Raw genomic sequence first — 72089 nt, 5'->3', positions numbered from 1 at the left:
CTCATCTTGACCTCAAAAGTTTCCAGTCCTGGTCTGCTTCACTGACTAGAATTGTGGGGTTCAAGCAACATCTGGAACTCCCAGGTTTCTTGCTGAGAGTAGGAGTCAGAAATATGATCCGCAGATAGGGTAGGAACTTGGATTGCAACAATTCCCTGTAGATAGTATCTTATGAGCCAGACATCATGTGATCAAGAAAGTGATCAGCATGTGAACAGCCTGTGATCAACATCCTGATTGGAGAGCAGGAGCATGATCTGGGAGTGTCTCACTCCGATTGGATGTAGAAACTCTTCTCCCTAAAAGTCATTGGCTAATAGCTGTAAAGGTCACCTCCAGCAATACCACTTGAACCCCTAGATGGTAGAAAATTTGTGGGAGTTCTCCTTCATTTCTGTTACAAAAATTGTTACCTTGCTCTCACCCTCCATTGTCAGTGGGTCTCATTCTTTTAATCCGTGAGACAGAGAACCTACACCTCACTAGGTCTCATTGATGCAAAAGGGTGCCTCACAGGGCTGGCCACAGAGACAGCCTGGATGGTTTGGAGACCCTGACCCTCCTTCTGGGGTGAGGTCTCCTAAGTCCACTCTCAACTCTCACTTTGATCCCCACAGATCCAGGATACTCTCCACTACCTTCAGGCCTCAGGCTGAAGCTCTAACTCCCAGTGTCCTACAGAAGGAAGTTACCTGGGAATTCTGTTCCCAGAGTGCAGGGTGGAACACAGAGTCAGCTGGAATGATTTGGGTATAGATCCTTGTGGGGTGGGCCTTCATCCACCCTCAGGTCTCACTTTGACCTTGAGGGTTCCATGGCCCTTTTTCTTCTGTGGTGACATCAACCACCAGGTGTAACTCCTGCAGTATAGGGGGTTTTCCCTGTAACTTTGCCACAGACCCCAGTTTGCCAGGCTGGCCACTGAAGTAGTCTGGATGGGGCCCCTCCTACTGGAGTGGGGGTCTCAATTTACCCTCAGCTCTCGCCTTGCCTGTGGCAGACCCAGGCCTTGGATCTACTGACTTGAATTGTGGGCCTCAGGCAAAGACTTTAACTCCCAGGATCCCATGAGGAGGAAGCAGTTGACCCAGGAATTCTGCTCTAGGGGAGGGCAGGGTTAACAACAGAGGCCTCTGGGATTGCTTGGGGATCTTCCTCCTGGGGTTTGACCACCCCAGTCATTCCTTAAATTTCACCTTGACTCTGACAGACCCCTGGTTCAGTGCACTCCAACACACTTAAACTCATGCATCAGAACAAGCTCCACCACTCTCTGACCCCTCCCCCACTGTCAGAACTCTGGAGGAGCCATCTGGCCACCTGCCTGGTGCATCTTAGGTCTGACAGAATGGGCAGAACAGAATTCTATGGAGTTCTGCTTTCCTTCCTCAGCCTCCTCACCTTGGTTCGTGGTAAGACCTGCACCTCTTTCCTTGCTCACCTGGGTCCATACTCCCTCCTGACTCTGAGTCCCCTAAGGTTGCAATGGGGACATGGGAGTGTGTTCAGGCTAAAAACATTACCTGGACTTTCCCAGGCCTGAGAGCATAGGCTGAGTTGGATTTCATGGGTCCTTCTGTCGTGGGGAGGTGGACCCTTCAGTCCTCACACATCAAGTTTCTCCTATTATATCCTGGCTGCTTGATTAAATGCTCACCAGGAGCTACCCTGTCCTTGACACCCCTGAGCATTTGCTGAGCTGCACCCTTTGCAGATAATGGCTCCAGGTTCTTGGCTAGATGCTCAACTGAGACACTACAGCACCCTGATTTTGGTGGACTGTTGCATAAAGAAATGTCTCTTATTTGGGCTCTTCATCAGATATGTGTAAATTTTGGAAAGTGTTCCTTCTAAAGGATTTGTTTTTACAACAAAAGAAGTACTGGAGCAGGGAATTTAGGAAGATCCTGCTATTTTTAAATTAGCTAAAATTTTCTAGGTCAGTACAGTATTTTAATGTTTCAATTTTCATTCAATCAGCAAGCATTCAAAAATTTGTAGCTAAAATTTTCTAGTCCAGTGCAGTGATTTTAATGTTTTAGTTCTTATTTAATCAGCAAGCATTCCTAACCTTGTTACCATTGGGATGTTCAGTCAAATTCCAGGTCCTTCATGTCCAGAACAAAGAATTGATCAAGGCACACAGAAGTAACAGGTAGAGTACAAATTTCTTGAAGGTAAAAATAGTACTTAGAACAGAGTGGGTAGAACAAGAGAGAGGTTCAAGGCCCCAATGTCTGGAAATTAGGGTCTTATATCCTGAACTCTGGGGCAACTACAATTGAAGACCTACCTCATTTTCTCACATTGATTATATTATGATACCTGATAGAATATTTTCCAATTTTTCCCCCATTGGTTACTTTAGAAAACCTAATTAGAATACTGACCACTTTACTCCCATTGATCATTTTAAAATTTGAACCTGTGGCCAGAATTTTCATGGTGATAAGTCCTCAGTGGTGGAGTTCTCATGGTAATGGAATTTATTTTAAACAGGGACAGGACTTGTTCCTTGTCTTGTCCTCCAGCAACTTCTTACCAATACCCTGTCTCTACCATCTTGGTGTCCCCAAACTCCCACCTATTCTTCTGGATTCACCCTAATGCTGAACACTATTTCTAGTTCACTTTTTACCTCATTTTAAATGATACTATTTCAAAAAGAAAAATTTGGTCTACTGCAGTAGTTTCAGATGTTTATTAGCATAGGCTTTGGAGCCATACTGCCTTAATAAAACCAAGCTTTCCTCCTTTCCTGATATTACCTCATGACTCCTGTCATTGCATTTTGAGGTTCTATACAAATTTTACACACTGAGTTCCCTGGCAAAGATCTAGTTACTTTCCTGTCCTATGTACCATTGGGTGGAGTCTTGTTCCTCTCTGTGTTATCCATGGTTGGTTGGAGGCAGTTCCTTGGTTGACTGGCCAATACAGTTCCAAAGGCTTGTTCCACAGACTTGTTCCTTCTCCCTCCTCAAAGGAAGACGTCTTTGTATTTGCTGATTTGCTTGGAGTTGGGGGAGAGATGATTCAGGCAAGGCTTTCTTTCCTGCCTTCTTCAATTTGTCTTTTCTTATTAGTATGCAAATAAACAGATACTGTGGTCTCTCACTTGGTTTCCTCAGCTCTTTTGAAGATAGTTTGGTGTATGAATAGCTGTTCAAATTGTGTCTCTGTGGGGACATTACTTACTCAGCCACCATTTTGCTCAGCCTCTCTACACTTACCATTGATCCTACTTTTCTGCTTCTTTGTAAGCCTGATAATTTTGATTGAATGGAAGTCATTGTGAATTTTTTGTTGAGTGCGAGGTATTTCTGTATTTCTATAAAAAATTCTTGAGATTTATTCTGAGATGTAGTTAAATTACTCTGAAATAGCACAACTCTTTCCAGTTCCTGCTTTTAACACTTTAAGGTAAGATCAGTGCAGTTTATACTTTGCCTTACAATGCCTTATTCCTGAGAAAAGATCCTGCTGACTTGTCAAGTTTATTTTCCTTGATCTGTGAGGAAAGTTTATTTTCCATTCACAGTGGTGGAAACACAAATTATTACCATCCCTGCATGAAGCCTGGAGATTTCTTTCTCCACAGCTTTCTCCTCTCCTTTATCCTCAGCTTTCTCCTGTTCTATAAGCCCTAAACTCACTGTAAGTCCTACTTTTACTTACTCAACTAGAAAACTTTCATGTACCCCTTCTGCTCTTGTGACCTCCAGGCAGTAAGTTAAGGCAATATTAGGGCTTACTTCATTTGCTTTCTGTCTCCCAGAGATCATTATTCTTTATTTTAATATGTATAATAAGCTAAAAGGAATTATGTTGAAAGATAAATGTAAGCACATAGAAATTGTAAAGATACTATTTGAGCAAACACAGATTCATAAATTGAGTGGCACCAGACCTGCAAGCAGCTCAGAGTTCCCCCAGAGAAGTAAGGGGAAAATTTGTACAAAGTGCACAAAGAGAAATTACGTATACATATACATATGTGTGTATGTATGTGTACATATACATACACACACATTTGTTTAGAACTGAGCAGCAGCCATAAGGCCACTATTTAGAAGTTAGTTGTTGGGTTCTCATTGATAAATTCCCTAGTTAAAGGTTAGTTGATGTTTCTGACTGATAAATTTTAAATTTAGATATGCCACTTACATTGAGTTGGTTTTGTGTTTGCTTATATAGGAACTCAGGGTACTAGAACCTTCTCATTCTAATAACTTTCAAATTAATTATTTTAACAGTTGTCAACAGTGATACACAATTTTAAGAAAGCTTTACTTCATGAATAATATCCATGTTCCCTGTTGTGGGATTCTTGCACAGAGAGACAGGGCATTGGGGCACTCAGCAGGAAACAGCATTTATTACTGCCAAGATTGGCCCAACAGATTCATGTTCAAAGGCTGAACACCTAACATAGGAGGTGGTGTTTAATATTCCCCTTCTTTGTTCCTCTTTTGCTTGCCAGCTCTTTGTCTCCCGAATAAAGTAAAACACATTCTCATTGGGCATTCTATAGTAGAGAGTTGCACAGTGTTATAACAGAGTTGTGGAATACTGCAGGTGACATGTTATTTTCTTTGTTCTCAGGAAGTCCTCACCACATCCCAACTAGATTACTTAATATATTAATCACAATTCTTTCAAAGGTGGTTTCTGAAATTCTTTTTTTAAAATTCATTATTTCATTATAATGTGCCTTGGTGTGGATCTGTTGTGATTTTGTACATTTGGTGTTCTGTAAGCCTCTTGTAATTGATTTTCCATTTCATTTTTCAGCCTTGGGAAATTTTCTGATATTATTTTATTGAATAGGTTGTTCATTCCTTTGGTTTGTATCTCTGTGCCTTCCTCAATCCCAATAATTCTTAAATTTGGTCTTTTCATGATGTCCAATAGTTCTTGGAGATTCTGTGCGTGATTTCTTACCATCTTCTCTGTTTGGGCAACTTTATTTTCAAGATTAAATATTTTGTCTTCATTGTCTGAGGTTCTGTCTTCCAAGTGGTCTAGTCTTTTGGTGATGCTTTCCATTGAGTTTTTTATTTGGTTTATTGTTTCCTTCATTTCAAGGATTTCCATTTGGGTTTTTTTTTGAGAATCTCTATCTCTTTGTTGAAATGATCTTTTGCTTCCTGCAGTTGCTCTTTCAACTGCTTATTGGTATGATCATTCATTGCCTGCATTTGCTCTCTTATCTCATCCTTTGCTTCGCAAATCATCTTAATCATGTATAATCTGAAGTCTTTTTCTGACATTTCTTCTAACATACTGTCATTGGATTCTATTCTTCCCTTGTTCTTTCATGTTGTTCATGTATCTTTCCCTCTAGCAGTGCAGATCTGGGGTATTGCAGATTCCCCCCTACAGGCTTATAGTGGCCCTATTGGTTTCCTAAACCTTTTCTTTAAGGGGGAGATTAATATTATCAGTGCCCAATTCAGACAGTATGCAATCCTAGACCAAATAGCTCCTATGAGGACATTAATAATATTGTCATAATAAACAGAATGAGTTCAATTATTATCTTCAGTATAACAAACAGATTTGCAATAAGGTCTACAGTTTTTAATGGAGGACAAAGAGAATGCAGACAGGTGTAGGATGTAGCTGTTAATGGAATAAGAAAAGAATATACAGAAGTTCTAGATAATAGAAAGGGTGAGAGTGTAATCAAAAGAAATTGGTTGTTAGCATGCAAAAAGGGAGAAAGAGACTCTGAGGGAACAGGTAAACAAAAGGAAAAGAGAATAAGAAAAGTAAAGAAATAAAAACTTAAAATTGTTCAATAAGGAGAAAAAAAGAAAATCTGCACTATAACAGTCGCATAGTATTCAAACCTCCCAGTCTTACGTAGCCTGATGCATCTGTTTTCTGAAATTCTGACCAGTTCTGTTTATTGCTTTTTCTCTTGACAGTGAGTGGATAGATGTTGACTTTTAAATAGTTTGTAGTATTTATTGAATGACAGTCATCATGTGTAGGAGAACTGGGTGAATATTTGGGCATGTAAATTGTAGTGTGCCTTCTGCTAAGTTGTTGGTGTATGGGGCATAGTCAATTTATTCAGCATTTACCTGAGTTTTGGTTTTTTTCTGCTTCCAGCTTCAAAAACTATCCATGGAGATATGCTTTACCTTGTATGCTGTAGGTTCTGTGGTTTTGGTGTGTTTTCCCAGAGTTCTCTCCTTTGTGAGTTTCACATGTCTCTGTAGGGCTGCACCATAGAATGGCTCTCTGCTGATGCTCTTTCCATCCCCATTACAATTTTTTGAGTTGTCATTACACTTTTTTTTTAAATACAATGCACATGGGCTGAGGATGTGATTCACTTGTGAAATACTTGTCTAGTATATGTGAGGCCCTGTGGTCAATACCCAGTACCACAAACCAAAACAAACAAACAAACAATAAAAATGTACATGCCATAAATTCAACACTTAGAAGAGTAGAATTCAGTAGTTTCTGATATATTCACTTGATTAGAAAACCATCACCAATACCTAATTCTAGAATATTTTCATAGCACAAAAAGGAACCACCTACACTTAAGGAAGTCACTTCTGATTCTTCCTTCCCCTAGTCTTAAGCAAGAAATAATCTGCTTTCTATCTATTGATCTACCTATTCTGGATATTTCATATAAATACAATATGTATTTTGGTTTCTGTATTTTTTCACTCAACATATTTCAAGGTTCATTGGCACTGTGTTAAGTATCAATACTTCATTTATTTTAAAGGATGAAAAGCTTTATATATCGTGTTTTGTTTATCCATTCATCTGTATAGACAATTAGATTGCTTCTATTTTCCTATTTCTTAATAATTCTGCTATGAATGTTCATGTAAAAATATTTGTTTGAATATGTATTTTCAGTTGTTTGGGGTGTATATCTAGGAGTCTCTTAACACTTGAGTTTCCTGCTGGATTTTCCTGCCATGCTCAAGACCACGTGGTCTTTGCTTTCCCCAGCACAGCAGTAGCCTCTGGGTAGGTCACCTGGACCCAGAAATAACTGTGGGTCTAGGAAACAAAACAAGTAAGTGCAAAGGAATTTTTGAGTCTGCTGAGTGTTGTACATGCCTGTACCTCTGTAGGAGGCCTGTGTCACTTTCATGTTTTCTTGGCATCAGATACATTCTTCCCTTCCAGTGTCTGGTGTGCCTATGCCTGGAAAGTACTCCTTGGTGGCTGAATTCTGCAAACCAGCAAGCAAAAACCAACCTGACATGTTCCTCCTGTACTCCGAGTTTCCTTGAATTCAATCTGTAGTAAGCAGGGTACAAGGAGGGACTGGGCCATGTTTGGTGAATAAATCTTCTTCTGGTTTTCTTTTTCTTTAAAATTATCTCTCTCTCTCTCCCCGCTCCCTCTCTCTTCCTAGCTTTATTGAGGTATAATTGAGGTATATATTACAAATGCAATTGTATGTAGTTAAGATGTACAATGTGATGATTTGATGTACATTTGCATGTGAAGTGATTACCACAATCAAGTTTGCACATCCTTCACCTCATAGTTACCATTTTGTTTGTGTATGGTGATAACATTTAATATCCACTCTCTTAGAAAATTTTAAGTATAAAATAATGTATAGTTTTATTAACCATAGTAACCATGCTATATATTAGAGCTCCAGAAGTTATGCATCATACAACTGAAAGTTTATACCTTTTGAGCACAATATCTCCATGACCCTTGGTTATCACCCTTCTACTATTTCTGAGTTTAGCATTTTTAGATTTCACATATAAATGAGATCATGTGTTAATAGTTTTTCTCTTTAAGGTTTATTTCCCTTAGCAAAATGCCCTCCAAGTTCATCCATGTTGTCACAAATTCTCTTCATTTTATGGTTAAAAAGCATCTCAATATACATATATCCTGTATTTGCATGTATGTGTGTGTGTGTGTGTGTGTGTGTGTGTGTGTGTGGTGTATCACATTTTCTTTATCCATTCATTGGTATCCATTGATGGAAACTTAGGTTGATTAGATAATTCAGTTACATGAATAATGTTATAATGATACAGGCCTGTTGTTACCTGTAATCCTAGCCACTTGGGAGGCTAAAGCAGGAGGGTCACGAGTTTGAAGCCAGTCTCAGCAACTTAGCAAGGCCCTAAGCAACTCAATGAGACCCTGTCTCTAAATAAAATATAAAAATTAGCTAGGGACGTGGCTCGTAGGTTAAGTGACACTGGGATCAATACCCAGTACCAAAATAATGATAATGTTACAATGAACATGCAAGTACAGATATTTCTGAGATACTGATTTAATTTTTTTATTTTGGATATATACCCAAGAGTGGAATTTCTGAATTATACAATAGTTCTATTTTCAGTGTTTTGAGGAACATGCATGCTGTTTTCCATAATGGCTATTCTAATTTATATCCCAACCAACAGTGTGTAAGATTTCCCTTTTCTCTACATCCTCAACAACACTGCTTATCCCTTGCCAATTTTATTAGTCATCTTGACAGGTGTGAGATTATATCTTATTGTGGTATTTATTTGCACTTCACTGATGGTTACTGATGTTGAGCACATTTTTATGTACTTTTTGGACATTTGTGTGTCCAAATTTTAGTTTCTTTGCTCATTTTTAAATTAAGTTGATTTTCTTACTATTGAATTCTTTGTGTATTTTGGATATTAATTCCTTATGAGCTGTATGATTTACACATACATTCCTATCTTGCTTATTTTGCTTTTTCATTTTATTCATTGTCTCATTTGCTGTGCACAAGTTTTTAGATTTATCTAATCCCATTTATCTAATTTTAGCTTTCTTTCATGTGTTTTTGAACTCATATTTTTAAAAAAAAAATCCTTGAGAGATCCAGGATAGTGGAGGAGAGAATGTTGCATTCCTGGCTGCTCTGTGGTTTGAAACAAAGAAAGCATTCAGGCAGCCTCTCCACAAAGTGAGTGAACAAAAAACAGTGGGAGACTTTACTGGAATATAAAACAACATTCAAAGCAGACCGGGAACACAGGAGGATGGATATAATAAGATTAGGATTAATTCCCCAGCAGCATAGCTGCTGCCACAGCCGAGCAGAAGCTCCAGCCAGCATGTCCCTCTGTGAGCATAGTGGAGGGATAAGGGAAGGAAAGGGAACCCACATTTTGGGGAGGCCCAAGGCGTGTCTGGGTACGGAGTGCTTAGAGTCCAAGGAATTGCCCAACAACCTGAAGGACACTGTGTTTGGGGAAAGATGCCTCCATCTCTCCAGGCGACAAGTGGAGGAAAAAGGAAGGAACCATTTTGCAACTGTGCAGGGGCTGGCAACTGAGGAAGCCAATTCCTGGCAAAGCCGAGTTTGGCCCAAATAGAGGCCCAGTAAACACATGCTGCACGACATAGAGTGTGCTTAAGTGACCAGGAGAAAAGCAAACGTGGGGAGAGGTTTACCCAGGGGACAACCGGTCGTGAAAACGCACCGACTCTCCCCAAGGCCTGCAATCTGACTGCTTGCAGGACTGGATGGGAGAGACGCCTCTGGCCAGGAACTCGGAAGGGCGGGCAGGAGAAATTGTTTGCAGGCTGAACCGAGACCAGGAAAGGAGGAGTCAGAAGGTGACGTGGGGGACTGAGAATTGGCTCCCCCCGCTCCGCCCCAGAGGAGTGGAACCCAGGGGAGATCCCTCGGGCACAGTCTTCCAGTGTGGACCGGCAAGTACTGGGCACTGGAGGAGCGCTGATTTAACATCTCCAGACCGATGGGCATTTGGAGAAGATCCTGGAGCCGCCTAAGCCTGGGCCCTGCCTCCAGGAACTCAGCCCAGGGGCTCACCTCTCACGCCAGCCATCCGGAGGGTGGAGCTTCACACCCAGTCCAGCCCACCTAAAACCGCCTAGAAAAGAAGCTGAGCATCTACTGAATTCCCACAGAAATAATTCTTTAAATTTTCATCAAGATTTTCTTTTCTTTTTTAATACTTTTTCACTGTTTAAATTTGACCTTATTGGTACATGGACATTTGTACATATTCATGTTTGCTTTTCTTCTCAATTTTAGCACTTTTGAAGCCAATTATTTTACATGGTTTAGTTTTTTGTGAACCAGAATATTTTATTAGTATATTTTAATTTTGCTTGGTATTCTTTTATTTTTATTTTTAATTTTTTAATTTAAATCTTTGCTTTATATTTTTCTCCTGTTTCCCTTGATTCTCTCTTTTCTTCTTCTAATAGCCAATCTCTATTGTTCACTCTTTCACTCTTCCTTTAATATTTTACTTCTGCATTCTCTCCTCCTCCCTCATAATCATCACATCCTGTTTCACTTCTGTTCTGACCCTATCCACCATTTGAAAATGTAAACACTATTGCAAACTTGCTGTTTTTATTATAGGCAATAACTGATCCTATCATTCCTGTTTATTGTGATAAGTAACATTGTATACATCATATTAGGAAATATTTGGTTTAATGCAGTAAATTGTTTGCATTGTTTGTTGTTGTTATTTGTCTCCCCCTAAACACTGAGGTACTAGTATCCTTCAGGAATACCGTAAGTCCACAGGGTAGAAACTCTACTGCCTCAGATCCATACCATTAAATGAGTAGACACACAAACAACATGAAAAAGAAAGGGATCAAATCACCTAAAACAAATCAAGCGACTACAATAACAGAATTCATCTATGCCACAGTGGAAGAAATGTCAGAGAAGGAATTTAGAATGTACATAGTTAACAGATCTGTGAAGTAAAGGATGATATAGAGGGCAAATATAGTTAACAAAATATCACTTCAATAAAGAGATAGATATTCTGAAAAAAAGTAAAGCAAAATTCCTTGAAATAAAGGAAACAATAAAACAAAAATTTAATAGAAAGCATAACCAACAGACTAGACCACTTGGATGATAGAACCTTAGGCAATGAAGACAAAATAAATAATGTTGAAAATAGAGTTGCCCACAAAGAGATGTTAAGAGACCATGAGCAGAACTTCCAAGAATTATGGGATAACATGAAAAGACCAAACTCAAGATTTATTGGTATAGATGAAGGTAAAGAGACAGAAACCAAAGGAATGCACAAATTTTCAATGAAATAATATCAGAAAATCTCTCAAATCTAAAGAATGAAATGAAAATCAAATACAGAAGGCATATAGGACTCCAAATGTGCAAAATTACAATAGACCCATATCAAGATACATTGTAATGAAAAGGCCTAGCATGCAGAATAAGTATAGAATTTTAAAGACTGTGAGAAAAAAATCTCAGATTAAATATAGGGGGAAGCCAACAGGGATCTCAGTTGATTTCTCAACCCAGATCCTCAGAATTGGTCCTGGAATAACATACCAAGCTCTGAAAGAAAATGGATGCCAGCCAAGAATCCTATATTCAGCAAAACTAAGCTTCAGATTTGAAGATGAAACAAAAACCTTCCATAGAAAACAAAAATTAAAAGAATTCACTACCACAAAGCCTGTACTTCAAAATAGAATATTCTCAAGAAAATACTAAATGAAAATGAAAAATAAAAGTGAAAAACCAACACAGGGGGAAGATACACTAGAAGAATAATCAAAGGAGAAACCTAATTCAAACTAAAAGCAAGAAATAAAATGACAAGGAATAAAAATCATATCTCAATCATAGCATTGAATGTAAATGTCCTAAACTCATCAATCTAAACACATAGAATGGCTTATTTCAAAAAACCAAAGGATGAATAATCTCGCTGATAAGCGGATGATGACACATAATGGGGGTTGGGAGGGTGGCAAGAATGGAGGAAGGAGGGACTGTATAGAGGGAAAAGAGGGGTGTGAGGGGTTGGGGGGAGGGAAAAAAATAACAGAATGAATCAAACAACATTACCCTATGTAAATGTATGATCACACAAATGGTATGCCTTTACTTCATGTACAACCAGAGAAACAACATGTATCCTATTTGTTTACAATAAAATAAATTTTAAAAAAGACATAGAATGGCAGATTGGATTAAAAATCAAAATCCACCAATATACTATGTCCAAGAGACTTATTTCCTAGGCAAAGACATCCACAGAATGAAGGTAAAAGGATAGGAAAAGACATATCATTCACATGGACCTTTTAAACAAGTGGAGGTTTCTATCCTTTTATCAGATAAAATGGATTTCAAGCCAAAATCAGTCAGAAAGGACCAAGAAGGTAATTTTCTACTGCTAAGGGAATTATGCATCCACAAGACATAACAATCATAAACATTTATGCCTCAAACAGTGGAGCACCTACATACATCAAACAAACCCTTCTCAATTTCAAGAATGAAATAGACCACAACACAATATTATTGGGTGATTTTAACATATCTCTCTCGCCACTGGATAGATCCTCCAAACAAACACTATATAAAGAAGCTATGGAACTACTGAATATAATTAATAATTTGGACTTTACAGACATATAGAATATTTTATCCATCAAGGACTGAATACACTTTCTTCTCAATAGCACATGTATCCTTCTCTAGAATAGACCATATCTTAGGCCACAAACCAAGTCTTAGCAAATCCAAAAAATAGAGATAACACCTTGCATCCCATCATATTATAATGGAATTAAGTTAGAAATCAAGGATAAAACAAAAAATAGAAGGTACTCTAAAACCTGGAGACTAAATGATGCACCATTGAATGACCAATGGATAGTAGAAGAAATCAGGGATGAAATAAAAAATTACTTAGAGGTAAATGAAAATAGTGAGACAACATATCAAAATCTCTGGGACACCATGAAGGCAGTGCTAAGAGGAAAGTTCATTGCATTGAGTTCATTCATTAAAGAATAGAAATAAAATGAATAAAAGACCTAACATTACATCTCAAAACCCCAGAAAAAGAAGAAAAATCAGTACTAAAAGCATCAAAAGACAGGAAATAATTAAAATCCAAGCTGAAATAAATGAAATTGAGATAAAAAGAACAATTCAAAAAACATACAAAATTTAAAGTGGGACTTTGAAAAAAGTAAATAAAATTGATAAACCCTTATTCATGCTAATGAAGAAAAAGAGAGAGAAAACTCAATTGGCTAAAATTCATGATGAAAAACAAAACACTCTGATGGACACTACTGAATTACAGAAGATAATAAGAAACTATTTTGAAAATTTATGCTCCAATGAAATAGAAAATCTTGAAGACATTTACAAATTTCAAGAGACATAGTACTTCCCCAAACTGAACCAGGAGGACATACACAATTTAAACAGATTGATGTCAAGCAAAGAAATAGAAGACTCCATCAAAAGCCTACCAAAAAAAAAGCCCAAGACCAGACAGATTCTCAGTTGAATTATATAGGACTTTCAAAGAAAAATTAGCATGAATACTCCTCAAATTATCCATGAAATAGGAAAGAAGGAACCCTTCCAAACTCATTCTTTGAGACGAGTAAAACCCTCATATCAAAACCAGACAAACACACATCATGGAAAGTAAATTTCAGACCAATATTTCTGATGAACATAGATGCAAATATTCTCAATAAAATTCTGGTAATTTGCATATGAAAATATTAAAAAGATAGTGCAGCATGTTCAAGAGGGGCTAATTCCAAGGATGCAAGTTTGGTTCAAAATACAGAAATCAACAAATGCAATTGATTAATAAATTCAATTTAAGTAGACTTAAAGGAAAGAATAGTATGATCATCTCAATAGATGCAGAGAAAGCAATTGACAAAATTCAGCACCCCTTCATGTTCAAAACAGTAGAAAAACTAGGCATAGTAGGAGCATACCTTAACATTGTAAAAGCTATCTATGCTAAACCCAAGGCCAACATGATTATAAATAGAGAAAAATTGATAGCATTCCCTCTAAGAACAGGAATAAGACAGGGATGCCATTTTTCACCACTTTTATTCAACATTGTCCTTTAAACTCTAGTCAGAGCAATTAGGCAGAAGGAAGAAATTAAAGGGATACAAATAGGAAAAGAAGAAAAACTATCACTATTTGCTTGATGATATGATTCTATATTTAGAAGATCCAAAAAATTCCACCAGAAACATTCTAGAACTAATAAATGAATTCAGCAAAGTAGCAGGATATAAAATTAACACCCATAAATCAAATGCATTCCTATATATCAGTGATGAATCCACTGAATGAGAAATTAGGGAAAGTACCCCATTCACAATAGTCTCAAAAAATAAAATATTTTGAAATCAGTCTAAAAAAAGAAATTAAATACCTCTACAATTAAAACTATAGAACACTAAAAAAATAAATTGAAGAAGACCTTAAGAGATGGAAATATCTCCCATGCTCTTGCATAGGCAGAATTAACATTGACAAAAGCCATAGTACCAAAAGCAAAAGATGTAATGCAATTCCTATTAAAATTCAAATTACGTTCTTCATAGAAATAGAAATGGCAGTCATGAAATTCATTTGGAAAAATAAAGACCCAAAATAACCAAAGTAATACTTAGCAAGGAAAGTGAAGCAGGAGGCATCATACTACCAGACCTTAAATTATATTACAGAGCCATAGTAAAAAAAAAAAAATCATGGTATTGGCACTAAAACTGATAGGTAAAGTGATGATATAGAATAGAAGACACAGAGAAAAACCCACAAAAATACAGGTATCTCATAGTAGACACAGGCACTAAAAGCATACATTGGAAAAAAAAGATATCCTCTTCAACAACTGGTGCTGGAAAAACTGGAAATTCATATTTAGCAAAATGAAATTAAACCCATATCTCTCATCCTGCACAAAAATCAACTCAAAGTGGATCAAAGACTGAGTCACTAGAGCCAAGATCCTGCACCTAATAGAAGAAAAACTTGGCCCAAATCTCCACCAAGTCAGCTTAGGAACTAACTTCCTTATCAAGACTCCAAAAGTGTGAGAAGTAACATCAAGAATGAATAAATGTGGTACTGGAGTTGTGACTCAGTGCTTGCCTGGCATGTGTGAGGCCCTGGGTTTGATACTCAGCACCACATATAAATAAATAAATAAAAGTTCCATTGACAATTACAAAAATATTTTTAAAAAAGAATCAGTAAGTCGGATGGACTCAAACTAGAAAGCTTCATCACAGCACTAGAAATAATAACATGGAGAGCGAGCCTACAGAATGGGAAAAATTCTTCATCACACTCATCTCAGAGCATTAATCTTAAAAATACATAAAGAACTCAAAAAACTTAACACCATAAAAACAAATAACCCAATCAATGAATGGGCTAAGTAACTAAACAGATACTTCACAGAAGACAAAATACAATCAATCAACAAGTATATAAAAAATGTTAAACATCTCTAGCAACTAGAGAAATACAAATCAAAACTACTCTAAGATTTCATCTCACTACAATTAGAATGGTAGTTGTCAAGAATACAAACAACAATAAATGTTGGTGAAGATGTGGGGGAAAAGGTACACTCACACATTGCTGGTGGGACTGCAAATTGGTGCAACCATTATAGAAAGCAGTATGGAGATTCCTCAGAAAACTTGGAATGGAGCCACCATTTGACCCAGTTATCCCACTACTATGTTTATACCCAAAGGACTTAAAATGAGCATACTACATTGACACAGCTACATCAATGTTTATTGCAGCTCAACTCACAATAGCTAAACTATGGAACCAACCTAGTTGCCCTTCATCAGACGAATGTATAAAGACATTGTGGTATATAAATACAATGAAATATTACTCAGCTTTTAAGAAGAATAAAATGATGGCATTTGCTGGTAAATGGATGGAGTTGGAGAAAATCATGCTAAGCTAAATAAACCAGCCCCAAAGAACCAAAGGCCAAATGTTTTCTCTGATATGCAGATGCTAATTCACAATAAGTGGGGGAGGAATAGAGAAGAATAGAGTTACTGTTATATTAGGTAGAAGGGAGTGAAGGGAGGGGAAGGGGTATAAGAGTAGGAAAGAAACAAACATTATTACATCATGTACATATAACACTGCATGACCAAGGTGATCCTATAATATATACAATCAGAAAAATGAGAATCATATACCATTTATGTATGATCTATCAAAATGTATAAATGCATTCTACTGTCATGTACAACTAATAAGAACAAATACAAATTTTTTAAAAAACTACACTGAGATTCCATCTCACTCCAATCAGAATGGCAATCATCAAGAATACAAGTGACAATAAATGTTGGCAAGGATGTGAGGAAAAAGGTACACTCATATATTGCTGGTGGGAATGCAAAATAGTGCAACCATTATGGAAAACTGTATGGAGATTCCTAAGAAAACTTGGAGTGGAACGACCATTTGACCCAGCTATCTCACTCCTTGGCCTATACCCAAAGGACTTAAAATCAGTGTACTACAGTGACACAGCCACATCAATGTTTATATCAGCTCAATTCACAATAGCTAAACTATGGAAAAAACTTAGGTGCCCTTCAACAGGTGAATGGATAAAGAAACTGTGGTATATATGCACAACAGAATATTAATCTGCTATTAAGAAGAATGAAATTATGGCATTTGCTGGTAAATGGATGGAATTGGAGAATATTGTGCTAAGTGAAATAAACCAGTCCCAAAGAACCAAAGGCCGAATATTTTCTCTGATATGCATATGCAAATTCACAATAAGTGGGGGGAGAATAGAGGTATTTTGGACTAAACAGAGGGGCATGTAGGGAGGGGAGGGGTCATAGGGGTAGGAATGATAGTAGAATGAATCGAACATTATTATCCTATGTTCATATATAATTACGTGACACTTGTAACTGTACATCATGTACAACCAGACAAGTGAGAAGTTATACACCATTTATGTATGATGTGTCAAAATGCATTCTAGGGCTGGGGTTGTGGCTCAGTGGTAGAGCACTGGCCTACCACCTGTGAGGCACTGGGTTTGATCCTCAGCACCACATAAAAATAAATGTATTGTGTCCATCTATATTTTTAAAAATTATATTCTACTGTCAGGTATAACTAATTAGAACAAATAAAAATAAATAAGTAAATAATTTTAAAAACATTGCCAAGGACATTGTCATATAATTTTTCCCTATATTTTCTTGTAATAGCTGAATTCATTTATTACTTCTAATAATTATTTGATGGAGTCTTCATGGTTTTCTGTATATAAGATTATGTCATATACAAACAGGCAATTTAATTTTGTATGTGGCTTTTTTATGTCAATACTATTTAGATTTTTTAAAAATTTTAGTTGTAGATGGACACAATACCTTTATTTTATTGATTTATATGTGGTGCTCAGGATTGAACCCAGTGCCTCACACATACCAGACAAATGCTCTACCACTGAGCTACAACCTCAGCCCCTATACACTTTTGATTACTATACTTTTGTAATAGTTTTAAATCAAGAAGTGTGATACTGATTTTTTTGAAGATGGTGAGCTAGAGGAAGGCAGCATTTCTAATCACTCTGCAGCTCAGAATTCATGCAGCAGAAGTACTGATTCTCAGCCAGGTGGGTAAAGAGGGATTTCACTAAAATTCAATATTGAAGAGTCAGAGTGTCTTAGAGACTCAGAAATATGGGTTTATTAAACAAAGAAGAAAAATTACATTGGAGTGAAGCTGGTTTGGCACAGAAAAACCTGAGATCAGAAAAGAGGCCTATACTTAGCTGATCCAGAGGTTATATTGTACACTGGCGTGTGAAAAGTGCCCCATGTTTCTCAAGTGGTCCTGGAGAGCTGAGGTAGGAACCATCATAAGGCAGCTATGCTGCAGGAGACAAGAAAACTGAGCAAAAACACTTTCCCGGAAAGCACCTACCATGGGACCTAGCGTGTACCCAGCAGAATGGAAGTGAAACAGGCACCTAGATGACTGTACCCAGGGGGATTCAAGTCAGAAAAGCAAAGGGGAGCACAACTCACTTCTCCTTTGAGTTTGGTGGCTCATGTGACCAGCTGAAGCAGATAGGGAATCTGAATAGGCAGGTGTGACCACACTCAAAGACTAAGCCTTGGAAGCCTGGAAAAACTGTTCGTGGGCAGCAGAGGTGTGTGAAGGATTGACTCTCCTGTCCCATTGGTGGAATTCATGGGAGGCTCACAGATCCAGGCTCCCAGCAGAGAAAAGCAAGGGCTAGGTCCTAGGGGTATGTTGATCTAATTTCTCAAGAGCAAAAACCACACAGCAAAATCCCTGAGGCCTGATTAGACCTAAGTTCCACCTGCTGGAACGCCACTCATAAAACTGCAGTTGCTGGACTGGGGTTGTGTTTCAGTGGTAGAGCAGTTGCCTGGCAAGTGTGAGACCCTTGATTTCATCTTCAGCACTGCATATAAATAAATTAATTAAATAAAGGTCTGTTGACAACTAAAAAAATATTTAAAAAAAACTCTTCAATTGCCCCACCCTAGGAGTGCATCAATCTGATCTGTGCAGACAAAATTTGAATGGAGGGTACATCCCATCCTATCCTTTCTCATACTGGGAAGAAGAGAAGCTGAATTGCACTCACTTTCAGTACATAGGTCAAGAAGAAATGGAGGGGCTGGGGTTATAGCTCAGTGATAGATCTCTTGCCTACCACTTGTGAGACACTGGGTTCAAGCCTCAGCACCACATAAAAAATAAATAAGTAAAATAAAGTACTGTGTCCATCTATAACTAAAATTTTTTTAAATAACATAAAAAAAGAAGAAATGGAAAGAAAGATAGTTGGGCATAGACAGTGACTGTCTAATCTGGTCGATTATTTTGACCACCTCAGCAGTGATGATTCCTTTAGTTTTCATTAAGAATCTTTCTTTTTTTATTCTTTGTGTGTGTGTGTGTGTGTGTGTGTGTGTGCATTCACACACATGCACGTGGACACACACACAAGAGAGAGCTCTTGATGTGCTGATTGGCTCAGAGACATAATTAAATGTACATATTTTTATTAATTTTTTTCTGAATTTTAGCATTTTTAATGTAGTTAATTATCCTTGCCTTGACTTTTGAAATCTAGGAATATTTAGTTTGAATATTTTGATTTTTTTTATTGTTTTCAACTTTGTGTTTCTCTTTCTTTCTTTTCTTCTCCTGCCACTGGCCAAAATCTATTGTTTTCTCTTCCTCTTTCCTCTTTTTAATTTGCTTCTCCTATTTTTTCTCTGCCTTCCTATAACCATCCCATGCTCCATCCCTTCTTCATTCTCTCTATTCACTTTTTGAAATAGTAAACTCTTTTCTAACTTCCTAACTTTCCCTAACATCTTCCTTCCCATTAATTAACTGTATTTTTGCTATCTTTCAATACCACTTAATTCATATATCTCCTGCCCCCACCATTAATGCTAATACAATCATTGTTGCTGTGGATGACATAGTTGACACATGCTATTTACTTTTAAGGCCAGATATAGTTCATGGTTATTATTTTTACTGTTAACAATTGCTGAACCCACCATTCCTGTTTTTTGTGGTAATTAAGGTTGAAGATATCATAGTAGGAACTGGGTATTTACTTCAATGCGGTATAATGTTTGCATCAGTTTTTACTATTGTTTATTTCCTCTTATCCTGTGAGATGCTGGCAACATACAAGAGTACTACGAGTTTTCAGGGTAAAGACTCTACTGCTAACTAAATTCCACCAAAAGACAACACACATTGCTTCACACAGAAATTAATGACATTCAATATTCAGTTATATTTTATTAAAAGAACAGAAGAGACAAAAATACAAACTAATGATCAGACTATGCAATTCCTACCCTATTCATTTTTGTGACTATTAGTATAGTTGACAACATAGTAGACACCTGCCATCAAATGCCTGATCTAGTTCATGGTTTATCATTGGTAGTATTCTTGATAAATGCTGAACCACCTTTCCTATATAAGTGGCAATTAGTGTTATAGATTTCAAAGTAGACCCCAGATATTTTACTTAAATCTGTAGATCTGTTGCTGATGTTAGTGCCACTCCTGGCTCCCCTCCCTCTAAGAAGGGCTGGAAAGAGATTGGAACAGTTCAAAATCACAGAGTAGAGATCCTGCATCTGAGGAATAAATCTCAACCAAGCAACAGTGAATCTTACCCCACATGCAATCTAATGCCACCTGAGTTCTGACATTACTCCACTTCAAGGAAATTAGGAGACAAAAGCTCCAGACCAACAAAAACCTAAATAGGAACAATCAGAGAGGAACTTCGGTTCACCCTATGGCATCTACTCATATATTAAAAACAGAGATAAGACCCAAAACAAAGAAGATGATTATACACAAAAGACACAAATAACAAAGAGGAACTGTAATCCATCTTAATTGATGCACAAGTCTAAGACCTCTGAAATTATGAAGAAACAGGCAAATGAATCCCCCCAAATCCACAATCCTCCACCAAAGGATCTCACTGATAGTGAGATAGACAAAAGTCAAAAGAAAGATTATAAAAACTGATTATTAAAATGTTCAATGAACTAAAAGAAGATTTAAGGAAGAAATTAGGAGAGCAAATACAGAAGATGAAAGACCACTTCAATAAAGAAATAAAAAACAGGTTTCAAGATGGTGGACTAGAGGGCGGCCGCATTTTATGTTGCTCCAGGACGCAGGATTCAAAAGAGGAGATAGTGAGAGACTTGGGACCAACTCAAAGCCGCCGGGTGAGTCTCTCCTGTTGGGGAGGCGTCCCGGATGGGGCAGTGGTCCCGGAACACAGGGAACTTTGTGAAGTAGAGTTGCCCGGCGAGACGTCACTCCCCCCACTAGAGCGGCAAACACGGACCACTGGGATCATTGTAGAGGAGGCCGCTCAGCACAGCACTTGGACTCGGAGGAACCCTGAGGCTCCTGGCAGCTGCCTGAGGAGGAGCTGTGTGGCGAGCTGTTTGGACTCAGAGCGACCGCTTCTGAACACCGGGGGGTTGCCTGGAGGAAGAGGAGAAGCGGGGCGGGTCACTTGGAATAGGAGTGACTGCATCAGAGCCACAGGCAGTTGACAGAGGAGGAGCTGTGTGGCGAGCTGTTTGCACTCAGAGCAACCGCTTCTGAACACCGGGGGGCTGCCCGGTGCAAGAGGAGGAACGTGGCGGGTCGCTTGGTCTACGAGTGACTGTATCAGAGTTACAGGCAGTTGCCAGAGGAGGAGGTGAGTGGTGAGTTGTTTGGACTCAAAGCGACTGCTCCTGAACACCGGTGGCCTGCCTGGAGGAGGAGCGTGGTGGGTCGCTTGCTCTCCTAGCGACCGCTCCTGAACACCCGGGGGGGGTACCTCGAGGAGGAGGAGGAGGAACAGGGCGGGTCACTTGGACTTGGAGTGACAGCCTAGGGCTACGGGCGGTTGGCGGGAGGAGGAGACGCATAGTGAGTTGCTTGGACTCCTGGTGACTGCGTCAGAACACTGGACGGCTGTCTGGAGGAAGAGGTGTGTGGTGGGTCTCTGGGTCTCGGAGCTATTGTACAGGGCTCCAGGTGGCGGCTCAGAAGAGGGGCCGAATAGCCAGGCAATTAGGTGCGGAGAAGGGTCCCAGGACCTAGGCGGCTTCTTGGTGGAAGAGCCGCACAGAGACACGCCTAGGGGTGGAGTGAAGCTTCCAGGACTGCGGGCAGATTCTCTGAGGAGAGGCAGCCTAAGGAGACTCGTCTGCAAAGGGTGAGGCTCCCAGGACCAGAAGGTAGGTCCGGGCCCCTGGGAACGTTGCAGAGGAAGGCAGCCCAGCCCAGGCAGTAGTTGTAGATTGAGGGGAAGCTCTAGGAGGGGAACTGACCAGCGAGACCTCCCCACCAGGTGAGTCTTCCCTGCCGGGTGAGGTTTTCCTACAAGGACGGTAAAACCAGAGACACAGGCCCAAACAGGCCTTGCCTCCACCCACAGCCTAGTTCCCCTTTGGATGACCATTGGTCAACAAGTGGAGGCACCTCTGCCCACTATCAGGGAATAAACCCCACCTCAGGGTCACCAACCCTAGAGAGGCAGCTTCCTTGTGGAGCACCGCATTATCAACTTCCTCCAAGACTGCTGGCTACTGAAGGATAAGAGGGGATATACTACCAATCTTCAGGGACATTATAAGTCAATAGAGGAAATCTGCAATATTTTAATGACCCACTGATTCCTGAACAATATGAGAAAACAAGGGAAGAAAATGCCCCAAACAAATCTAGATGTTACATCAATAAAATCCAATGACAACATGGCAGAAGAAATGACAGAAAGGGTGTTCAGAATGTACATAATTAAAATGATCAGGGAAGCAAACGATGAGATGAAAGAACAAATGCAGGCATTGAATGATGAGATGAAAGAGCAAATGAAGGCATTGAATGATTGCACCAATCGACAGTTAAAAGAGCAAATACAGGAAGCAAAAGATCATTTCAATAAAGAGTTAGAGATATTGAAAAAAAACCAAACAGAAATCCTTGAAATGAAGGAAACAATAAACCAAATTAAGAACTCCATAGAAAGCATAACCAATAGGATAGAACACCTGGAAGACAGAACCTCAGATATTGAAGACAAAATATTTAACCTTGAAAACAAAGTTGAACAAACAGAGAAGATGGTAAGAAATCATGAACAGAATCTGCAAGAACTATGGGATATCATGAAAAGGCCAAATTCGAGAATTATTGGGATTGAGGAAGGCTTAGAGAAACAAACCAAAGGAATGAACAATCTATTCAATGAAATAATATCAGAAAATTTCCCAAATCTGAAGAATGAAATGGAAAATCAAGTCCAAGAGGCTTATAGGACTCCAAATACACAAAATTACAACAGACCCACACAAAGGCACATTATAATGAAAATACCGAACATACAAAATAAATACAGAATTTTAAAGGCTGTGAGAGAAAAGAACCATATTACATTCAGGGGGAAACCAATACAGATATCAGCAGATTTTTCAATCCAGATCCTAAAAACTAGGAGGGCCTGGAACAACATTTTTCAAGCTCTGAAAGAAAATGGATGCCAACCAAGAATCTTATACCCAGAAAAACTTACCTTCAAATTTGACGATGAAATAAAATCATTCCATGATAAACAAAAGCTAAAAGAATTTACAAAAAGAAAGCCAGCATTGCAGAATATTCTCAGCAAAATATTCCATGAGGAAGAGATAAAAAACAAAGAAGCAAATCAGCAAAGGGAGGAATTATCCTAAAGGAACTGTCAAATAAAGGAGGAACCAAGTTGTGTCAAACAAATAAATAAATAAATAAAATTTAAAAAATGAACCAAATGACCGGGAATACAAATCATATCTCAATAATAACCCTGAATGTTAATGGCCTGAATTCATCAATCAAAAGACATAGACTGGCAGATTGGATTAAAAAGAAAGATCCAACAATATGTTGTCTGCAAGAGACTCACCTCATAGAAAGAGATACCCATAGACTAAAGGTGAAAGGATGGAGAAAAACATACCATGCACATGGACTCAGCAAAAAAGCTGGAGTATCCGTCCTCATTTCAGATAATGTGAACTTCAAGCCAAATTTAGTCAGAAGGGATAAAGAAGGACATTTCATACTGCTTAAAGGAAGCATAAATCAGCAAGATATAACAATCATAAACATCTATGCCCCAAACAGTGGCTCATCCATGTATGTCAAACAAATCCTTCTCAATTTTAGAAACCAAATAGACCATAACACAATAATACTAGGTGATTTTAACACAACTCTCTCACCACTGGACAGATCTTCCAAACAAAAATTGAACAAAGAAACCATAGATCTCAATACCACAATCAATAATTTAGACTTAACAGTCATTTATAGAATATACCATCCAACCAAGAGTGAATACACTTTCTTCTAAGCAGCACATGGATCCTTCTCTAAAATAGACCATATATTATGCCACAAAGCTAATGTTAGCAAATACAAGAAGATAGAGACACTACCTTGTATTCTATCAGATCATAATGGATTGAAGTTAGAAATAAATGAAAGAGTAAAAAACAGAAACTACTCCAACACCTGGAGATTAAACAATATGCTATTAAATGAAGAATGGATAACAGAAGATATTAGGAAGGAAATTAAAAAATTCTTAGAGGTAAATGAGAACAAAGAAACATCCTATCAAAATCTCTGGGACTCTATGAAAGCAGCACTTAGAGGAAAATTTATTTCATGGAGCACATTTAATAAAAGAAGTAAAACTCAACAAATACATGACCTAACACTACGGCTCAAATCCCTAGAAAAAGAACAGACCAACACCAAAAGTAGTAGAAGACAGGAAATAGTTAAACTCAGAGCTGAAATCAAGGAAATTGAAACAAAAGAAACAATACAAAAAATTGACAAAATAAATAGTTGGTTCTTCGAAAAAATAAACAAAATTGATAAACCTTTAGCCACACTACAAAGAGAAGACGAGAGAAAACCCAAATCACTAAAATTCGGAATGAACAAGGAAATATCACAACAGACACGACTGAAATACAAAACATAATTAGAAGCTATTTTGAAAATCTATACTCCAACAAAATAGAGAATTTCGAAGACATCAACAGGTTTCTAGAGACATATGAATTGCCTAAACTGAATGAGGAGGACATACACAATTTAAATAGACCAATTTCAAGTAATGAAATAGAAGAAGAAATCAAAAGCCTACCAACAAAGAAAAGTCCAGGACCAGATGGGTTCTCAGCCGAGTTCTACAAAACCTTTAAAGAAGAGCTCATTCCAATACTTCTCAAAGTACTCCATAAAATAGAAGAGGAGGGAACCCTCCCAAACTCATTCTATGAAGCCAATATTACCCTGATACCTAAACCAGACAGAGACACATCAAGGAAAGAAAATTTCAGACCAATATCCTTAATGAACATCGATTCAAAAATTCTCAACAAAATTTTAGCAAATCGCATACAAAAACATATTAAAAAGATAGTGCACCATGATCAAGTGGGTTTCATCCCAGGGATGCAAGGGTTGGTTCAACATCAGGAAATCAATAAATGTCATTCACCATATCAATAGACTTAAAGTCAAGAATCACATGATTATTTCAATAGATGCAGAAAAAGCATTTGATAAAATACAGGACCCCTTCATGCTCAAAACACTAGAAAAAATAGGGATAGTGGGAACATTCCTTAACATTGTAAAGGCCATCTATGCTAAGCCCATGGCTAATATCATTCTAAATGGTGAAAAACTGAAAGCATTCCCCCTAAAAACTGGAACAAGGCAGGGATGCCCTCTTCAACCACTTCTATTCAATATCGTCCTTGAAACTCTAGCCAGAGCATTTAGACAGACCAAAGAAATTAAAGGGATACGAATAGGAAAAGAAGAACTCAAACTATCCCTATTTGCTGATGATATGATTATATACTTAGAGGAACCAGGAAATTCCACCAGAAAACTTTTAGATCTCATAAGTGAATTCAGTAAAGTAGCGGGATATAAGATCAATGCACATAAATCTAAGGCATTTTTATACATAAGTGATGAATCTTCAGAAAGAGAAATTAGGAAAACTACCCCATTCACAATAGCCTCGAAAAAAATAAAATCCTTGGGAATCAATCTCACAAAAGAGGTGAAAGACCTCTACAATGAGAATTACAGAACACTAAAGAAAGAAATTAAAGAAAACCTTAGAAGATGGAAAGATCTCCCATGTTCTTGGATAGGAAGAATTAATATTGTCAAAATGGCCATACTACCAAAAGTGCTATTCAGATTCAATGCAATTCCAATTAAAATCCCAATGATGTACCTTACAGAAATAGAGCAAGTAATTATGAAATTCATCTGGAAGAATAAAAAACCCAGAATAGCTAAAGCAATCCTTGGCAGAAAGAGTGAAGCAGGGGGGTATCGCAATACCAGATCTTTAACTCTACTACAAAGCAATAGTAACAAAAACAGCATGGTATTGGTACCAAAATAGAAAGGTGGATCAATGGTACAGAATAGAGGACACCGACAGGAACCCAAATAAATACAATTTTCTCATACTAGACAAAGGGGCCAAAAATATGCAAAATATGCAAAGATAGCCTCTTCAACAAATGGTGCTGGGAGAATTGGAAATCCATATGCAACAGAGTGAAACTAAACCCATATCTCTCACCATGCACGAAACTAAACTCAAAATGGATTAAAGACCTCGGAATCAGACCAGAGACCTTGCATCTTATAGAAGAAAAAGTAGGTCCAGAGCTTCAACATGTTGGCTTAGGACCAGACTTCCTCAACAGGACTCCCATAGCACAAGAAATAAAAGCAAGAATCAATAACTGGGATAGATTCAAACTAAATAGCTTTCTCTCAGCAAAGGAAACTATCAGCAATGCAAAGAAAGAGCCTACAGAGTGGGAGAAAATTTTTGCCAATCATACTTCAGATAGAGCACAAATCTCCAGAATCTATAAAGAACTCAAAAAACTCTACACCAAGAATGTAAATAATCCAATTGACAAATGGGCTAAGGAAATGAATAGACACTTCACAGAAGAAGATCTACAAGCAATCAACAAACATATGGAAAAATGTTCAACATCTCTAGTAATAAGAGAAATGCAAATCAAAACCACGCTAAGTTTCCATCTCACCCCAATTAGAATGGTGATTATCAAGAATACAAGCAACAATATGTGTTGGTGAGGAGGTGGGGAGAAAGGTACACTCATTCATTGCTGGTGGGGCTGCAAATTAGTGCAGCCACTCTGGAAAGCAGTGTGGAGACTCCTTAGAAAACTTGGAATGGAACCACCATTTGACCCAGCTATCCCACTCCTTGGCCTATACCCAAAGGACTTAAAATCAGCATATTTCCGAGATACAGCCACATCAATGTTCATAGCTGCTCAGTTCACAATAGCCAGATTATGGAACCAACCTAGATGTCCTTCAATTGATGAATGGATAAAGAAAATGTGGTATATATATATACAATGGAATATTACTCAGCCATAAAGAATGATAAAATTATGGCATTTGCAGGCAAATGGATGAAACTGGAGAATATCATGCTAAGTGAGATAAGCCAATCTCAAAAAACCAAAGGACGAATGATATTGCTAATAAGTGGATGATGACACATAATGGGGGGTGGGAGGGGTTAGTGTTAGGGTTAGAGTTAGGGCTAGGGAGGGGCAAGAATGGAGGAAGGAAGGACTGTATAGAGGGAAAAGAGGGGTGAGCGGGGTGGGGGGGAAGGGAAAAAAATAACAGAATGAATCAAACAACATTACCCTATGTAAATTTATGATTACACAAATGGTATGCCTTTACGCCATGTACAAACAGAGAAACAACATGTATCCCATTTGTCTACAATAAAAAAAAGAATGAAAGTCCCCAAAAAAAAAAGAAATAAAAAACAGTGAAATGAAGCCAAATAGAACTCCTAGACATGAAAAACACAAATTAAAAATTCACTTGAAAGCATTACTAACAAATTATATTGTATACAAAATAGAACTTAAGGCCTTGAAGATAGAACTTTGGGTCTTGGATACAGGGTATATGAGCTTGGGTACACAGAATGAAATAAAGGGAAAAATTATAGAACATGATCAGAATATATAAGAACTCTGGGACATCATTAAAAGGCCAAACCTGAGAATCATTGGGATAGAAGAGAATGTGAAGATACAAGCAGTTGTATAAAGAGCATTCAATAAGATAGTTACAGAACCAACTTTAACATATCGGAAATTAGGTAGACATCTACAAACAGAGGGATTACAGGACCCCAAATAAACATATTCAAATGAGAAGTTCTTGAAAACATATCATAATCAAAATGCCTAAATTAGAAAATAAGGAAAGAATATTAAAAGTTGGAAGAGGGAAATATCAGGTCACATTTACAGGCAAACCAATAAGACTCACTTCTGATTTCCCAATTCAGACTCTAAAATCACAGAGGACCTGGAGTGAGATACTCCAAGTTTCTAAAGAAAATAACTTCCAGTCAAGGTTACTATGCCCAGCAAAGTTCAGTTTTAAATTTAGGGATAAAAAAATTTCATGACACAAATAAACTAAAAGAATTCATGAGCACCAAGCCAGCACTACAAATAATACTCAATGATAAACTGCACACAGAGAAACTAAGAAACATATCCCAAAACCCCCACACAGTGGAAAATTAATAGAAGAGTAATTCACTAAATGAGAATCAAGAGAGCATTAAATATAGCAAAAAATCAATATGGCAGGAAACCACATATCTATACTAACACTGAATGCTAATGGTCTCAACTCCTCAATTAAGAGACATAGATTAGCAGAATGGATCAAAAAACAAGATCAAACTATATGCTGTTTACAAGAGATGGAACTTATAAGTGAAAGATACACACAGGCTGAAGGTAAAATAATGGAAAAAATGTTCCACACATATGGACCCCCCCAAACAAGCAGTAGCAGATATACTTACATCTCACAAAGATAATTTCAAGCAAAAATTAATCAGAAGAGACAAAGAAGGCCACTATATCCTGGCAAAAGGAAAAATTCAACAAGGAACTATAATGATAGTAAACATTTATGCCCCAAATGTCAGCACACCCAATTACATTAAAAAATATTCCATGACATGAAATCCCAGATAGACTCCAACACAATGATACTGGGTGATTTCAGCACACCCATATCACCAATAGACAGGTCATCAAATCATAATAAAATATTTCCAACCAAAGTAATACTATAAATCAAATGCACCTAAGAGACATCTACAGAAGGTAAGCTGAACTTACCTTCATCTCAGCTTCACATTGAACATTTTCCAAAATAGATATTATTCCAGGTCACAAAGCAAACCTTAGCAAATACAAAAATCATTATAATACCATGCATCCTATAAGATCATAATGGAATGAAACTAGAAATTAACAGCAAGAAAATTAATAGAAACAACATGAACACAAGACTATTGAGCAACGCTCACTTCAATGAATAGATCAAAGAAGAAATGAGAGTAGATATCAAGAAATTCTTAGAAATTAGTGAGAAGAGAGATGTAGAACACAAAATCTTTGGGGCACTATAAAAGAATTTTTAAGAGGAAAATTTATAGCACTGAGTGCCTACATTAAAAAAATATATAAAGATCCCAAATAAATGAGTCTATGATCTTCCTCAAGGCCTTACAAAAGAAGGACAAACTAATTCCAAAACCAATAGAAGACAGGAAACAATTAAATGAGAGCAAAAATTAATGAAATTGAGAATGAGAAAACAATACACAGAATCAATTCAATAGTTGGTTCTTCAAAAAGATAAATAAAATTGATAAACTTTTAGCAAAAATGGTAAAAAAAGAGAGAAGATGCAAAATCAACAAGATTAGAGATGAAAAAGGAGATATCACCACAGACCCTTCTGAAATCCAGAAGATTATCAAAACCTATTTTGAAAATTTATATTTCAGTAAACTGGAATATCTAAAAGACATTAACAAATTTCTAGACACATATGACCTGCACAAATTGAATCAGGAAACCTAAACAGACCAATATCAAGTAATGAAATTGAAACAGCAATTATAAGTCTTCCAAATAAGAAAAGTTCAGGACCAAATGAATTCTCAGCTGAGTTCTGCCAGTCCTTTACAGAAGAAATAACACCAGTCTTTCCCAAATATATTCCACGGAATTGAAAAGAAGGGAACACTCCCAAATATATTATATGAAACCAATGTAACCCTGATACCAAAATCAGAGAAAGATGAAACAAGAAAAGAAAACTTCAGATGAATATCCTCAATGAACATAGCCAAAAATCCTTAATCAAATTTTAGCAAACCACATTCAAAAGCACATCAAAAAGATAATACACCATGATCAAGCAAGTTTCATTTTAGGGATGCAAGGTTGGTTCAACATACACAAATCAATCAGTGTAATTCACCACTTAAGCAGAATTAAGGACAAGAATTACATGATCATGTCAATTTATGTAGAAAAGGTCTTTGATAAAATCCAGCACCCATTGATGTTAATAATATTAGAGAAGCTAACGATCAAAGGAACTTACCTTAACATCATAAAGGTCATTTATGACAAACCCAAAGTCAACATTTTACTGAATGGAGAAAAATTAAAAACATTTTCTCTAAAATCAGGAATAAGACAAGGCCGTCCACTCTGACCACTCATTCAATATAGTCCTTGAAACCATAGCCAGAGCAATCAGGCAAGAAAAGGAAATCAAAGGGATCTAGGCAGGAAAAGAGAAAGTCAATTATATCTGTTTGCTGATGACATGATCCTATATGTAGAAGAACCAAAATACTCCACCAGAAATCTTTTAGAGTTTAAAATGAGTTTAGCAAAGTAACAGGATACAAGTTCAACATCCATAACTCAATAGCTTTCCTATATGCCAACAGTGATTCAGCTGAGGAAGAAATGAAGGAAAACATCCCATTCATGTAACCAAATAAATAAATAAATAAATAAATAAATGAAGTTTTTAAAAAACTTGAGAATTAAGCTAACCAAGGAGGTAAATGAGCACTACAAAGAAAATTATAGAACACTGAATAAAGAAATTGAAGAAGACCTTAGAAGATGGAACGATATCCCATGTTCTTGGATAGGCTGAATTAATATTTTCAAAATGGCCAAATTACTAAAACAATGTACAGATTCAATTCAATCCCCAATGGCATTCTTCAAAGCATTAGAAAAAAGCAATTCTTAAGTTCATCTGAAAGACTAAGAGACCCAAATCAATAGCCTAATTAATACTTAGCAAGAAAAGTGAAGCAGGAAGCATCACAATACATGATGTGAAAGTAAACTACAGAGGAGTAATAACAAAACCAGCATGGTATTGGTATCGCAATAGACATGAAGACCAATGGAATAAAATAGAAGTTACAGAGACAAGTTCACTTACCTACAGCCATCTAATACTTAGCAAAAGGTGCTAAAATATATTTCAGAGAAAGAAAGCCTTTTAAACAAATGGTGCTAGGAAAACTGGACATCTATATGCAGAACAATGAAACTAGGCAGAACAATGAAACTAAGCATCTTTCTCTCACCCTGCACAAAGCTCAAATCAAAATGGTTTAAATACTAAGGAATTACACCAGAAATCTTGCAAGTGTTAGAGGAGAACATGGAATCCACACTCCAATTTCCTTAACAAGACCCTCAAAGTATAAGGAATAAAATCAAGAATCAATAAGCAAGATGGCATCAAACTTGAAAGCTTCTGCAGAGCAAAGGAAATGATTAAGGGTATGAAGAAAGAGAAAGTCTACAGAATTGGAGAAAATCTTTGCCAGTTATTCCTCCAATAGGGGATTAATATAGAAACTTAACACCAAAAAAAAAACACAATTAGTAAATGAGCAGAGGAACTAAATAGAAACTTTTCAAAAGAAGAAACACAAAAGGGCAACAAATATATGAAAAAATTGTTCAACATCTCTAGTAATCAGGGAAATGCAAATCAAAACTACACTAAGAGTTCATCTTACTCAAATACGAATGCCAATGATCAGAAATAAAAACAATAATAAATACTGGTGAGGTTGTGGGGCAAAGGTACACTTTACATTGTTGGTGGGTCTGCAAACTAGTAAAACCACTCTAGAGGACAGTATGGAGATTCCTCAAAATACTAGGGATGGAACCACCATATGACTCATCTCTCCCACTCTTTTGTATTGTCCCCAAACATCCAAAATTGGCATACTGTAGAGATACCACCACCTCAATATTTGTAGCAGCACAAATTCACAATAGTTAAATTGCAAAATTAACTCAGTGCTTGTCAATAGATGAAAGGATTAAGAAATATATATAAAATATAGTTCTACTCAGTCATAAAGAATGATATTATGGCATTTGCTGTAAATGGTGGAAATGAAGAATATCATGCTAGGTAAAATAAGCTAAAATCGGAAACTCAAGGTTGGACATTTTTTTCTCATATCCGGAAGCTAGGATAAAAAAAGGAAAGAGAAAGGTAAGGATAGGATAACATAAAGAGAGGTAATATTGATAAAAGAGATCAAGAGGCACAGTGGAGGAATGAGGAAAGGATGCAATGCATAATTAATTCTTTAAAAATCATGTTGTATGCATATATAAAAATACCACATGGGACTGGGGTTGTGGCTCAGTGACAGAGCATTTGCCTGGCATGAGTGAGGCCATGGGTTTGATCCTCAGCAGCACATAAATAAATGAATGAATAAATAAATAAATAAATAAATAAATAAATAAATAAATAAAGGTATTGGGTCCGTATACAACTAAAATTGTTTTTAAAAACACCACACGGAAATTCACCTTTATATATAAGTTGAAATAACCAACCCAATATAATTAAATTGATGAGCAAAGGCAGTCTAGTAGAGGAGAAAGAACAAGGAAGGAGAGGGAGGACAGGAGGAAAAAGAAGGGAAAAGGGGGGGTCATGTATGTCTCTCAGGATAAACCCAACTAATATGTATAATTAGAAAGTTCTAATTTAAAAAAAAATCACAAGTGTGATACCTCCAACTTTTCTCTTCTTTGTCATTACTGTTTTGACTATTCAGGGTATTTCAGAGTTCATGTGAGATTTAGAATTGTTTATTGTATTTCTTTAAAAATATATTGAAATTTTGCTAGGGATTACATTGAGTTTGCAGAACTCTCCAGGTGGTATGAAATTTTTAAAAATTTTTTTATTGTAAAAAATGGGATACATGTTGTTTCTCTATTTGTACATGGAGTAACAGCATACCATTTGTGTAATCATACGTTTACATAGGGTAATGATGTTTGATTCATTCTGTTATTTTTTCCCTTCCCCCCCACCCTTCCCACCCCTCTTTTCCCTCTATACAGTCCTTCCTTCCTCCATTCTTACCACCCTCCTTAACCCTAACCCTCAACCTAACACTAACCCTAACGCTAACCCCTCCCAACCCCCCTTATATGTCCTCAACCGCTTATCAGCGAGATCATTCGTCCTTCGGTTTTTTGAGATTGGCTTATCTCACTTAGCATGATATTCTCCAATTTCATCCATTTGCTTGCAAATGCCATAATTTTATCATTCTTTATGGTGAAGTAATATTCAATTGTATATATATGCCACAGTTTCTTTATCCATTCATCAATTGAAGGACATCTAGGATGGTTCCACAATCTGGCTATGGTGAATTGAGCATCTATGAACATTGATGTGGCTGTATCACTGTAGTATGCTGATTTTAAGTCCATTGGGTATAGGCCAAGGAGTGGGATAGCTGGGTCAAATGGTAGGTCCATTCCAAGTCTTCTGAGGAATCTCCATACAGCTTTCAAGAGTGGCTGCAATAATTTGCAACCCCACCAGCAATGTATGAGTGTACCTTTTCCCCCACATCCTCTCCAACACATATTGTTGCTTGTGTTCTTGATAATTGCCATTCTAATTGGGGTGAGATGGAATCTTAGGATAGTTTTGATTTGCATTTCTCTTATTACTAGAGATGTTGAACATTTTTTCATATATTTGTTGATTGCTTGTACATCTTCTGTGAAGTGTCTGTTCATTCCTTAGCCCATTTGTTGATTGGGTTATTTGTATTCTTCGTGTAGAGTTTTTTGAATTCTTTATATATTCTGGAAATTAGTACTCAATCTGAAGTATGAGTGGCAAAGATTTTCTCCCACTCTGTAGGCTCTCTCTTCACATTACTGAGAGTTTCCTTTGCTGAGAGAAAGCTTTTTAGTTTGAATCTATCCCAGTTGTTGATTCTTGCTTTTATTTCTTGTGCTATGGGAGTCCTGTTAAGGAAGTCTGATCATAAGCCAACAAGGTGAAGATTTGGACCTACTTTTTCTTCTATAAGATGCAGGGTCTCTGGTCTGATTTCAAGGTCCTTGATTCATTGTGAGTTGATTTTTGTGCAGGGTGAGAGATAGGGATTTAATTTCATTCTGTTGCATATTGTTTTCCAGTTTTCCCAGCACCAGTTGTTGAAGAGGCTATCTTTTCTCCATTGCATATTTTTGGCACCTTTGTCTAGTATTAGAAAATTGTATTTATTTGGGTTTGTGTCCATGTCCTCTCTTCTATACCATTGATCTGCCTGTCTATTTTGGTACCAATACCATTCTGGTTTTGTTACTATTGCTTTGTAATAGAGTTGAAGATCTGGAATTGCGATAGTCCCTGCTTCGCTCTTTCTACTGAGGATTGCTTTAGCTATTCTGGGTTTTTTATTCTTTCAGATGAATTTCATAATTGCTTGCTCTATTTCTGTAAGGTACATCATTGGGATTTTAATTGGAATTGCATTGAATCTGTATAGCACTTTAGGTAGTATGGCCATTTTGACAATATTAATTCTTCCTATCCAAGAACATGGGAGATCTTTCCATCTTCTAAGGTTTTCTTTAATTTCCTTCTTTAGTGTTCTGTAGTTCTCATTGTAGAGGTCTTTCACCTCTTTTGTGACATTGATTCCCAAGTATTTTATTTTTTTCGATGCTATTGTGAATGGGGTAGTTTTCCTAATTTCTCTTTCTGAAGATTCATCACTTATGTATAAAATGCATTGGATTTATGAGCATTGATCTTGTAACCTGCTACTTTACTGAATTCACTTATGAGTTCTAAAAGTTTTCTGGTGGAATTTCCTGGTTCCTCTAAATATATAATCATGTCATCAGCGAACAGGGATAGTTTGAGTTCTTCTTTTCCAATTCATATTCCTTTAATTTCTTTGGTCTGTCTAATTGCTACGGCTAGAGTTTCAATGACGATGTTGAATAGAAGTGGTTGAAGAGGGCAACCCTGCTCTGTTCCAGTTTTTAGGGAGCATGCTTTCAATTTTTCACCATTTAGAATGATATTGGCCATGAGCTTAGCGTAGATGGCCTTTACAATGTTAAGGAATGTTCCCACTACCCCAATTTTTTCCAGTGTTTTGAGCATGAAGGGATGCTGTATTTTATCGAATGCTTTTTCTGCATCTATCGAAATAATCATGTGATTCTTAACTTTAAGTCTGTTGATATGGTGAATGACATTTATTGATTTCCGGATGTTGAACCAACCTTGCATCCCTGGGATAAAACCCACTTGATTGTGGTGCACTATCTTTTTAATATATTTTTCTATGCGATTTGCTAAAATTTTGTTGAGAATTTTTGTGTTGATGTTCAATAAGGATATTGGTCTGAAATTTTCTTTCCTCGATATGTCTCTGTCTGGTTTAGGTATCAGGGTGATATTGGCTTCATAGAATGAGTTTGGGAGGGTTCCCTCCTCTTCTATTTCATGGAATACTTTGAGGAGTATTGGAATGAGCTCTTCTTTAAAGGTTTTGTAGAACTCGGCTGAGAACCCATCTGGTCCTGGACTTTTCTTTGTTGGTAGGCTTTTGATGACCTCTTCTATTTCATTGCTTGAAATTGATCTATTTAAGTTGTGTATGTCCTCGTTCAGTTTAGGTAATTCACATTTCTCTAGAAACTTGTTGATGTCTTCGAGGTTTTCTGTTTTGTTGGAGTATAGATTTTCAAAATAGCTTCTAATTATGTTTTGTATTTCACTCGTGTCTGTTGTGACATTTCCTTGTTCATTCCAAATTTTAGTAATTTGAGTTTTCTCCCTCTTTCTCTTTGTTAAAGTGGCTAAGGGTTTATCAATTTTGTTTTTTTTTTTCGAAGAACCAACTATTTATTTTGTCAATTTTTTGTATTGTTTCTTTTGTTTCAATTTCGTTGATTTCAGCTCTGATTTTAACAATTTCCTGTCTTCTACTACTTTTGGTGTTGGTCTGCTCTTCTTTTTCTAGGGCTTTGAGCTGTAGTGTTAAGTTGTTTATTTGTTGATTTCTACTTCTTTTGTTGAATGTGCCCCATGAAATAAATCTTCCTCTAAGTACTGCTTTCATAGTGTCCCAGAGATTTTGATATGATGTATCTTTGTTCTCATTTATTGTAAGAATTTTTTTATTCTTTTATTCTGATGTCTTGTGTTATCCATTCATCATATAATAGTGTATTATTTAATCTCCAGGTATTGGAGAAGTTTCTGTTTTTTATTCTGTCATTTATTTCTAATTTCAATCCATTATGATCTGATAGAGTACAAGGTAGTATCTCTATCTTCTTGTATTTGCTAACAGTACCTTTGTGGCATAAAATATGATATACTTTAGAGAAGGATCCATGTGCTGCTGAGAAGAAAGTGTATTCATTCTTTGTTGGGTGGTATATTCTTTATATGTCGGTTAAGTCTAAATTATTGATTGTGTTATTGAGATCTATGGTTTCTTTACTCAATTTTTGTTTGGAAGATCTATCCAGTGGTGAGAGAGGTGTGTTAAAATCACCTAGTATTATTGTGTTGTGCTCTATTTGATTTCTGGAATTGAGAAGGATTTGTTTGACGCACATGGATGAGCCAATGTTCGAGGAATAGATATTTATGATTGTTATGTCTTCCTGATTTACACTTCCCTTAAGCAGTATGTAATGTCCTTCTTTATCCCTTCTGACTAGTTTTGGCTTGAAGTCCACATGTGCTGATTTGCTTCTTTGTTTTCCATCTCTTCCTCATGGAATATTTTGCTGAGAATGTTCTGTAATGCTGGCTTTCTTTTTGTAAATTCCTTTAGCTTTTGTTTATCGTGGAAGGATTTTATTTCGTCATCAAATCTGAAAGTAAGTTTTACTGTGTATAAGATTCTTGGTTGGCATCCATTTTCTTTCAGAGCTTGGTAAATGTTGTTCCACGTCCTCCTATCTTTTAGGGTCTGGATTGAAAACTCTGCTGATATTCTCATTGGTTTCCCCCTGAATGTAATTTGATTCTTTTCTCTCGCAGCCTTTAAAATTCTGTCTTTTTTTGTATGTTGGGTATTTTCATAATAATGTGCCTTTGTGTGGGTCTGTTGTAATTTTGTGTATTTGGAATCCTATAAGCCTCTTGTACTTGATTTTCCATTTCGTTCTTCAGATTTGGGAAATTTTCTGATATTATTTCATTGAATAGATTGTTCATTCCTTTGGTTTGTTTCTCTAAGCCTTCCTCAATCCCAATAATTCTTAAATTTTACCTTTTCATGATATCCCATAATTCTTGTAGATTCTGTTCATGATTTCTTACCATCTTCTCTGTTTGGTCAACTTTGTTTTCAAGATTAAATATTTTGTCTTCAATGTCTGAGGTTCTGTCTTCCAGGTGTTCTATCCTATTGGTTATGTTTTCTATGGAGTTTTAACTTGGTTTATTGTTTCCTTCATTTCAAGGATTTCTGTTTTTTTTTTTTTCAGTATCTCTAACTCTTTATTGAAATGATCTCTTGCTTCCCGTATTTGCTCTTTTAACTGTTGATTGGTGCGATCATTTAATGCCTGCATTTACTCTTTTATCTCCTCCTTCAATGCCTGCATTTGCTCTTTCATCTCCTCGTTTGCTTCCCTGATTGTTTTAATTATGTACATTCTGAACTCCCTTTCTGACATTTCTTTTGCTGTGCTGTCATTGGGTTTTACTGATATAATATCTAGGTTTGTTTGGGACATTTTCTTCCCTTGTTTTCTCATATTGGTCAGATGTCAGTGGGACTCTGAGATATTGCAGATTTCCTCTATTGACTTATAGTGTCCCTATAGATTTCCAGTGTATCACCTCCCAGCCTTCAATAGCCTGAAGTCTTGGAGGAACTTGATAATGCAGTGCTTCTGAAGAAAGCTGCCCCTAGCCTGCTACTGGTTCCAGGTCTTGGAGCTGGCTCTGTGCTGAAAGGCTCTCACCGGGGGCCTGCTCTAAGAAGGTGGCCATGAAAGGAGCCTGCCGCTGGAGGGAGCAGGGCTGCTTGGGGAGGTTCCTGGTTGCCCTGTCCTGGTCCCTGAAGCTGCCTGTGGACTGGAGCTCACCGCTGGCTCTGGGACTTGGAGCTGGTTCTGTGGAGAAAGGCTCTCACTGGGGGGGCCTGCTCCGAGAAGCTGGCCATGTGGGAGGAGTCCACTGCCAGAGGGAGCAGGGCTACCTGGGGTAGACTCTAGCTGCCCTGCCCTGTTCTGAGAAGCCGCACCTATTAGGGCCTGCTGCCCAGGCCGAGCTTTACCTGGTGGGGGAGACTCACCCCGTGGCTCTATTTTAGTCCAAGTCTCTCAATGCCTCCCCTTCTTGAATCTTGGGTTCTGGAGTGACAGGAGATGCAGTCACCCTCTAGTCCGCCATCTTGGATTGCCCCATGGAAAGAGCCTGTGGCCGGAGGGAGCAGGGCTGCCTGGAGAAGTCTCTGCCTGCCCTGCCCTGATCCCAGATGCTGCCTGCAGGTCGGAGCTCTCCACTGGCTCCGGGATTTGTGGCTGGCTCTGTGTAGAAAGGCTCTCACTGGGCCGTCTAATCCGAGGAGCTAGGCTTGAAAGGCGCCTGCCATCAGAGGGAGCAGGGTTGCTTGGGGAAGTCCCTGGCTTTCCTGTGCTGGTCCCTGAAGCTGCCTGCAGGCTGGAGCTCCCCACTGCTCAGGGACTTGGAGCTGGTTCTGTGCAGAAAGGCTCTCCCCGGGGGTCCTGCTCAGAGAAGCTGGCCGTGTGGGAGGAACCCACTGCCAGAGGGAGCAGGGCTCCCTGGGGAAGACTCTAGCTGCCCTGCTCTGCTCTGAGAAGCTGCCCCTATCAGGACCTGCCGCCCGGGCGGAGCTTCACCCGGTGGTGGAGACTCACCCCATGACTCTATTTTAGTCCAAGTCTCTCAATGCCTCCCGTTCTTGAATCCTGGGTTCTGGGGTGGCAGGAGATGCAGTCACCCTCTAGTCTGCCATCTTGGACCGCCCCCTAAAATTTATTTTTATTGTAAACAAATGGGACACATGTTGTTTCTTTTGTACATGGAGTAACAGCATACCATTTGCGTAATCATACATTTATATAGGGTAATGATGTTTGATTCATTCTGTTATTTTTTCCTCCCCCCCACCCCTCCCACCCCTCTTTTCACTCTATACAGTCCCTCCTTCCTCCATTCTTGCCCCCCCCACACCCATTATGTGTCATCATCCACTTATCAGTGAGATCATTTGTCTTTTGGATTTTTGAGATTGGCTTATCTCACTTAGCATGATATCCTCCAATTTCATCCATTTGCCTGCAAATGCCATAATTTTATCATTCTTCATTGCGGAGTAATATTCCATTCCATATATATACCACAGTTTCTTTATCCAATCATCAATTGAAGGACATCTAGGTTGGTTCCACAGTCTGGCTATTGTGAATTGAGCAGCTATGAACATTGATGTGGCTGTATCTCTGTAGTATGCTGATTTTAAGTCCTTTGGGTATAGGCCAAGGAGTGGGATAGCTGGGTCAAATGGTGGGTCCATTCCAAGTTTTCTAAGGAGTCTCCACACTGCTTTCCAGAGTGGCTGCACTAATTTGCAACCCCACCACCAATGTATAAGTGTACCTTTTTCCCCACTTCCTCTTCAACACCTATTGTTGCTTGTATTCTTGATAATCGCCATTCTACTTGGGGTGAGATGAAATCTTAGTGTAGTTTTGATTTGCATTTCTCTTATTACTACAGATGGTGAACACTTTTTCATATGTTTGTAGATTGCTTGTAGATCTTCTTCTGTGAAGTGTCTGTTCATATCCTTAGCCCATTTGTTGATTGGGTTATTTGTATTCTTGGTGTAGAGTTTTTTGAGTTCTTTATATGTTCTGGAAATTAGCACTCTATCTGAAGTATGAGTGGCAAAGATATTCTCCCACTCTGTAGGCTCTCTCTTTGCATTGCTGATAATTTCCTTTGTTGAGAGAAAGCTATTTAGTTTGAATCTATCCCAGTTGTTGATTCTTGCTTTTATTTCTTGTGCTATGGGAGTCCTGTTAAGGAAGTCTGATCATAAGCCAACAAGGTGAAGATTTGGACCTACTTTTTCTTCTATAAGATGCAGGGTCTCTGGTCTGATTTCAAGGTCCTTGATCCATTGTGAGTTGATTTTTGTGCAGGGTGAGAGATAGGTGTTTAATTTCATTCTGTTGCATATGGTTTTCCAGTTTTCCCAGCACCATTTGTTGAAGAGGCTATCATTTCTCCATTGCATATTTTGGCACCTTTGTCTAGTATTAGAAAATTGTATTTATTTGGGTTTGTGTCCGTGTCCTCTATTCTGTACCATTGATCTGCCTGTCTATTTTGTGCCAATACCATGCCGTTTTTGTTACTATTGCTTTGTAGTATAGTTGAAGATCTGGTATTGCGATACCCCCTGTTTCATACTTCCTGCTAAGGATTACTTTATCTATTCTGGGTGTCTTATTCTTCCAGATGAATTTCAAGATTGCTTGCTCTATTTCTGTAAGGTATGTCATTGGGATTTCCATTGGAATTGCATTTCTGTATAGCACTTCTCGTAGTATGACCATTTTGACAATATTAATTCTGCCTATCCAAGAACGTGGGAGCTATTTCCATTTTCTAAGGTCTTCCTTAATTTCTTTCTTCAATGTTTTGTAGTTTTCATTGTGGAGATCTTTTAACTCTTTGGTTAGATTGATTCCCAAGTATTTTATTTTTTTTTGAGGCTATTGCAAATGGAATTGTTTTTCGCATTTCCCTTTCAGCTGTTTCATCACTTGGGTATACAAATGCTTTATATTTATACGTGTTGATTTTATAGCCTGCTATTTTGCTGAATTCATTGATGAGGTCTAGAAGTTTTCTGGAGGTTTTTGGATCCTCTGAATATAGAATCATGTCATCAGCAAATAGTGACAGCTTAAGTTCCTCTTTTCCTATTCATATCCCTTTGATTTCTTTGGTCTGCCTAATTCCTCTGGCTAGAGTTTTGAGGACAATGTTGAATAGAAGTGGTGAAAGAGGACATCCCTGTCTTGTTCCTGTTTTTAAAGGGAATGGTTTCCATTTTACTCCATTAAGAATGATGTTGTCCATGGGCTTAGCATAAATAGCCTTTACAATATTCAGGTATGTTCCTACTATCCCTATTTTTTCTAGTGTTGTATTTTGTCGAACACTTTTTCTGCGTCAATTGAAGTAACCATATGATTCTTATCCTTAAGTCTGATGACATGATGGATTATGTTTATTGATTTATGGATGTTAAACCATCCTTGCATTCCAGGGATGAACCCCACTTGATCGTGGAGCACAATTTTCTTAATATGTTTTTGAATACGGTTTGCCAATATTTTGTTAAGAATCTTTGCTTCTATATTCATCAAGGATATTGGTCTAAAATTTTCTTTCCTTGATGTGTCTTTTCCTGGATTGGGTATGAGGGTGATATTAGCTTCATAGAATAAGTTCGGTAGGGTACCCTCCTTTTCTATTTCCTGGAACACTTTGAGAAGTATTGGAATGAGTTCTTCTTTGAAGGTCTTGTAGAACTTGGCTGAGAATCCGTCTGGTCCTGGGCTTTTCTTGGATGGTAGATTTTTAATGGCTTCTTCTATTTCATTGCTTGATATTGATCTGTTTAAATTGTGTATGTCTTCCTGGTTCAGTTTGGGAGGAGCATATGTCTCTAGAAACTTGTCTATGTCTTTGGTAGTTTCTATTTTGTTGGAATACAGATTTTCAAAGTAGTTTCTCATTATGTTCTGTATCTCAGTGGTGTCTGTCATGATATTTCCTTTTTCATCATGAATTTTAGTAATTTGAGTCTTCTCTCTACTTCTCTTTGTTATTGTGGCTAAGGGTTTGTCTATTTTGTTTACTTTCTCAAAGAACCAACTTTTTTTTTCAATTTTTTGAATAGTTTCTATTGTTTCAATTTCATTGATTTCAGCTCTGATTTTAATTATTTCCTGTATTCTACTACTTTTGCTGTTATTCTGTTCTTTTTCTAGGGCTTTGAGCTGTAATGTTAGGTCATTTATTTGTTGACTTTTCATTCTTTTCTGGAATGTGCTCCATGCAATAAATTTTCCTCTTAGTACTGCTTTCATAGTGTCCCAGAGATTTTGATATGTTGTATCGTCACTCTCATTGACCTCTAAGAATTTTTTTTATCTCCTCCCTGATGTTTTCTGTTATCCATGTTTCATTCATGGATAGCATATTATTTAGTCTCCAGGTGTTGGAGTAATTTCTCTTTTTTATTTTGTCATTGATTTCTATTCTCAGTTCATTATGATCTGATAGAACACAAGGCAGTATCTCTATTTTTTGCATTTCCTAAGGGCTGCTTTGTGGCATAACATATGGTCTATTTTTGAGAAGGTTCCATGTGCTGCTGAGAAGAAAGTGAATCCACTCGTTGATGGATGGAATATTCTATATATGTCTACTAAGTCTAGGTTATTGATTGTGTTATTGAGTTCTATGGTTTCTTTGGTTGGTTTTGTTTGGAAGATCTATCTAGTGGTGACAGCAGTGTGTTAAAGTCACCGAGAATTATTGTGTTGTGGTGTATGTGATTCCTGAATTGAGAAGGATTTGTTTGATGTACAGGGATGCACCATTGTTTGGGGCATAAATATTTACAATCATTATGTCTTCCTGATTTATGGTTCCCTTAAGCAGTATGAAATGTCCTTCTTTATCCCTTCTGACTAACTTTGGCTTGAAGTCCACTTTATCTGACATAAGGATGGAAACCCCCACTTTTTTACTGAGTCCATGTGCATGGTAGGTTTTTTCCCATCCTTTCATCTTAGTCTGTGGATGTCTTTTTCTATGAGATGAGTCTCTTGCAGGCAGCATATTGTTGTCTTTCTTTTTAATCCGTTCTGCCAGTGTATGTCTTTTGATTGATGAGTTTAAGCCATTGACATTCAGGGTTATTATTGAGATATGATTTGTATTCCCAGGCATTTGACTTATTTTTGGTTTTTCAGTTGGCTTGGTTTCTCCTTTGAGTGGTTTTTCTCTAAGGTAGTCCCTCCCTTTGCTGACCTCCATTGTTGTTTTTCACTTCCTCCTCGTGGAATATCTGTTGAGAACATTCTGTAGTGCAGGCTTTCTATTTGTAAATTCTTTTAACTTTTGTTTATCATGAAAGGATTTCATTTCATCTTCAAATCTGAAGGTTAGTTTTGCTGGGTATAGTTTTTGGTTGGCAACCATGTTCTTTCAGAGCTTGAAATACATTGTTCCAGGCCCTTCTAGCTTTTAGAGTCTGGGTTGAGAAGTCAGCTGCTATCCGTATTGGTCTCCCCCTCTATGTAATCTGATGCTTTTCTCTCACAGCCTTCAAAATCCTATCTTTATTTTGAATGTTACGCATTTTCATTATAATGTGCCTTGGTGTGGATCTGTTGTGATTTTGTGCATTTGGTGTTATGTAAGCCTCTTGCATTTGATTTTCCATTTCATTCTTCAGGCTTGGGAAAATTTCTGATATTATTTCATTGAATAGGTTGTTCATTCCTTTGGTTTGTATCTATGTGCCTTCCTTTGGTTTGTATCTCTGTGCCTTCCTCAATCCCAATAATTCTTAAATTTGGTCTTTTCATGATGTCCCATAGTTCTTGGAGATTCTGTTCTTAATTCTGTTCATCTTCTCTGTTTGGGCAACTTTATTTTCAAGATTAAATATTTTTTCTTCATTGTCTGAGTTTCTGTCTTCCAAGTGGTCTAGTCTTTTGGTGATGCTTTCCATTGAGTTTTTTTATTTGGTTTATTGTTTCCTTCATTTCAAGGATTTCTGTTTGGTTTTTTTTTTTTTTTTTTTTTTTTTTTTTTTTTTTTTGAGAATCTCTATCTCTTTGTTGAAATGATCTTTTGCTTCCTGCACGTGCTCTTTCAGTTTATTGGTATGATCATTCATTGCCTGCATTTGCTCTCTTATCTCATCCTTTGGTTCACAAATCATCTTAATCATGTATAATCTGAAGTCTTTTTCTGACATTTCTTCAACATACTGTCATTGGATTCTATTAATATAGAATCTAGATTTGTTTGGATCATTTTCTTCCCTTGTTTTTTCATGCTGTTCATGTATCTTCCCCTCTAGCAGTGCAGATCTGGGGTATTGCAAATTTCCCCCTATAGGCTTATAGTGGCCATATAGGTTTCCAAAGCCCTTTCTTTAAGGGGAGATCAATATTAGCAGTTCCCAAATCAGACACTATGCCATCCTAGACCAAATAGCCCCTATGGGGACAATAACAAAATTGTCATAGTAAACAAAATGAGTTCAAATATTATCTTCGGTAAAACAAACAGTTTTGCAATAAGGTCTGCAGTTTGAAATGGAGGACAAAGAGGATGCAGAGGGATGTAGAATGTGGCTGTTAATGGGATAAGAAAAGAATATACATAAGTTCTAGAAAATAGAAAGTGTGAGAGTGTAATCAAAAGAAATCGGATGTTAGCATGCAAAAAAGGGAGAAAGATACTCTGAGGGAACAGGTAAAAAAAAGGAAAAGAGAGCAAGAAAAGTAAAGAAATACAAACTTAAATTTTTCAAAAAGGAGAAAAAAGAAAATCTATGGTATAACAGTCATATAGTATTGAAACCTCCCAGTGTTCAGTAGCCTGATGCATGAGTGGTACCTGAGAATGAACTTCATGCCTCCAGCAGGTGTCTCAGGATGGGATTTGCCCCACCCAAATATCGGAGCCATGGCTTCCAGGATTATCCAAGATGGCCGCTCTGGCTTTGAAATATGTTGGCAAATGGGGAACTGCAGCTCAGGGGTGGATGTGGTCAGTTGGAGGTCCTGGATACGGGATGCGGTTGGTCCAGCAGGGGTCCTGGAGGTCCGGTGTGTTTGGTGTGGTTGTGGGATCCTGGAGGCCGGGTGCAATCAGTCAGTCTGGGGTCCTGGTGATAGGGTGCAGTCAGTTGGTCTGGTGGTCCTGGCAGCAGGGAGCAGTCAGTTGATGTGAGGGCCCCAGAGGCAGGGAGTGATCAGTCAGGCTGAGGTATCCTGGAGACAGGGCTCAGTTAGTCCAGCCAGGGGTCCTACGGGGCCTGGCTGTTGTCACAAAATGGCGGCAGCCACGTGTAATCAAACCTACAGGTACTGTAACAGTGAACTTCCAGGCAACAGCAGGCAGCTGGTGCTCCACTGGTGGTGGGTGATCAGTTTGCTGACTGTTGTCAGATGATTGGAAGGTGAACCTCGTGCGTTGGGTGATGGATAGGTGTAAGGCAGGCGATGAACAGGCAAGAGGCAGGCAAATGGCCGATGATAGATGTCTGACCGTGAGCAATCTGTACTCAAAAAAGGTGTCCATATGCTGGCAGACTGCAGGTCATCACAGCAGACAAATGGGGTAAACACCAGGGGATCGATAAGCAGCAAAAACTGCCTCATCGAGAAACAGATATCCTCTGCTTGAAACCAGAGGTACAGAGCGACAAGGAACGCAGCCTCCCTCTAGTCCGCCATCTTGGATCTCCCTGGAATGTTTTTATTGGGGGGTGCAAGAAGGGTTGGTCTTGCTGATCAAAGTCCAAGGTCATGGCCACCCATTGTCCTGGGGGGCATATATATATAGGGGGAGCCACATGACTTGGGTAGACCACCCAGAGTTGCTAAACAGGAAACATGGCCATGAAACCAGTAGTATCAGTTTCCTGCAGGGAAAGATCCAACTCAGCTATCAAAGTGGGAAAGAGGAAGATGAGTCCGCCTCTAACCAAGGGCAGGAAAGGAAAGGTGAGCTGAGTCACCCCGCCCTGCTCTGCTGCCCCTGCACCGCCCCTCCCCGGACGCCTACCCTGACCTCCCCGTCCTCCACCCTCTGCCCCCACGCCGGTGCCCCTCCGTCATCGCCCTGTTGTCTGTCCTTCCAGGGGCGTAAGGTGACCAACAAGGCCAAAAGGCACCTGGGAGGCGTTTCGAAGAACAAAGATGCTGCCCGACCTCCTGCCTCTGCCACTGAAGCCAGTAGAAAGAGAGTGCCCACCCGACAAAGCCACAGTCAGGAGCTGAAAAAGAAGGTCAGTCTGGAGGAGCCAGACGTGGAACAACGGAGCGTGGGAAGCTCCACCTCCTCCAGTGAAGACCTGTGACACCGGCGAGGCCGGACATCTCAGGACCGTCCCTGACTCTCCAGAGGTCTGGCAGCAGGGAGGTGGTCACTGGGCCAAGGAGAAATTTTACACCAAAGTGTGATGATGGAGAAAATAAAATCGGTCTCTCTGAGTTGTGTGTCTGTGTGTGTCTGTGTGTGTTCTCTGATGGCGGAGAGGGAGGAGGGAAGGGGTGAATGATTTGGGAGAAGAGATGGAGTTCTGTGCTATTGGGAGTCAGAGTAACAGGTTCACAGTTAGCCAGATCTTAAGGGTTAAGTACTGGGTCAGGACCGGGTGCTGGAGACAAATTTCTCCCTTAACATTGTGTCCTATAGGAGAAAAAGCATACTGTGTTTGTGTGTGCATGCCAGGATGTGGACCCATGGACTTAGCTGTAAAGAGATATTATTTTGGAGGTGGCAGTGTCCCTCCCAGAAAAAGGAGACAGAGTAATTGTCTCCAGGACATCTAACTCATAGTGGTGTTTTATGCATTCAACCCTATGAGATAAGCAACTAAAGGCCCTCAGATGAAATGTTTTTGTTAAAAATCAGAAGCTGCTCTCTGAAGTACTAAAATAATGCTATTTAGACATCACAAATTCTATACTGATTTGGTCACTTTCTTGCTGAGAAAACCTGGAATGGAGTGGTTGGCTACCAAAGATGGGACAGTAAAAGCATTGCTGATACAGGCAATAAAGGGCGGGCATTGTTTGCAGATAATTATTTTAATTCAATTTTCTATTTTGAGATGATTGTATATTCACATTCAGTTGTAAGAGATTATACAGAACGGGCACAGTGGCATATGCCTGTAATCCCAGCAGCTTGGGAGACTGAGGTAGGAAGATTGCAAGTTCAAAGCCAGTCTCACCAACTTAGCAAGGCCCTAAACAACTCAGCGAGACCCTGTCTCTAAATAAAATACAAAGGACTGGGGATGTGATTCAGTGATTGAGTACCCTGGAGTTCAAACCCCAGTACCACAAAAAGAGAGAGAGAGAAAAAGAGAGAGAGAGAGCTAATACAGATAGATCCACTGTATCCTTTAGTCTTCTTCCCATGATAAAATCTTGAAAAAACTATTGTACAATATCTTAATCAGATTATTAAGATTGTTAGTCAAGATACTTGACGTTTCCATCACAACAGGAATCCCTTCTGTTGTCCTTTTAGAGACACATCCTCTTCCTTTCCAACACCCACCTCCTCCTCAATTCCTGAAAATCATTAATCCTTTCCTTGTTATAATTGTATCATTTCCAGAATTTTGTGTGAATGGAATCATGCAATTGTGCAAACTCTCGGTATTTGACATATTTTATTTGGCATAGTTATCTGGTGAATCCAGATCATCATATATATGAATAAGTCATTTGTTTTCATTGTTGAGTAGTATTCCAAGGGATGGATGGCCACAGAATATTTTTTTTCTTTTCTATTGGTTCTTTTTAGTTATACATAACAATAGGATTCATTTTGACATACCAATAAAAGCATGGAATATAATTTGTTCTAATTCAGTCCCAAGTACTTTCCCTTTCCCTCCCTTCCTCCCTCCTCCTGTTCCCTTCCCTCTACTGTACTGATCTTTCTGCCTTTATTGTTGTTTTTTTTTTAACATAGTGTCTTGTGGATGTGCATGATGGTGGGATTGACTGTTATATTCATTCATATGTGTACATAGGAAAGTTAGGTCACATTCATTTTTCTGTCTTTCCCTTTCCCATTCATTTTCCCTTTCATTCATTCCCCTTTGTCTACACCACTGACCTTTCTTCTATATTGTTTCTAGTGATTGACACCAACGAATGAAGCCAGTATAGACATGCTTATACAGGTTTCTCTGTGAAGATAAGTTGTTGGTCTTTTGGATAAATGCCCAGGGGTATAATTTTTGGGTTGTACAAAGTTGTAGGTTTAGTATTATTTTAAATAATGAATGTTATTATTAGAACAATTTCAAGTTTAAGAAAATTGAGCAGATGCATAGAGTTCCCATTTACCCACTCCTTCTCCTGCAAAATTTTCTTACATCATTATCATCTTGCATTTGTATGCCACATCTATCAAAATGAATGAGTTAATATCAATATTGATACATTATTTTTAAATAAAGTCCATAGTCAATTTTTATAAGGTTTCCTTTTTGTGTTACAAGGGTCTATAAATTTTGACAAATGCATAATATTGTGCATTCACCATTTCAATCTCACACAGAATAGCTTTCTCACCCTAAAAATTCCCTATGCTTTACCTGTTCATCCCTCTTCACCTCCAAAGTCTGGCAACCACTGGTATTTCTGTTTCTACATTTTGAGAATGTTTCGTAGTTGAAATCACAAAGTATGTTGCCTTTTTAGAGTGACTTCTTCACTTAGGTTCTTCAGTGTCTCTTCATGACTTGATTAATTTCTTTTTACTGATAACATTTCATTGTACAGAAGTGTTGCAGTTTGTGAATTCATTAATCTACTGAACACCTCTTGGCTCTTTCCAGTTAAAGCAATTAAAAAACTAAGGCATTTCAACTAAAATAAAAGGCTTGTGGCAAGGAGGGATGGAGTCAAAGCAAAATTCTGATCTATTGTCAATCCATGGGGCTCCAGTGTGTAACAGTAAATTAGGTTTGGAGCAGCAAATCACTGTTGTAAGGATGGTGGTTTTTGAGGAAAGCTTATGGAAGCACAAAAGTGAATTCTGTGATGATGGACCTAACACATGCATCAGGGCCTGGGACTGTGGCTCAGTGGTAGAGCGCTTGCCTAGCATGTGGAATGCACTGGGTTTGATCCTTAGCACCACATAAAATTAATTAATTAATTAAATTAAGGTATTGTGTCCATCTACAACCAACAATATTTTTCAAATGAATGCATCAATTCATTTTTCCCACCTGGAAATGCTGAGCCACAGCCTGCAGAAACCCTCCCATCTGCTGCCCAGAATTCTTTATAAAGCTGCTAGCTCCAGGTTTCTTCTGCTTTATCCTTCAGGCTGGAGAATTTTCAGGGATGGGTACATTGGGGTTCTGGGTTAGCCTAAGCTTATGAAGAACCAGAGAAATTGTTCTAGGCTTAGTCCTTCATACTACCATTCAGAAAATATTTTCATTGGAGATTTCTCTTTTCTCATGTGCCATGGAAGAAACTTAGAAATTACGACTCCTCTCTCACAACAAGAAAAAAATGCAAAACAAAGTAGAAATCATTAACTCTTCTCAGATTCACTGAGGTGACAGGGCAAACTACTCATTACATAGCTCTGAAATGATTTCATGTACTTACATAGTTTGTTATGTGATGTTTTTGTTTGGCATTGTGTTTTTGTTCTGTTTTGATGCTTTGTTTAAGAGTGCAAGTCTTATCAAATTTCCATATGTGAGAATTTGGGATGTTACAAACCATATCAACTCCCATGTGTGTTACTGACCTCAACTACTAGATTTCAAAACACATATGAACTCAAACATTTGATTAATACTTTGAGATTTAAACCATAGCAAATTACACTGTTGGTTGCTTTTCCAAAGACCAAGAGCTCAGGTTGTGACCAGTTAGACATGGAGATTTGAAACCTTGTCTGTTAACAATGGCATCATACTCCAGGACTGAAGGACCTCACATGTTGTGATGTACCTCCACTGTGGTGGTCAAACTAGTTTCTCTCAGGAACCATTCATATAAAAATGCACCTTGAACTTTCAATATACTTTCCATAGAGGTCTGCTTCTATCCTTTTGGAGCAATTGGACTTTAGTCATTTTTTATCTTTCACTATTTGGTTAATCTACCTAATATACAAGTGTCTTCCCTGTGAGTTTTGTTCACAGTATGCTTCCCTTTGTTTTAAGCATTGTGAACCTAAGAAAGAAATATATTTGTTTCACAATAAGCCACACGAATCATGAAATCACACTTTGTTCATTTCCCTTTCTCTACCATACATAATACCACTGTCCCCAAAACCAGAGACAGAAAGGTGAATACAGAGTTTACCAGAACATAAATTCATGATCAGAAACTATTTTTGAAACCAGTAATGAGGTAGAAAATTTAAACTATAATTGACAAATTGCTGGAGGCTCAGTGTGAATAAGCTTGAGAGTTAAAAACTCCAAGAGGACCTAGTCTTAGAATGTTGTGCTTCTTTTTTAACTGTATTGAAGTAAATTTATATATCTTAAAATTATTCCATGAAAAATGTCCAGTTCAATGACTTTTAGTGTATTTACTGAGTCATACAATCATCATCACTATCCCAGTTTTAGAACATTTCGATCACAGAGTGAGGTCCCTTATGCCTATTTATGGTTAATCTGTATTCACAGTTCACTTTCAGGCAACCACTAATCATCTTTCTTTTACTGATGATTTGACTTTCCTGGAAAGTCCACATAAAAGGAACCATGTACCTGGAGCCCTTTCATTTTTATTTATTAACAGTAGACCATTGTAATGATAAGCATAGTTTGCTTATCTACTGATCATTCAATGGACATTTAGGTTGTTTTTTTAATTATTAAAAATATATTCATATTAATAAAAGTGTACAAATCTTGGGGTGGATATATGTTTCTTTTCTCTTACACAGTGGAATTACCAATTGTATGGTGTGTAATTTTTATAGTAATTTAATATATATGTTATTTCAATTAAATTTTTAAAGCTGATACATAAAATCATTACAGTGATACCTACTAATTGTCTACATGTAATGTTTTGATAAATTCACACAACGTATAATACTTAAATCAGGTTAAATATATCTATCTTCTCAATTGGTTATCATTTCTTATGATTAAAACATTCAAAATCCTTCTTCTAAGTTTTTGAAATATATAGTACAATATTGTTATCTGTACTCACCCTACTGTACAATAACACACAAAAACTTCTTGGTCCTAATTGTAACTTAAACCATTGACCAACCTTTTCCTTACCCCTTCTCTCCCATCTACACTCTGCAACCTCCAATAACCACAATTTTACTCTGAACTTCTATTAGAATAATTTTTAATATGCCACATATGAGTGAGATCATGTGGTGTTTGTCTTTCTGTGCTTAACTTATTGACCTTAACATAATGATCTCCAGTTCCATCCATGCTGTCACAAAATGTCAGGATTTCATGATATTTATGACTGAAGAGTATTCCACTGTATATATGTATCACATTTTCTTTATCATTAATCAGTTGATGAACACTTAAATTGTTTCTATTTCTTGGCTCTGGTGAATAGTGCTGCAATAAACATGGGAGTAGAGATGTCACTTCAGCATACTAACTTTATTCCCTTTGAATATATACCCATTAATGGAATTGCTGGATCCTATGGTAGTTCTATTTTTAATTTTTTTTTTCAGTTTTCCACTTCCCATTTTGATGAAGGTGACTTTTTTTTTCACCCTTTGAGGATAACATTTGCATTTTATTTTTATTTATTTTTTTTATTGTAAACAAATGGGATACATGTTGTTTCTCTATTTGTACATGGCGTAAAGGTATACCATTTGTGTAATCATAAATTTACATAGGGTAATGTTGTTTGATTCATTCTGTTATTTTTTCCCTTCCCCCCGCACCCCTCCCACCCCTCTTTTCCCTCTATACAGTCCTTCCTTCCTCCATTCTTGCCCCCCTCCCTAGCCCTAACTCTAACCCTAACACTAACCCCTCCCACCCCCCATTATGTGTCATCATCCACTTATTAGTGATATCATTCGTCCTTTGGTTTTTTGAGATTGGTTTATCTCACTCAGCATGATATTCTCCAGTTTCATCCATTTGCCTGCAAATGCCATAATTTTATCATTCTTTATGGCTGATAATATTCCATTGTATATATATACCACAGTTTCTTCATCCATTCATCAATTGAAGGGCATCTAGGTGGGTTCCACAATCTGGCTATTGTGAACTGAGCAGCTATGAACATTGATGTGACTTTATCTCTGTAATATGCTGATTTTAAGTCCTTTGGGTATAGGCCAAGGAGTGGGATAGCTGGGTCAAATGGTGGTTCCATCCCGAGTTTTCTAAGGAGTCTCCACACTGCTTTCCAGAGTGGCTGCACTAATTCTATTTTTAATTTTTATGAAGAGTCCCCATATCACTTTTCATAATGGCAGTGGTAATTTATATTCCCAACAACAGTCTTAAGGGTTCATTTTTCTCCATATCATCACAAGTACTTGTTATCTCTCTCTCTCTTTTATTTTTCCTTTCTCATTATTGACTTTTTCTTTGTTCATTGGTTTATTATAATTATGCATAATAGTCGGATTTGTTGTTACATATTCCTTCACTCACACAACATAATTTGATCAACATCATTTCCCAGTACCTTTCCTTTCCCTCCCCTCTTGCTTCCCCTGGTTCTCTTCCCCTACTCAACTGCTCTTCCTTATATTTCTGCCTTTCCTCTTCAGCTTCCATATTTGAGAGAAAATATACAACTCTTGACTTCTAGTTTGGCTTATTTTGCTTAACACAATATTTTCAAGTTCACTCCATTTTCCAGCAAATGACATAATTTCAATCTTCTTTGTGATTGACCAAAACTCCATTGTGTATGCATACCACATTTTCTGTATCCACTCATCAATTGACAAGACACCTAGGCTGGTTCAATAATTTGGCTGTTGTGAATTATGCTGCTATAAGCATGAGTATGCATGTATTACTATAGTATGCTGACTTTAATTCTTCAGGATAACACCATGGAGTGGTATAGCTGTGTCATATGGTGAGTCCATTCACAGTGTTTTCCAGAACCTCTATAGGGATTTCCATAGTAGTTTTACTAATTTGCAATATCACCAACAGTGTGTGTTTCCTTCCCCCCACATTCTCTCCAGCATTTATTATTTATATTCTTGTTGGCTGTCACTCTGACCAGAGTGAGATGAAATCTCAGTGTAGTTGTGATCTTTATTTCCCTGATTGGCAGGGATGTTGAATGTTTTTTCATATATTTTTTGGCCATTTGTATTTGTTCTTTTGAGAAATGTCTCAAAAGAGTTAATTCGTCCATATATTGAGTGGGGTTTTTTTCTGGTGGCAATTTATTTTTGTTCTTTATATATTCTGGATACAAATCCTATGTTGGAAGAGTAGTTGGAAATTTTTTTCCCACTCTGTAGGTTCTCTCTTCATGCTCTCAATTGTTTCCTTTGATGCAGCACTCGATGTCTTTTATATTCTTGATAATATTCATCCTTGCTGGGGTGAGGTATATATCTTATTATGATTTTGATTTGCACTTCCCTGATGACTGTTGGTGCTGATCATTTTTTCAAACACCTATTGGAAACTTGCATGACTTCTTTTGAGAAATATTCATTTAAGTCTATTGCCCATTGTTTTAGTCAGCTTTTTCACTGCTGTGACTAAAGGACCAGCACAATTATAGAGGACAAAAGATTTATGCAGGAGTTCACGGTTTCAGAGGTCTCCATCCATAGACAGCAGGCTCCATTCCTTGGGGCTTAAGGTGAGGCTGAATATCATGGTAGAGCTTGTGGCAGAGGGAAGCAGCTCACATTATGATCAGAAAGCAGAGAGAGAGATCGCCACTCTCCAGATACAAAACATATACCCCCAAAGCAGACCACCAGGGACCCACTTCCTCCAGTCACACCCTACCCACCTTCAGTTACCACTCAGTTAATCTCATCAGGGATTAATTCACTGATTGGGTCAAGACTCTTACAACCCAATCATTTCTCCTCTGAACCTTCTTGCATTGTCTCACATGTAAGGTTTTTGGGGATACCTCACATACAAACCATAACACCCATTTTAAATCTTGTTATTTTATTTTATTTATTTATTTTGCTATTGAAATTTTGGAATTCTTTATATAGACTAGATATTAACTCCTTGTTGGGTATATAATTTACAATATTTTTCCATTCTCGATTGTTCCCTTTGGTCTCCAGAAGCTTTTTATTTACATATAATCCCACTTGCCTATTTTTGGTTTTTGCTTTTGTTTCCTGTGCTTAGGAAGTCTTGTCAAAAATAATTCTTGCCCATTCTAATGTCCCAAAGCATTTCCCCTAAGAAAAACTTCTAGTAGTTTTGTAGTTTTTTTGGATCTTGTATTTTGGTACTTTATCTGTTTTGAGCTGACTTTTGTAACTGGTAAGAAAGGAATTCAGTTTAATTTTTCTGCATGTGGATATCCAATTTTCCCTGCATCACGTATGGACAAGACTGTCCTTTACTCACTGTGTTTTCAGTGACTAATAAAATATTTGAGGTAATCAACTTAAAAATGAAAGGGTTTACTTTGGCCTTCAGTTTTGGAGTTTCAGTCTATGGTTGGTTGGCTTCATTGCTTTGGGTATATGGCAAGGCGTAAATCACTGTGGAAATACATGTTGGAGGAATCTGTTCACTTCATGGCCACTTAGAAAAGAGAGAAGCATCCTACAATCCCCTTCAAGAGGACATGCCTGATAATGTAAGATATCTTGCTATGTCCCACTTCTTAAAGGTTACACCACCTCCCAACAGCACCATACACTGGGACCTAATCTTTAATGCATGGACCTTTGAAGGATACTTATCTAAACCACAGCAGATGGGTTGACTGAATTTAGGGTTTGAGCTGAAAATGAACTCCTTTTGCAATACTTTCGCAATCAAGTTTTATCATGAAAGACAATGACAGGCAGAAATATTCCTAGTGGGCAAAGTTTCAGATGGCACATATGGTGATTCAATTTATATGCAAAAAGGATGTGGTACAAGCTAAGAATAAATATAAAACTATGGACAGTGGAAAATATATTGACCAGCTAGTCAGGGATTTAGAATTTAAAATATTTGAAGACTGTAACAAACATAATTGTGAAAGAGGTATATTGATGAACCCATGGGAAAAGACACTAACTGTGAATGAATTCATATTGCATTTTAATGTCCATAATATCATCCATGCTAGAACAGGCGCTAAAAAATCTAAACAGAATGACCTGACTAGTTGACATCAGTTAGCATCTGTCATTGATCACAGTGGCTTTTACATGCGGAGTAACCATAATGGAAGGAATGCATTAGATCAACAGCATGGGATCACTCACCAAGGCACATCTAACTACTGCTACTGCCAAATGCTTAATCTGCCAGCAAAAAAGCCCTGTATTGAAGCCCCAGTATGACTCCATTCCAAAAGGAGACAAACCAGATCCATGAATTGCTAGCTGATTTTATCAGGTCACTTCCATCCTGGAAGGGGAATAGACTCTTCCTTACTAGAATTTGTACACATTTCGTGTTTGGGTTTGATTTCCTGCTTACAGTGCTTTGTCTGGCATTAATAACTGAAGGCTTGAAGAATGTTAAATTCATTGATGCAGGATATTTCATATGATCACCTAGAACCAAGGAAGTCACTCATAGCAAAGAGGGGCTCAATGGGCACAAGACCATAATATCCAAATTTGCTCTCATGCTGTGCAACCCAGAAGCTGCTATTCTTCTGAAACATTGTAACGTTGCACTTTAAAGTGCAAATGAGGTGCAAATTTGAAGGTGGTAGGGTGCTATCCTCCAGAGTACTGAATACACTGTTAATCTATTGTCATTATCTACCACCAATAAGTAAAAGGCATGATCCGTGAACCACTCCCAGCTACCTCCATGGGAACTTTATTTCTTCCTTCACAAGTTTAGTTTCTATAGTTGTAGACCTGTATTGTCAAATAAGGTAGACACTAGCCACTTCTGGATATTTGCACTTAAGTTTAAATTAAATTATAATTAAATTAAAACTTCAGGTCCTTGGTAACAATAATCACATTTCAGTACTCAGTAGCCATATGACAGTGCTGTGCACCTTATCAGCAGTGCTGTTAAATGAAATCGTTCTCAAAGTGAAAATATTTCCACCAACAGAGGCAATGAGAGCCCTGTTGAACTTTAAGCTTTGGATGCCATTTGACTTTTTCTTTCATTCTTTCTTTTTTCAGTGCTGGGAATCACAACTACAGTCTTGTGCATTAAGCTACACTCCCAGTCCCTACCTGGACACTTTGAGATTCTTGTGTTAAGGGTCAAGCAAGCACAGAAAGGATTCACCATCCTTTCAAGAGCAATTGATCCTTGTCATCAAGAGGAGGCAGCGATGCTCTTTTATTATAGGAACACAGAAGGATATGTTTGGAATTCAGGTGATCCATGTGAATGTGTCTTGGCAGTTCCTGGCTCATTTTTATGGGATCAGGGACTCAGAACTCTTAGGCATGAAGGTCCATGTTATTCCACCATGTAAGTCAGTGAGAATAGCAAAGGTTCTGGCTGTGACTGAGGGGTGGCTATATCAGACAGAATACAAGAACGGATCATCAATTGTGGTTTAAAGGTCAACTGCAACAGAGGATTTGTAATTTTTCCATCATCCTTTCTCATGAGATCCTCTTTAGGAAGAGATCAACTGGAGTACTTGAGGAGTTGTCCTTAAAGGAGGTAAACATTCAATATGAAAGTAATAGACCGAAGTGATACAAGTAGATGTACTATAGTAAATGGTATGGTACCATCCAAATCTCTTCTTAACAGTCAAGGCATTCATTCTTTAAGCTGACAGTTGAGATATCTCAACTGTCAAATATCTCTCCAATCATGGCCCTCAGTTGCAGGGAACTGCCTCTTCGAGGCTACACCCTTCCAGTGACTAATCAAGAGTTCAATGGGAGTAGCACAAAGATGGGATCCCCTTACTTCAATTAGATTTGTTGCAGCAGGGACTTTCTACCTGATTTGTTTGCATAAATTACTGTGACCACTGTGCTCTGAAATGACTTGGATTACTAAAAACCTATGCCTGCAAAGCAGCATACATCCTCCAGTACCAGCAGAATGGATGTATGGGAAACCAGGAGTTGGGCCCAGAACAGTAGAGAAATGTTAGAACAATTTGAAGTTGTCCCAATTGTGAATACCCTGTTGATAATAATTTTCAGTTAAGGCCAATGCTCTGAGTAACAGTAAGATGTGTTTTATGGGCAGCAAAAACACATGCCATGTCCTGCCTGGCTCATACATCATGATAGGATGGTACAAATATGTGAATGAGTGTTTGGAAGTAAGTCTCAAATGTCAGGATATTGATCTACTTCTTTATCTCAATGAGTGACTGCTGTTAGATTTCAAATGATTACTGAGACCACTGTGCTCTGAAATGACATAAGAAGTGAACAGCAGAATGAAATAGAAGATAGATCCAGAAATTTCGCAATTGGAGATTTAATCCACAGACAGGAGCCATCTCTGTGCATTGCCAGAAATTTCAGGAACAAAGATCCCTGAAAATTTCACTTGGGTTTAGTCAAAACCTAGGATATCAAGCCTATCATATCTCTCTACTTGTTTTTCCAAATGAGATAATCCTTGTAACCCATGAAATAAATAAAAAGTCCTAGAAAGGGGTTGTTGTTACTGTTGTGATAACAGTATTTATCCTTCTCACAGTAAGCCAGCACAGCCATAGATAAGTGTTGAGTTCTGAAAAAAAAAAAAAAAACTTTGGTAATTTATTTGATGGCTCTGGTGAGTAAAAGCCTGTGACCTCTCTATGGTTGCACAGCACTGTGCCATGACAACAGAAGCACTATGGACATTAAGGACAGCCCTGTGTGAAGTGGCACAAACAGTAAGAACATTTGACAGATGCAACAGAGTCCTCTGGAGTTCTAGAGGATTGGGGCCAACCTTAACCTGAGGATAACTATATACTATTTATATATCACTTACCACACCAGGCAATGGGATAAGTGCTTCTAGTTTATTACAGTCATGTGGACTATAAGTTTTAAGCTATTTTGCTTAATCCTGAAGCCACACACCAGTGGTAATAAGAGCAGGAGTTGCCATTTTAATAAACACTCACTTGACACTATTAACCAAACACTAAGTTTACAGATATTACCTGGTTTAGTCCTTATAGTGCCCAATATTGCTGTCTGCATTTGACAGATGAAGGAACTGAAGTAGATGGAGATTGACAACTTACCCTTGATAATACATATGAAGTGGTTAAGGCTGTCATCCAGGCTGGCTGGTTATAGAGTACCTGCTCTCAGTTGCGTCTCTTAAACATGAGTCTGGTTAAACTCTTTTAACATGGAAACAAATGCCTTTTCATTTATACATTTTTGATTGGACACACATCTTAGGTCTTCTGGAACCACAGAGAAAGAAATTTCTTAATGTAGTCATACACCACTACTAGATAATCAGCTCGTCAGAGCAAGGGTTAAATGTTATCTTATGAAATCCTGATGCCCAACATAAGCCTTAGCACCCAGTAAGAGATCATGATATGTTTCTTAAATATTATATTCCTCAAAAATCAAATAATTTTATCAGATCAACTTTAATCAGTCTCCAACATATATAAAAGTTTCTAGTCTGGGTATTATTGTGGTGGCACAAAAGGCTGCACTGAGGATGTCAGAACCTGGAAATTCCTCCTTAAAGGGCTGTGGCTGGTGCTTGGAATTCCTTGGCCTCCCTGAACAAGCATTCTCCACACATGTCGTCTCCCTCCAAGAACTTCCAGGTAGTGCCCTGTTTACAGCAGTGTCCTTGCTTCCATCCTGGAGTGCCACACAGGGGTCTGCCCCGGTCTTTCTCAGGATCACTTCACTCATGATGTGGTCCAGGACTCCAGCTCACATCCAGTTCCATTCTGCTCCCATGTCTCTCCCTGGACCAGCACACAGAAGTTCACATGGATCCAGTGGGGGCTCCTCCTCCTGCCTCTCCTGGGGCTGCTGATCCTCATCACCACTGTCTCAGAACCCCAAAGCCCTCTCCTGCCCAGCTCCTTTCCAAATCCTAAATTGGGTCTGGGTGTGTTCTGGGGACTGGGGAGTGTTCTAGTGACAGCTGCTTCATCGTATACACACGGCCTTTAGTCTGCACAATCTTCCTGCCTGGGGACACCATGGTCCTAGCTGGCCCTGTGGTGGCTGACAGGAGGACATCCCTGCCTTACCTTTCTGGATCAACCTCATAATCACTCAGGTAGGGTGATCAGTTCATCAAAGCTTGGTCATTATGTGGAAGATCAGCTGATAATAACTCATAATCATAGTGAGTTGTTACTCATGCTCATTCACAGAATGATCATTATTTACCAACCATCAGGAGACTCATGAAAGGTTGCATCATCCCCTGCTAGTTCTACCTAAACCATAACTCATGTAGAAGGGGATTCTTATCAGTGACTTTCAAATAAAGAAAATTACTATAAGCACTAGCTCTGTGTCTTTAGCAGTAGTTCAAAGGGAGACAGGAAAGGTGAATTCCCCAAGAAGGCAACTGAGGCCTGGATGGGACAGTGTGGTCAAATGTGAGGACAGTAGCAGTGGTGATAGAGACTTAGTGACCATTCCCAGGAAGAGGAAACCCCCAATCCCAATAGATTATTGGGTGCTGTCTGCAACCTCCAACTGGAATACATATCTATATACAGTGTGGTGCTCAAGGGTCCAAAGGGTATAGGAGGAATTCCTGTAATTTTTAGAGTCAGTTTCCTGTGAGGTGCTTAAAGCAGTGGCTCCTGAATCTACTTCTGTAATAATGGCCTTACATAGATTTGTGGGACCTCATGTTCCTGTTTCCATGGGTATCTTGTCTTTCTGACACAGTCACTGATTTCTGCATGGGCCCAGGATACCAACATGCACTTCCTTCTTCCCCTTATCAAATCTGTCTCCAAGAAAAATACCAGTCCAGAGAACCAGGACTCCTAAGACAGTGTCATTGTCAGGAGTCCTCCAGGTCCTCAGTTTGACAATGAATGAAACTTGCCTGGGCAGAGTTTCCATCAACAAACTCAGAGCATCTTCTGCTTCTATGGGAGCCTAGCCCCTTGGGTGAAGTATGGCCTTGTTCACAAATATCTTTCTGCCTATTTCCAGAAGCCATCTCTAGTGGTATCCTATTTTCCCACCAATGTGCTACTAACATTTAAACAGAGTTTGTTTTCATTATTTGGGTTTAAATAGTGATTTTTAAAAACACATAATTTTAAAAATACTTTTAGAACTGGTGATATAGCTCACCAGTGGTAGAACACTTGCCTAGTGAGATCCTGTTTTCAATCTCCAGCACAGCAAAATAAATAAATAAATAAACAAACAAACAAACACTAAAACTACTTTTTGGTTTACATATAAGTTTCCATATTCACTTTTGCCAGGAAGCTTCTCCTAATGCTAACAATATTATGTAACCTTAGGACATGTACCAATAATAGGGAATTAATACCATTAAATAAAACTACAAACATTATTCAGGTTTCACTAGTTTTTCCAACAATGTCACTTTTCCATTTAGTATTCCCCATTACATTTAATCATGTCACCTGAATGTCTCCCAATCTGTGACAGTTTCCCAGTTTCTCCTTGTCTACTGTAACTGTATTACTTTTCTATTAAAGATTTAATAAATTACCAAGGATTCAGTGACCTCAAGCAATTTATTCTGGAAGACAGAAATCAGAAATGGGTCTCCATGTCCTAAAATCTAGATGTAAGCAAGGCAGTGATCATTTTAAAAAATCTCTAAGAGAAACCTGTTCCCACAACTTTTCCAGCCCCTAGAGGCTTCCACATTCCTTGGCTCATGGTCCCTTCTTTCATCTTCAAAACCAGCAGTGGTTAGTGATGAATTTCTAGCACAGCATCACTTCTGTGCCTCCTTTTTCCACATTGAGTTCACTGTATTAACATTGAGCTCACCTGGTTAATCCAGGACAATATCCACATTTTAACATCAGCTAACCAATTATTTAAATTCTCTGGGTAATGTTAATATCTTTGTGCTATTTAATACAACATATGCACAGTTTCTGGGAACTAAGATATAAAAATCTTCAGGAGATCACTATTCTGCCAACATCAAGGATGTTGACACGTGTGAGAAGTACTCGTATGTATTTTGTAGACTGTCCTTCAGTTTGAGTGTGTGTGATGTCTTCTTACAAATAGAATGAAATGGATGAGTAGATTATGCTTTAGTTGGAAGGATGGCATGGAGTCGAAAAGTGCTTCTAATAGCAGGTACTGTATTCCCATCATATAAGTCAGTGCCTAAAGGATATTATGAGCTGAATAAATATTTAATAACTGACTGACTGAATGAATGAAATAGCATTAAGTTACATCTTGCAGAACAAGTAGGGATTTTTTAGACAACTTTCAGCAGGAAGAAACAAGTTTGTGCAAAGGTAGGGAGTCCCCTATGTTCTGATATGGGAAGGAATGATGGTGATTGGAGCATTTTTGCATTGAAAGCAACCTTGAAAACTACTTTAGCCATTCCTACTTTCTATAGGGAACCATCATCAAGGACATTGGTGTATATAAATACTTTCTCTACTGATTTCCCAGGAATCAACCAGCACATACTACTGGAATCAGGTGTTTTATATAACATTTCATGCCCCAGCTAAAACCCAGAACATGAAACTCCTTAACAGTGACCACTTGCAAATCCAAGCAGACCATAAAGAGGAATGGGCCATTGGAACAAAGGCCACAGAAGACTTCTGACAGGGCAAAGTGTCCAAATAGCAATTGTTGCTTGGAGCTCTGCCATGCTGACCAGGTTTCCAGGAGCACAGACCCCAGGTTGAAACGGTTGGTCTCTGGAGTCCCTGGAATTCAGGTAATTATTGTTTCATGCTCCAGCAATTACAGGATGATGGTAAATATTCAAACTTCAGCTGTACAGTGGTTGGAAAGGTTGAAAATGCTATGGGGACTTAGTGCAGAGAAGTTCCCACCCCCAGGACCTTAGAGCTGACAATCATTTGCTCATACAACAAATTGGTACTGAAGGTGTATTATATGCCAGGTGCCAGCACCAGCATGGCCAAACTCTTGGTTCTGGCGAGGGGTGAAGGTGGATTGGAAAATAAAGATTCATGAACACAGATTTTTAAGATTAAGCTGGGACCATGTGGAGCTCTGGCCTCTAATGGAGATGCAGATCTGAAGAGTTACACCAGCAATCTTTATTTCTATATGTCTCACTATCAGGTTAAAGACTATGCAAGCACTATTCTTTGCATTCAGGAAAGTTACAGAAACTAGGACATCTATGTAGCTTTTCTGCAGTTGCAATCCACAGTTGCAAAATGTAATGTTAGGAGCTTTGTGCATCTTCTCAAGAAAGTCCATTGTTAAAAGTTACTATAAAGCAGGCAGGTGGAGCTGATGAAACATTGTGGTTGTCTGGCATAAGAATTCCTTTCTTCCCAGATCTACGTGCCTGAGATCAAGGTCAGAGCTAATAGGACTCTTGCACAGAGCCTCCTAATGCAGGGCATTGCCACAGCAGCTGAGCATCCTGTGCCCTTGCACAGAAACATTCCCAGGCACCAGGCCTGCCACAGCCATGAGATCATCAGAGACCCCCAATCTCAGTCACTGTTCTCCCATTCTCTGTCACTGCTCTCCACAGCCAGGCACTCATTTAGGATCTGAGGACATGGCATTGAGCAAATTTCCTGCCTTTGTATAATTTATAATCCAGTGAGTGTCTGGGAAGAGAGACAGGCACACAATGAACTGTGGAGCAGGTAAATATTGAAGTAGGTTTCAGAGTGACAAATGTTATAGAAACAAATTTAATCTGGAGAACTGGATAAAGAGTGTTGGTGACAGGGTGGAAGAAGTGATTACAATTTTTAAGAGTATACTTACAAAAGTCCTAAGAAGAAAATTTGGGGAAAGAAACCTGAGGGAGTCTGGGAAAGTGTACCTGCAGTAGCACAGGAGCACATGTATAGAAGAGGACAAAAGGATACAGGAACTCATAATCCTGAAATAGAGAGTGAGAAATGGGGATCTAAAGAGGCCAGTCTGGAGAGCCAGATGAAAAATAGAGCCTGATCCTCTCTTTGAGCTATGAGTTACTGTGGAGTAAGGTCAGCTGCACTATGCCATGAACTGTAGCTAATTTGGACCAAAATTTCTATCCCAAGTTTCTAACATGATCTGAGGGGTGACGACAGATATATATCTGGATTTCCATTGACTCTTCTCCTACTACAAAGGGAAGGAAAGAGACTTATTGGGAATAGACAAAGCTATTGGTCTGCTGCTTCAACAGTGCAGCAACAGCAGGAAAATTGTGTGTACCTTGCAGACTGGGTGCAGAACACAGCAGACGTCTCTCTGGTGATGCCTAGTGCTCTTGTTACAGAGAAGACCCTGTGTCTTCACTGAGGGACCTGTGACCCAGTGTCAGACTCTTTATCTTTGGGAATTCCTCTAAAGGGGAGGCCAGAAGCAGGTTAACTTTGTTGGGAGGAAATTACTCACAGGTTGGGCTGTGTAACCCCTACTGCACTCCAGAAGGATGCATATAAATTCTGAGTTTCCATTTTTTTTTAAGTCCTGGGGATTGAACATAGGGGTAGTCTACCACTGAGATATATCCCCAGTTCATTCATTATATTTTTCACTTTGAGACAGGGTCTTGCTCAGTTGCTAAGGCTAACCTCAAATTTGCAATCCTCCTGCCCCACCTTCCAAGTCGCTGGGATTAGAGGCATGTGCCACCATGCATGACTGCTTTTTCTACTCTTGATCATATTAATTCTGCTCAGTGGGTTGGGCAGGTGATAGCCTCATTCCCTTATTGTAAACCTTTCCCTGAACAGTTTCATTCATTGGTTATCAGACTGTATCAATTGTGTTGCTGAGGGTTGCTGATGTTTTTTCCTTGTTTCTTCATACCTTGCACTTCTCTCAGTCAGAATTCTTCAGGGAGGAAGACCTCTCCCCCACCAATTACAGCTATTGTACTGCTGAGAAATACAATTAGCACAGGAAAAACTGGAAAAAAGCTTAGTTCTTCCACTTGCTGGGCCAATTCTCATAGTAAAGTGTGATCACCCTTGTTACCTCCAATGGGTTCCAATGAGTCATTTTTATTAATAATTACTTTTGTTTTAGAAAAGTATTAGGTTTACACAATTATGACAAGGATAGTAGAGAGAATTTTCTCATAACCTATAACCATTTCCCCCATTATTATTATCTGTATTAGTTTTAACATTTGTCATAATTATTGACAGGGAACATAAAAACAAGGACACTAGAGGAATATGAAGTCTCTGGCACCTGCAGTTACAAGAAATAAAGCTTAATTACAAGTCAGATTAGCATAAATCCTCACAATGAAGGCCTAAGTACTTCTGTTCCTACATAAAAATGTCTGGCTCTCAAAAACAACAGCGAAATATGCAAGAGACACTGAGAGATAAGAAAAGACATAGTCTGAAGAGACAAGGCAAGCATCAGAACTAGACTCAAATATGACACAGATATTGGAATTATCAGAAAGGGTATTTAAAATAGTTTAAATAGTTTTTTTTTAAATATTAGGAGGTTGTAATGGAATATGTAGACAATATGGAAAAATGGATGGGTAATACAAGAAGGGAAATATAGCATTCAGCAAAATCTAGAGAATAGAAAACTGGGCAGATACAAGACACATTTTTTTTTCTTTTCAACAAATAAATTGCAAAGAGGAGGTGATATGCAGGGAGTCCTATAGATTTAAGAAGATGCGAAAGAGCCAGGCACAGTGGCTCACACCTGTAATCTCAGTGACTTGGAAGTCTGAGGCAGGTGGATCAAAAGTTCAATGCCAACCTCAGCAACATCCTGTCTCAAAACAAAACATAAAAAGGGTTAAGGATGTAGCTCAGTGGTAAAGTGCCTCTGAGTTCAATCCTTGGTACCAAAACAAACAAGGAAAAAAAAATAAGAAAAACAAACAAACAAAAAAACAAGACACAAGAGATATAAACAATTACAATGTATAGATCACACTTGTAAACTGATTCAAAGAAACTTCCTTTTATTTGTTGCACTGTCGGAGTCTGCAACACTGGAGGTAGGCCCAATGTGTTGCACTATCCAAGCCTACAATATCAGCAACAGTGGAAAAAGGAATCATTCTCTGTGCAAAGATCTGAGGAGAAGAGCTTTATTTGGGGGAGAAGGAGCACTTGTCAGAAAGAAAGCTGCTTCTATCTTTACTGCATATAGCACTGTCTTTTATATGCTTGTAGTTAAGCTAGCCATACATCTTAAAATTAAGCTTTGTGTAAGCAGTTACTAGCCTATTTCTTGGCAGATTATATGTTGATAACAAAAAGTAAAAAACAACTGTGTGAACACAGAAAGTGAGAGTTTCACAGACCATAGAAGAACTGTTTTACAGATCACAGAAGAACATCCTGTTCACAGAACACAGGAAAGGAGTATGAGTCCCTAGACCCCGAGGGTCCTGTTTGGTGCCTCTTTCGACAGAATGTCATGTAGGCCTCCTTCCAGGGAACAGGGCCCACATTTACTTATATTTATTTATTGAGCAGTGCTGAGGATGGAACCCAGGGCCTTACACATGCTAGGCAAGTGCCATATCACTGAGCTACATCGCAAGTCCCAAAAGAAACTTCCATTTATGAGGAGTATATGGCTACCAGACACATGTAACAAATAACTAGACATTTGATTATATTAAGGACTTAAATATTTAGGAATAATAATGTTGGTTTTATGTTTTATAAAATTATAGTTATCTTTATAAATCATGAGTTCTGTTGCTGGACAAAATAGCTTGGAAAATCAACTTAGTAGTAGAAAGATTTATTTTGGCTCTCAGTTTCTGTGGTCAGCTGGCTCCATTGTTTCTGGGTCTGTGTTGAGTCAGTACATCATGTGGAGTGAGCATAGTGAAACAAAGATACTCACCTCATGGTGCCCAGAGAGCAGAGAGTGAGAGCAAAAGAGGTGAGGATAAGATATAGTCCCCAAGGTCACACCACCAAGGACCTACTCCCTTCAACTGGGCTCCACCTCCTAGACTTTCTTTGACCTTCCAATAACCCATTCAAATATGAATGCAACAATGGATTCATCCATTCATGAGTTCAGAGCCTTCGTGATCCAATAACTTCCCCAAAAGCTCACCTCTGAACATTTTTTCATTGGGGACCAAGCCTTCAACACATGAACCTTTGAGTGACATGCCAGATCAAAACCATAATACATAGTAACATAGTTAGAAATGAAATTGTATGGTCTCTTGGATTTGCTTGACATTATTCAAATTGCTGAGAGACAGATTAGGTAGGGGTATAGTTGAAACCACACTGGGAATGTGAAGATTGTTGATGCTGAATGCCTAATGTATTGGATTCATTATACTATTTACTCTACATTTCCATATGGTTGAAACATTTTGTAGTAGCACTTTTTTCTTATAAATATGATATGATATTTGAAATTCTAAGTGAAATAGTCAATATTAAGAAGAAAGTACATGAAACAATCTGTGCATGAATAAATATAAATATTTAATCAAATAATACAAAATGAAGATATTCTAAGCTCAAGTCACCCTCAAATGTTCTATCACAAGGCATTTTTGCATACAAGTTCTACAAAATTGTCAGGGAAAGTTCATTTGCCACCTTAAGTAATCTCTTCCAAATCATACAAAATGTTGGGTAATTATTCAACACATTTTCCCAGGCTAGGACTCCACCACAAAAAGAAAACTTTGGCCATGTTTACACAGATATCTAGAGGCAGATATCTTAACTAAAGTAATGGTATATTCAACATAGCATTGAATTAACATGTCGAAGAGACAAAAATGCAATATAATGTAATAAAATATTTTCAATTGTAATTGTCCAAAATTAGCAAATTAACTGAGGGGAAATATTTGATCACATCAATGGGAATATAAAAAGTTTCTGAAAGAAACTTAATGCAAGTTAATGCTAAAAACATAGTAAAATAAAGTTAGAAGGGAATGTTCTTTCCTCAAGATCAAAAGCCAATATACAAAAATGAAATGTTAGAAGTATTATTGTCAAGGAGATGCACTGTCACCTCTCCTTTTTTTAACTGCATTGAAATACAAGACAAAAGCTATGTATATCAAAATAAATAAGTATAAATATTGAACATAAAGTGTTTTTATGTGATAAGATGGTATCATCTTTTATCTAGAAAATTCCAAGAAATATGCACATTGAATAGTATAATTAATAAGAGATTTCAGAAAAAGTGTGTGGAAGATCACAGTATAAAATCAAAAGACTTGAAAAAGGAAGACAATAATTATTTACAATTTTTGATAGAAAACACTCCATTTGCAAAAGGTAAAAGAAAATCCATAAATTAACTAAGGAGAAGATTAACAAAAGCACACAAGAGTTTTATGAAGGCATATAAAGAAGTGCTGACACATTCTGGGCGAATAGTTACCAAATAAAGAGAGCAATCAATATACCATATCCATTGACAGGGAATGAAACATGGCATTCATTAAAAAAAATTCTTTCTTTGGTGTTCTATAGTTTAAATTGTACAGATTTAATGCAATTCCAATTACAATCCCAATGTCTTTCCTCACAGAAAGCAATCATGAAATTCATTTGGATAAATAAGAGACCCTGAATAGTCAAAGCAATACCTAGCAAGAAGAGTGAGGCAGAAGGCATCACCATACCACACCTTAAACTATACTATAGAGCAATAGTAACAAAAAATGGCATGGTGTTGGCACTAAAACAGACCAATAGAACAATGGTACAGAATAGAAGACACAGAGACAAACCCACATAAATACAGTTCTCATACTAAACAAAGGTGCCAAAAACATACAATGGAGAAAAGACAGTCTTTTCAACAGATGGTTCTGGGGAAACTGTAAATTCACGTGCAGTAAAATGAAATTACACCCCTATCTCTCACCCTGCACAAAACTCAACTTAAAATGGATCAAGGACCTCAGAATCAGACCAGAGACCCTGCACCAAATAGAAAAAAAGTAAAAAAAAAAAAGTGGGCCCAAATCTTTACCATGTTGGCAAAAATCTTTACTACACACACTTCAGATAGAGCACTAATCTCCAGGATGCATAAGGAACTCAAAACACTTAAAAAAACACCAAAAATACAAAGAACCCAATCAATAAATAGGCTAAGGAACTGAGCAGACATTTCAAAGAAGATGATACACAGTCAACAAATATATGAAAAAATGTTCAACATCTCTAGTAATTAGAGAAATACAAATCAAAACTACTCTAAGATTTCATCTCACTTCAATTAGAATGGCAATTATTAAAAATACAAGTGTTGGCAAGGATATGGGAAAAAAAGGTATACTCATACATTGCTGGTGGGAATGAAAATTGGTGCAACTACTGTGGAAAGCAGTATGGAGATTCCTTAGAAAATTTGGAAAGGAACCACTATTTGACCCAGCTATCCCAATCCTCAGCCTATACCCAAAGGACTTAAAATCAGTATACTACAGTGACACAGCCACATCAATGTTCATAGCAGCTCAATTTACAATATCTAAATTGTGGGACCAAACTAGGTGTCATTCAATAGATGTATGGATAAAAAAAAAAACTGGTATATATACACAATGGAATATTACTCAGCCATAAAGAAGAATAAAATTATGGCATTTGCAGTAAATGGGTGGAGTTGGAGACTATCATGCTAAGCAAAATAAACCAATCCTCAAAACCAAAGACCAAATACTTTCTCTGATAATTGGATGCTGATACATAACAGGAGGGTTAGGGAAAATTGGAGGAACTTTGGATTGGGCAGAGAGGAATGAGGGCAGGAGAGGGGGCTTGGGGTGGGAAAGATGGTGGAATGAAACAGATATTACCCTATGTACATGTATGATTGCATGAATGGTGTGACTCTACATCATTTTCAACCAGAGAAATGAAAATTTGTACTCCATTTGTGTACAATGGATCGAAATGCATTCTGATGTCATGTATAACTAAATTGAACAAATAAAAAGGTCATTTTTATCTTGCCTACATTATTTACAAATTTAATAGCTTACCTGTAGCTACCAAACTTACAACAGAGCTCAAATTACTGTCCCCTGCTTCAAAATCTACCCAAGAACACTGTAGAAAGAAGAAAGAAAAAAATCAAATCAAAACATGTGAAAGTACGGGGGGAGACTGAAGACTGTGGAAAACTGGCAATTGTGTTGGAGGATAGGGGTGCAGCAGGAAAGTTGGGGCATGTATGGAGGCAGTGCAGATAGCAGATGGCAGGGTGGGCAGGAAGAAAACTTTTTAACTTCTCCCATCATTTCACAAACTGAGGCAACATTTCATATCACAGACAACAGTAGCCCAGGGGTATTATCAGTACAGTAGGAAAACTGGATTCTTTGAGAGATTATGGACAAAGTCTATGATAATAACCAATCACCTAAGAACAACGTAGTGTGAGACAGCTTTTCAAAACAATTATTTGCCAATAAAAAATGCACTGGAGAGAGGTTTTCAAGATGGCGGACTAGAGGGCGGCTGCATTTCATGTTGCTCCAGGACTCAAGATTCAAAAGAGGAGATAGTGAGTGACTTGGGACCAACTCAAAGCCGCCGGGTGAGTCTCTCCCGTTGGGGAGGTGTCCCGGATGGGGCGGTAGCCCCGGAATGCAGGGAACTTTGTGAAGTAGAGTTGCCCGGCGAGACGCCCCTCCCCCCCGCCAGAGCAGTAAACATGGACCACTGGGGTCATCGTAGAGGAGGCGGCTCAGCACAGTGCTTGGACTCGGAGCAACCACTGGGGCTCCAGGCGGCTACCTGAGGAGGAGCTGCGTGGCGAGCTGTTTAGACTCAGAGCGATCGCTTCTGAACACCGGGGGGGTTGCCTGGAGGAGGAGCGTGGTGGGTCGCTTGGTCTTGGAGTGACGGCATCAGAGTCACAGGCAGTTGCCAGAGGAGGAGGCGAGTGGTGAGTTGTTTGGACTCAAAGCGACCGCTCCTGAACACCGGTGGCCTGCCTGGAGGAGGAGTGCGGTGGGTCGCTTGGTCTCCTAGCAACCACTCCTGAACACCCGGGGGGGTAGCCGAGGAGGAGGAGGAACAGGGCGGGTCACTTGGACTCGGAGTGACTGCCTAGGGCTACGGGCAGTTGACGGGAGGAGGAGACACGTAGTGAGTTGCTTGGACTCCTAGTGACTGTGTCGGAACACCGGACGGCTGTCCGGAGGAAGAGGTGTGTGGTGGGTCTCTGGGTCTCAGAGCTATTGTACGGGGCTCCAGGTGGCGGCTCAGAGGAGGGGCCACATAGCCAGGCGATTAGGTGCGGAGCAGGGTCCCATGACCCAGGCGGCTTCTTGGTGGAAGAGCCGCACAGAGACATGCCTAGGACTGGAGCGAAGTTTCCAGGACTGTGGGCAGATTCTCTGAGGAGAGGCAGCCTAAGGAGACTTGTCTGTGAAGGGTGAGGGTCCCAGGCCCAGGAGGTAGGTCCGGGCCCCTGGGAACATTGCAGAGGAAGGCAGCCCAGCCCAGGCAGTAGTTGTAGATTGAGGGGAACCTCTAGGAGGGGAACTGACCAGCGAGACCTCCCCACCGGGTGAGTCTTCCCCGCCGGGTAAAGGACAGTAAAACCAGAGACACAGGCCCAAACAGGCCTTGCCTCAGCCTGCAGCCTAGTTCCCCTTTGGATGACCATTGGTCAACAAGTGGAGGCACCTCTGCTCACTATGAGGGAATATACCCCACCTGAGGGTCACCACCCCTAGAGAGGCAGCTTCCTTGTGGAGCTCCGCATTATCAACTTCCTCCAAGACTTCAGGCTACTGAAGGATAAGAGGGGATACACTAGCAATCTTCAGGGACATTATAAGTCAATAGAGGAAATCTGCGACATCTTAATGACCCATGAATTCCTGAACAATATGAGAAAACAAGGGAAGAAAATGCCCCAAACAAATCTAGATGTTACATCAATAAAATCCAACGACAACATGGCAGAAGAAATAACAGAAAAGGAGTTCAGAATGTACATAATTAAAATGATCAGGGAAGCAAATGATGAGATGAAAGAGCAAATGCAGGCATAAAATGATAAGATGAAAGAGCAAATGCAGGCATTGAATGATCGCACCAATCGACAGTTAAAAGAGCAAATACAGGAAGCAAAAGATCATTTCAATAAACAGTTATATTGAAAAAAAACCAAACAGAAATCCTTGAAATGAAGGAAACAATAAACCAAATTAAGAACTCCATAGAAAGCATAACCAATAGGATAGAACACCTGGAAGACAGAACCTCAGATATTGAAGACAAAATATTTAACCTTGAAAACAAAGTTGAACAAACAGAGAAGATGGTAAGAAATCATGAACAGAATCTGCAAGAACTATGGGATATCATGAAAAGGCCAAATTTGAGAATTATTGGGATTGAGGAAGGCTTAGAGAAACAAACCAAAGGAATGAACAATCTATTTGAAGAAATAATATCAGAAAATTTCCCAAATCTGAAGAATGAAATGGAAAATCAAGTCCGAGAGGCTTATAGGACTCCAAATACACAAAATTACAACAGACCCACACCAAGGCACATTATAATGAAAATACCGATCACACAAAATAAAGACAGAATTTTAAAGGCTGTGAGAGAAAAGAACCAAATTACATTCAGGGGGAAACCAATACGGATATCAGCAGATTTTTCAATCCAGACCCTAAAAGCTAGAAGGGCCTGGAACAACATTTTTCAAGCTCTGAAAGAAAATGGATGCCAACCAAGAATCTTATACCCAACAAAACTTACCTTCAAATTTGATGAAGAAATAAAATCATTCCATGATAAACAAAAGCTAAAAGAATTTACAAAAGAAAGCCAACATTACAGAACATTCTCAGCAAAATATTCCATGAGGAAGAGATAAAAAATAAAGAAGCAAATCAGCAAAGGGAGGAATTATCCTAAAGGAACTGTCAAATAAAGGAGGAACCAAGGTGTGTCAAAAAATAAATAAATAAATAAATAAAATTTAAAAAATGAACCAAATGACCGGAAATACAAATCATATCTCAATAATAACCTGAGTAACCCTGAATAATAACATCTCAATGTTAACGGCCTGAATTCATCAATCAAAAGACATAGACTGGCAGATTGGATTAAAAAGAAAGATCCAACAATATGTTGTCTGCAAGAGACTCACCTCATAGAAAGAGATACCCATAGACTAAAGGTGAAAGGATGGGGAAAAACATACCATGCACATGGACTCAGCAAAAAAGCTGGAGTAT

This window comes from Sciurus carolinensis, chromosome X, assembly GCF_902686445.1.
Source record: "Sciurus carolinensis chromosome X, mSciCar1.2, whole genome shotgun sequence".
Taxonomy (NCBI): domain Eukaryota; kingdom Metazoa; phylum Chordata; class Mammalia; order Rodentia; family Sciuridae; genus Sciurus; species Sciurus carolinensis.
This window is presented reverse-complemented; position numbering follows the sequence as displayed.